Raw genomic sequence first — 63,118 nt, 5'->3', positions numbered from 1 at the left:
CGCAGAGAGACCACACACACAACCACCCACGCTTGGGCGTGCACGCATGTGTGCGCGCACACGCACACGCACACACACACACACACACACACACACACACACACACACACACACTTGTCTCTCTCTCTCCCTAAATGGTTTTTACATTAAAATGTAAATATATGCATTCATAACCATAATTTTAATGAGGAAAAATTGAAAGAGGCTATCATTGTATTGTTTATAGCTTTGAGATATTGTAACAAAGTAAGTAATTCCAAATGCTTTTTATAGTGTCTGAAATCTGATGTCTGTATCCGTCTTTCCTAAAGTGAACAATTACAGATACCACTGATAATCAGATTAAGGCAATCCCGTTACAAGTAATTCATTACTCCCCCCCCCCACATACACACACACCCGCATAGTCACACACTCGCATAGTCACACACACACACACACACACACACACACACACACACACACACACACACACAGTGAAAAAGTAGCAGGGAAGCTCATTTTACTGCATCAGAGCCTTCTTGAGGAATGTATCTGTGACTTATGGCAGGCCTCCCCGTTAAAGTTAGAGAAGAGAGTGAAGAGGGCCAAGTGTATAAGGCTTCATTTATATATATATACACACACCGTCGTACGACAAAGTATAGCCTAAATCAGGCTTAAGGATTCTGTCTGCAGAGTTATAAGGTGCGGTTCATAAAGATATAGGCTATGGAAATCAATCCCACTCCCTCCCTGGGCTCATGTCCTCTCGGCAGCACAGAGGATGCAATTATCCCCCAGCAAGAAAGTGGCCTCCAACAGGTAAAATTCGCCACCCTGTGAAATAAGGTTCGTGGGCTGTATCACCCTCAGGCGTCTGCCTGTCTCTTGCCGGAAAGCCAATCTCTCAATGACTCATTTCTGCTGTGGAGATAATGTAGCCCACATCTCTCTCTCTCTATATATATATATATATATATATATATATATATAATTTACACCCACCTTTCCTTCATTGTTGTTGTACTAATAATAATACTAATAATGAATTGCATTTCTATATCGCTTTTCCAAGTGCTCAAAGCGCTTTACAATGGTTCATTCATTCATACATTGGTATAGGTAAAGAGGCGAACAGTCAACGCCATGGGTCCTCACTTCCCACATTCACACACCAATGGTGGTAATCTCACACCGACCGACTCATTGGAGGCAATGTATAGGGTTCAGTGTCTTGCCCAAGGACACTTTGACATGTGGACAGGAGGAGCCGGGATTCGAACCGGCGACCCAGGGATCATTGGACGACCTGCTCTTACCTCCTGAGCCACAGCCGCTATAGCCAACTAATACCAATACCAAGACCAGTGATGGAAACCTGAGATCAGATTGTAAAAATGTCTTCTACATCCTGACAAGCGTGTCTTGAGCGTACAGGGTTTGATGAGGTCAGATCAACAACATGTCAGCTCCATATATGGAGATCTAAGGATGGCAGAGGGGGCAGTGTCTTGAGTGTACAGTGTACAGGCCCTACTTGGGCCACCCAAGTAGGGCCACTGGGCCAGGCCTTAAGTTTCGGGCCTGTTGAGAACTCTAGTTTTCGCCGGCTGCCGGCACAGCTGCCAGGCATGCACGGCTGTACAACTAACTTTGGGGCAGGCCCGTCTAGAGTTTAACTGGACAGGTATCAGTCAAAAGGGAGACATCGAAGAGGAAGGATGGATGAGGAAGGATCAACTTATGGAATGTCAGAACTGGTCAGCTCCATGTATGGAGATCTAAGGGTTTGAGGACAGATTTGCTGGCCATTATTGATGACGGGGATATGTAGTCTGGGGGGTGACCTGGGGGTGACTGACTGACTGACAGGAAATGCACGATTTCATAGTAAATGCGACCAGCAGTCGCAACACACATACAGTAACCTATTATCTGGAACATTCTGTTTCCAAACAGGACAAACCTGGCTGGCGGGGGATTAAACAGGCCTATTCCTATACCTCCGGGAAACCCCAGACAACAGGAGCTGTTTGACCAAAGACATCGACTCTGTACTTGCCGTGTTATCTGAACATGTCATGTACAATGTAATTTAGCTGCTATATTAGTAGAAAAATACTATTATCAACCAGCAATGCAATTATCTGAATTGACATCTTGCACAGTGATTTGGCCTATATTGACCTGCCAGGTATGCGTATGTTCCTTAAGCTTTGTAGGCCTGTATACCTTTTGATGTCGTTTGATAAATTATTTTAGCCTACTGTTCACCGATATTATTTAATTATCGCTGTAGCCTACTGCACTCCTTCAATGGGAACACTGGAACATGTAGAAAATATGCTTCGGCAGCCATTAAGTGAAATAGTTGCTCTGGACAAATCCAGATAATTGTGTAGATTACCGTCCCATAACTGTATAGCCTGCCCTAATAGTTTAAAATGATATAGAAATATACTTATTGAAAGTTGTAGCCTTAGCCTACATAGTTTAAACAACTAAGAAAACACCAGTAAAGAATTATATCAGCCTAAGTATAGGCTACATTCGCTACAACACAGTTAAGTAAATTTGAGAAACTAGATCACACTATACTCACTTACTGGTATCAACTGTCACCAATATCCCTTTCATGTGCATCATGTTGAGATGGTCCTTCACCGTAGGGCAGTTGTTGTGAGCCCTGGACGACTTTTTGGGAGGTCGCCAACCAAAAAGGTTGAGGACCACTGGTGTAGAAGAGTATCTCTGTTGTCGGTGCTCGCCACTGCAGCAAAGAAATCACGTTCACTGAAAAACATGCTAAAAAATTACAAGACTACGGGTCCATAAATACTATTTCGTTGTATGGTTAATTTGCATGTTAAGTCTTAATGTTATGTCTTGAAAATTGTATGAACAGGTCAATAATCAAAATTCAGTGGTAGTTTCCAGTGGAAACCAAAGGGACTACCATCTTTACAGCTGGCAACACAGTTACAGCTATAATTGTTTAGTATTCACTAAGCAAATTCACCTCCTTACATATTATATTTCCACTTCCCACCACATGTCTATGCACGCTGCTTTTCAAAGAATAATTTATCAATTGGTCATGCTCACTGCATAATACAGGCTACAGTTGTCAAAACAGGTAATGGTGTGGAAGCTGTTAAATGTCATGGCCCTCACATTAACATATGAATTGAATATATAGGACATATACTCGTGCTGTATGTATTTCTGTCTAATAAAATATTCAATCAATCAACATGAATTGGCTGCGGACCATCCGAAAACACCACCCCATACAAGATTTGTGTTGTTAAAATATTTCAAAAATATTCCAAGATGATTTTTTCAATTCCACATTCAATATATATAAAATAAAATAAATCTGTTATTAAATAACATAGGAGGGGGGGGGGGTACTTGTAAAAAAAACTTTTAATTATACAAAAAGTACAATTACTTCAGTTAAAAAGTGTATACAATACATGCTATTCACAAGGTGAGGGCCCAGTCGATGTATCATACACTTAACATAAATGACAGGATTTTATACATAGAAACCGTTCCTTTCAGAACTCCACACAATACACAGAACTCTTAATTTTTGTTTTACCTTTCTGTTCGACATTAAAAAAAAGAAAACAAATGTTTTTTTTTATCAAGACAGCAGTGGGGTTTTTTTTGTTGTTTTTTTTAAATGGGTCCATAATGTTCTGTTTGCCAACAGCAGGTGATGTCAATGTTCATGTTTAACACCTTATTCTCTATTCTGTCCAGCGGTGTCCACAGTGAGGGGCAGTGCACACATAGTAGAGTCTCATTGCATCCTGCAAGGTACACAAACAGATGCCAATTGACATGGTGAGCATTCCAATACAAATAAAGCAGTTGAATTTGAAACACAAAGTATAATTTTGAAACCGTAGAAAGGCGTAGAGAACACAGTACAGTACAGAAATTAAGTAATTGCCATAGAAACATGTATTTGAGACTCATTATTATGACACATGATCATTACCTCAGCCTTCATACTGTGAGACTGGAAGAACACTGCCTCCTTGTGGCCACATCTGAAAAGAGAAAAAATATTTGAGCTAAATCTCATAAATGCCAAAAAAACAGTTTCTAACTAGTCTGTCAGCATCACCTCTCCAAGAGAAAGACCGCTTGACAAGAAGAAGATTCAGATTTTCTTTTCTTTTTTTAACACAGGGCATGCAGTCCACATACATACAATGTCTGTTTTCCTCCCAGGTTTCTTGTAAAGAAAACAGAGAGCAGCACAGGAGCACTGAGACTGGGCACAGGTGTTTCCTATTCTTTCATAAAATTACACAAAACAGTAATTTGTAGAAGAGGTTCATGCAGATGATAGGCAAAGAAAGTAAAACTCACTTGGGACAGGGATGGTCCTCTGTCCTTGGTAGTGTTGGATCTTGAGATACATCTGCAATGATTTGGGTCAGCTCACTGTAAAAGAGATGAGAAATATTATTATTGGAGATGCCAGGGCTCGTGGACTGAAACCTCCAGACATGTAAACTGAGTACGTCTTGTTTTAAGATATCCCACTATCCCAGTGGGTTTTAACCATTTTCATATCACGGGCCCCATTATTCATTCGCCATTTGACCCACATCCCACCGTTTGATGATATTTTGCCTCGCAGACACAAAACCAACAATATTTTTATATTGTAACATTTTGTCCACAATTCCATGCTGTATTCTTGTGGTACCAATAGGAGGCAAACGTTTATCAAAATATCAATTCTTCTACATTTTCTAATTGTGTAGACTTAGAGTAGACTTCTTGTAAATTAAGTAATGCAAATTAGTTTCATAATTTAACTCTTGGACCAAATGGACCCATAAGGCTCCATTTGGTTTCATTCTATGCTCTCAAGAGTTAAAGATCTATAAGGGTCCATTTGGTTATCAACTCTCCATCAGTTAGCACCTGGACCCCCCTCAAGGACCACTGATGGCCCCACTGTTGTCGGTGTCTTTTATTAGATGACGCATTTATGATCTCAGCAGGAAACCTACTTTTTGTCTATACTCAATAATTTATTATGTATGGTGGGCGTCCCATGTTTGTGACAATGTGTCTAATATACGTGTTTAATGGGTATTGAAAGTCTAGATTCAAACAATCATTAAAAAAACTAGTGTTGCAATTGCAAATAAATATACAACAATGCAATATACAACAATGCAAACTCTGTACATGAGTGGTCAAACAATAATTGGTCTTGCGCCGAATTGTGAGCTTGTAGATCTGCTATTTTTCTGTGTAAGAGAAGATGTGCAACCAATTTCAATTTTGTCAGAGCTTGGTATTTTTTGCAAGGGCACTTAGAAGTAATAGGAGAGAATTTGCAACCAACACTATATTGGTGATAAAAAAGCCAATTATAACTAAAAGTTATAAAAACATAGTAAGCACTAAGCAACCCCTAGTTTACCATGCGTTGGTATAGGGGATGAGCAGAATACTACAAAATAAATAAAAATAAAAGTTCTAGCTGAGCAGAGCCGGCTAAGTGCTATAGAGTTAAGGTTTGTTTCTCTGTGTCCAGTCTGAGAAAAGTTAAGTTGTCTCTCTGTCAGACAGACCCAGGACAGAGCGATAACACTCGCAATATTACACTTGCGGGAGGGTGATGGCTTTATCATATTACTGACACCGCGCTAAGCGTTTCCTTATTTACGACTGTTGTCACAGAGTCATAGCAAGAAAACATGGCATGGGCACGTCTCTGCCCTTCGCTCGTTCCCTATAGAGTTCTTCAGGTCTTTCTTGAATTAGAGAGGACATATAATATGGAAAATCAACACCATAATTGATAGCACTGTGATTTACAGTAATGTACTTACTCAACCTCGTGGGTGATCTTATTGACATAGATACAGCTGTTGTCTGCCTCTTGTTGGTAGTCACAATTCCTGCACTGTGAAGACATTCAATTAGTCGAGTATTTATACTTGATGTACAGGTGATTGCAATGATCCTCGGAAATTCACTGGAGTAAAAGCGGCCTGATATCCTGAAAATGCTAAATGTAAAACCCAATCTTTTTACTCCAATCCCAACTCGATGAGTTGCATTGGTGTGGTTTTCCTTAAAATCCGTTTTGTTCCCGACCCGACGGTGTGGTTTGGGCTTAACACAGCGCTAAACTCTGTTCCTGGAGAAACAGACTTTAGTTGCCTTGACTATTCTAATGTCAAATGTATTAATATGGTGTGCAGAGTCCATTAGTGTAAGGGGATTTCTTTGTTTGAGTTCTGTGTAATAATGATAATGTTTTATCATCACACCGAGTCTGTGAGGGATAGATAGACGAACCTTTGCTTCCAATGTGGAGACTGAAATGGAGAGAATGTTCTCTTGAATGTTTCTAGAATGTTCCTAGGCTGTCTCATTTCCACCACGTCTGAGACTCTAGGGTAGCAAGTAGCCATTTGCAATTTGCAACTCTAGAATTGCAAATTGCGGCTAGGTTAGCGAGTATCCTTCAGGATTAAACAAACAAAGAAAAATCCCCCTATGATAATTAGCTACTTGGTTAGAACTAGACAAGCAATAGAAAGAAGCAGGCCCAGAGCTGAAAGCCAGCAATTTGTAGTAGTAGAGCAAATTTCAATGAGCTCACTTACTGCATAGAGCAGGATACGATTCTCCTTGTCTTCTTTGGGATACAACATGTTGTTGCTGGAAAAGAACAATAGTTACACATTGATGAATTGATAGTTTACAGACTCAAACCCAACTGAAGACGTATCGGTACATCTCCCCCCCCCCCCTTTTTTCTCTCTTTCTTTAACTGTATATGATGATTTCCTGAGTTTCGTATATGTATAATTTTATCTATTTAAATGTGTTGATAAATTGAAAATGGAGGTCCTGATGTAAACAAGTCTCAGTACTTTTCCTGGTTTCATCCTCGTAGCGGTTTTTGTATTGACTTGTGCTTTCGTTTGCAATGTACCCATTCTACATACTGTGAATACAAATTTCAATCAATCTACATACACACATGGACTGGGGTGAGAATTATGTTATTATGAGTAACTAAATACGGCTAATCTGAAACTCGCTGATCTTACTCGACGTTATGTTACAATACAATACAATTATATTTACCATTCTTGACAAAACCGGATCCCGACGAATCCTTGTTCATGATACGTCCCCCCTTCCAAATCCATCTTAATTTTTAAATGGAATAAGAGACTAAAGTACAATCCAAAGTTCCAAACGAGTGAAAGAAGAAATGTGTATAGTCTTCTCTTCGTTTCCTACCGCTTAATGAAAACAATACAGTCTGCGCATGCCCCCTATGGGCTATGGCGCATGCGCATTGCCGACCCAGTAATGTAATTCACTATTTGGAGATAGCGCCCCCTGCACGCTGGAGAACCGAACATATTTCTTCAAGAAAGCAAGGGCCCATTTGGTCCGAAGTGATTTTATTGCATGCACTCACATTATTGGCTTTCCAATTCCATAATAATAATAATAATATATACGATTTATATAGCGCTTTTCTGGGTACCCAAAGTCGCTTTACAGAAAGAGTACAGACATATTTATTAGAAAACTATTTAAAAAGGTTTAAAAGGTTAAAAACTAGAAATCAAAATCAAAAGAGGGACAAACCAGACAAACCAGTTCCAGTCCCGTCCCGTCCCCGTCCCCGTCCTGTCCGATGTTTGGACGGTCCAGACAGAGTCCTCCTCCTCCTCCTCCTCCTCCAACACCCGGCCGACCTACTGTGTTGTAAACTTATCTTCCATACTTGCACCGTAGCCACTATTAGCCAGCAGCTTCCACTACGTAACGCCACCACTACTACTGTGCTGTGCTCTAACGGATTTATTGATACTTTTATTAGACAATACAATGCAAACAGTACAGGGTACAGTAAAGCACATGTGGTCCAAAAGGACAGCAGCGAAGAAAGGTCCCATTCATTCATTCATTAAAAACAACGATGCAATGATATATCTCAATGATATATCTCAATCATAATTAAATCTGGGTACATGTTGGAATATAAATATATTTGGGGGAAAGGGGGGGGGGGGTGGATAAAGAGGTGGGGCAATCACATTCTCTCCCTTTGACCTGATGACAGTGACACTGGAAAGTGTATTTGGAATGGATGTATGGTGCAAGGATAAGTCACCACGCTAAATATCATAACTGACGTTGTGGACATTGAAGTGATGCACATCAGCGTCGGAGAGGAACAGGCACTGTCAGATCAGAAGTTACGCAACTTTTGGGAAATCGAATCCCTTGAAATCCACATGAAAGAAATGCTTCCCAAGCCCCAGAGGCGGAAGGTTCCTATAACGGCAGTGGGTGCAGCCACGCAGCCACGCCCCCCCCCCCCCCCCCCCCCCCAGCGTAGAAAAAAAAACGAGTTTTGTTTTTTCGGTTGGTAGTTTGCTAATGAACCCCGTAGGCCTACCCGTAAAGGTATGTGACTACGTGCATGACAACATGACCACTGGGGAAGGGAAATTTCAGTGGACAGTGGGTCATATTGATATTGGCTTATTATTTTGCCACGGAGTTGACGCCACTGCTTTCCACAGTTCACACATAGCAATACATTTCAGTTAAAAAGTTAAAAAAAATTGAATACTTAAATTCGATTCAGCTTTATTATTAATATAGACTTAGACTAAGGACTGCATAGACAGGGACACCACAGGCATGATGAGATCACCCCAAATAAAACCCAACAAAGACAGAGTCGTTGTCTTTTGATGCAAAGATGTCATGTCGATCAGGCCCCCATACATTAACCCAGACCTCATCTCCCTGGGAGAGCCGCACCACACTACTGATGCTGGCCACTTGGCTGCATTTCTCCGGAAGACTGGTGTCATAGATCGAGACGACGACCTCGCCATTCTTGTAGATGCTGCACTGAGCCCTCCCGTACACGGACACGTGCACGGCAAAGTGGTAGAACCCTTCACGGGGGCAGGTGAAGATGCCCGTGCCGGGACTGTAGCCGGCTCCTTCGTTGACGAGCACATTGAGGAATTTAAGCACGCCAGTGTCTGGATAGCTGTCTGAGATGTTCAGCTTGGCTGTGAACGCGACGACAACTCTGCCTGCAGCTGTGGAAGGAAAAACAAGAGATCATTAGGCCTACGTGAAAAAGGATAGATTCATATATTATTGTAATAATATATTAATATTATCATATTCATTCAGCATTCAACATTACTGTTGAAGTGTTTTTTTTAATAGAGGCAAGAGTTAGACGTGAGAGAAGATCTTTTGGCTAGCCTAAAGATGGGAATAAAATAAAAGTCTTACTCTTAATATACATATTTACATACTAAATGTTTGAGTTTATAATAAAGCATTATATGACATTCCAGAAGTAAGCAATCTATTTAACTATTGGTTAAAGATCAACAATACATGGGCCTATAGTTATTACTAATATTTATTTATCTATTTACCAGGTGTCACATCAGTTGTATCTCCACGACAAGAATCCATTGTTGTGATGTCTGATGAACGATACACAACTAAGGGTGGAAATATACATGTCAAGCTTTCAGTGAATAGTTTCAGTAATTCGGCCAGAAGTGGCCTACAGTAGTCTGAAACGTAGAGACGCAACATGGGCTTCCAGATGACCACGTGGTGCCACCATGCGATATCGGCAGAGGGTGTCTTGTGATAAGAGGCCGAAACACCCAATGAGGTCGGGGCACACAACTGAAGATGTGTCGTACTGGTGGCACCACGCGATCATTGACAATTCCACCCCACCCAAGAAGTCATCTCCAATCCAGTCAATTGTTGTGCTGAATATTTAGGGATATCTAACATCTATAGTCCTATTAAGAATCCTACATCTTTTGTATAACATAAACATTAATCCAAATCTGTCAAGTGTTTTAGTAATCACATTATTATCAGAATAGTATTTGCATGCTTCGAAACTAATGCAATGTGGTCTTCTTCAAATGCAAACATACAATGCAACGATACCATAGGCCTATATCTATCACCAGCTGAATTTTCCTGATTGAGCAGACGCCTCCCTTTGGTGTAAAACACTAGCATTTATTTTATTTTAGTATTGTACACATAGACTAATTACAATTACTCCTAATGATATATAACTATAATTGAATGCTTACATGATTCTATTTAACAGCCTATCGGTTACAGAGGTCCTTACCGGTTGCAGCCTTGCAGAAGAGTGAATTTTAAGCCTTGTTTTACCTCTTTATATACACACAGGTAGGGAGTGGACACTGGACACACACGTAGAGACGCAACATGGGCTTCCAGATGACCACGTGGTGCCACCATGCGATATCGGCAGAGGGTGTCTTGTGATAAGAGGCCGAAACACCCAATGAGGTCGGGGCACACAACTGAAGATGTGTCGTACTGGTGGCACCACGCGATCATTGACAATTCCACCCCACCCAAGAAGTCATCTCCAATCCAGTCAATTGTTGTGCTGAATATTTAGGGATATCTAACATCTATAGTCCTATTAAGAATCCTACATCTTTTGTATAACATAAACATTAATCCAAATCTGTCAAGTGTTTTAGTAATCACATTATTATCAGAATAGTATTTGCATGCTTCGAAACTAATGCAATGTGGTCTTCTTCAAATGCAAACATACAATGCAACGATACCATAGGCCTATATCTATCACCAGCTGAATTTTCCTGATTGAGCAGACGCCTCCCTTTGGTGTAAAACACTAGCATTTATTTTATTTTAGTATTGTACACATAGACTAATTACAATTACTCCTAATGATATATAACTATAATTGAATGCTTACATGATTCTATTTAACAGCCTATCGGTTACAGAGGTCCTTACCGGTTGCAGCCTTGCAGAAGAGTGAATTTTAAGCCTTGTTTTACCTCTTTATATACACACAGGTAGGGAGTGGACACTGGACACACACAATGCATGAGTAGTTCATGAGTAATCTGGTTTGTTGCATAACCTCAATTATGAAACTTCAGACAAGATTCAGCAAGTCACTGAAAACATGACAAGGATGTAAGTTTTGTGAGAAAGACCAAATAGTTGGGTTTCTATTCATCTTTCTAAATTATTATGGGGCCAAAGCAAATCTATTAAGAAGCTCTGCTGTGCTGGTGACAAGTTAGTAAAACGATTCATATTTTTTCTGACGGTATAGCAACACAAAACAAATGGTTACATTCAAGAATGACATTCTTGAGAATGGTCTCAAGAACCCAACAAGGAATGTCCAAACGTTTCAGTGATGCATAACTGAATGTACAGAATCGGCGTTGGCCGAAAATCTGGTGATTGGTGAAACTATCAAACTTGTGAAGCAGCATTCTGATCTGTCATTATTCAGATTCCCTCAGTCCCTCAGTTCCCTGAGCTACTGCTGTTATATGGTTATTTATATGTGTGTGTGTGTGTGTGTGTGTGTGTGTGTGTGTGTGTGTGTCAGATTAACATTCAAGAAGTCAGATGAGATGGATATAATATCAACATGGAATAATTATGTACTTTCTCACTAATTTTGTGGCAGACAGATTGGCATTACAGTATAAAGTCTGCTTTTACAGTCCATCGCTTAGTGTAAAGGGGAGTGTATCTTTGTAACCAAAGCCAATCTTAACACAACAAATCATTCACAAATACACTTCTGAATGTGTCTGTAATATGAACCCTGAAAAATAAGCTTTATGTCAGAATGTCCGTATGGAGAAAAAAAATTAAGTAATTTGAAACTTTACGTTTGAATGCATTTGTATGAACCCTGAAAAGAAACACTGTGATGACAGAAAAGTATTTATCTCTCCATCCGCCTGTTTGTCTAATGCTGTCACTATAGCCTAATTAGCCTACTTATTTATCTTTCGGTGTCATGCATTGTTGTGATGAAACAATACTAAAATTCTGTCTCATGCTATAATGAAACTTTATTTGGAAAAGAGATCTTATCTAAATTCATCGCAGCTTTGACTGTTGCTCAGTTGAGCAACAGTCAAAGCTGCGATGAATTTAGATAAGATCTCTGTGTGAGGCAAAAGTAAACTTGTGAACTTCTCATTAGGCTATGATCTTATCAAGATGTTCCTCTACGGGTTGCTCAGGGCTGAATGGGACTGAATTAGAGCAGCGCGTGCATTTGTCATATAGGTTATAAATATATGTGCATCATCTCTCTGCAAATATGTTTATTTACTACTTATTACTGTACTACATATTTTCATACAGATTTGCATTGGCTATACTTTTGCCAAGTTTGGCACACTCACAGAACAATATAATGTGCTCAAGAAAGACTACCGTACTTATAATGGCAGCATGTCCTACAATGGGCAATCTATGGCTTGGAGACATGAGTTATGGTTAATTTACATAACTCAAAGCTCTGTCCTAATCCCTTGTGAACATTATACAGCAAGGGGGGGGAGATGCAATGCAAATGAAAGACATACTGTGTATCCCTATTCCCTGACATAACTTTATAGCTAAACGGACAGAATTCTATTTTATTTGAATGATGAAACCCAGCTGCCATTAATAGTTGGAAATGGAAATGGAAATTGCGGAAATGGAAATTGCGGAAAATGCGGAAATGGAAATTGCGGAAATTGCAGAAATGGTAATTGCGGAAATTGCTCTTCACTTATAGCTATCTATTTTCAGGTAGATTGTTTTATTTTACTCAGTCAGCCATATCACTACTCATTTTTTTTCATGAAAAAGGTCATAGCTGGGTAATCTATTTTCAGGCAAATTGTGTTTATTGTATTTTATTTTACTCAGCCATAACAATTTATTTTCTGTTAACCAACTTGCTGGCTGGCAGGCAGGCAGACAGCTACTCATAGACAGGCAGACAGACAGACAGCTACTCATGGAGAATTGGACAGGCAGGCAGTCAGACAGCTACTCATAGACAGGCAGACAGACAGCTACTCATGGAGAATTGGACAGGCAGGCAGACAGCTACTCATGGACAATTGGACAGGCAGGAAGGCAGACAGCTACTCATAGACAGACAGACAGCTACTCATGGACAATTGGACAGGCAGGAAGGCAGACAGCTACTCATAGACAGACAGACAGCTACTCATAGACAATTGGGCAGGCAGACAGCTACTCATGGACAATTGGACAGGCAGGAAGGCAGACAGCTACTCATGGACAATTGGACAGGCAGGCAGGCAGACAGACAGCTACTCATAGACAGGCAGGCAGACAGCTACTCATAGACAGGCAGACAGTAAGACAGCTACTCATTGACAGACAGACAAATAACTACTCATGGACAGACAGACAGACAAGCAGGCAGGCAGGCAGGCAGGCAAAGAGCTACTCATGTTATGTTATTATAACAGCTACTCATGTTATGTGCAATAATTTGTGCAGTTATGGAAACAGCTCTTTGTGTTTATGCAAGAAAATGTAACACATTTATTTATTTACATATTGTGTGCATGCACATTGTACTTTGATACATTTTGCGAAAATAAAGCAATTGAAAGAGAGAAGTTATCAAGTATCATTAATGTCGTAATTTTATCTACTGGCCCCTGGCCCCTTGCCATTTTTGTAATGTGGCCCACAGGTAAATCTATTTGAGTATCCCTGCAGTAGGCTATGTGTATATGTTTTTTTCAATAATTTTCTAGGGGAAAAAGTACATAGAAATAAAACCGGAGAGAACATTTCCCATTGTAAGTCTCCAAGAAGTGCTGCATGTTTTTTCTTTACACTAACAGGAGCTTGACTGTAATGTGTTGAAATGTATTGTTAATTGAATAATGTGCAATATGTGTTGAAATGTTTTGACATTTGTTTACATTTCCTATTTGAATTAGTTTATATACTGTCATTTTATAAGAAACAACTGATTCAAGTGGGCAATCTATGGCTTGGAGACATGAGTTATGGTTAATTTACATAACTCAAAGCTCTGTCCTAATCCCTTGTGAACATTATACAGCAAGTCAAAGATCCCACATACAGTACAACATTTTAAATGATCGAACACTGTCAAAGTTATTGACATAGATGGATTTATTCTTAAATATGTACAAAAACATTAAATATTTACATTTGGGTGAAAATGACAGTTTGAGTTGTCTGTCTAGGAGGCTTTCCTGGTTCAAGAGCTGGGTCCAAAGTTGCCAGCTTTCTCTGCAATCTCCAGTGCACCCTTCAAGTTCTGATCAAATAGTTCACACCTGAAATCAGAAGACAAGACATGATCAGACAGTGATGTACACGGCATGTCATGTGTTACACAGTAAAATACACTTAGCTCCAATAAGCATTACTTCCACAATGTTTCAGGCAGCCCTTGGTAGGGGGCATTACAATGGTCTTTGAATGTCTTAATTATTTTAGGAGAAATACAACAAAGATGTTCCTCTATTCAGCAATGTTGCGTTCACACGAGGCATATGCAAATATCACCGCATATTTGTCGCTTTGTATATCTGTTGCTCACACGGTCATTGTCGTCATCAAGCGTCCGTCCGTAGTGATGTGTATCGGAGGCGCGAGGGACATTGACAAACAATCCAGCATGGAGTCTCAACTGCGAGCCCTTTTAGATAGATACTTTATTTGTCCTTTCGGAAATTTGTTTTGTGCACAGCAGTCATCAGGATATACATAAAACATGCAAACAAACAGATCACAGACAGTACATAGACAATAAAGAAACAGTGCCAACAGAAGGCCACCAGTCATAGTTCCAAGAGGCATCACCTCACACTCTATGCACGGAACTGAGATGGGGCCTGCTTGTTCATAAGTCCTATACTTATGGGAACAAACGATCTTGAGGCCCTAGCCTGCAGGGAAGGTACCATATACCGTCGCCCTGATGGTAAAAGATGGTATTGGCTGTGTAACGGGTGCGTGTTGTCCCTAGTAATGGCTTTCCCCTTCCTGAGTACCCGGGTCTCATACATTGAGGTCATACTCTCAAATCGTACCCCAGCTATTTTGCTGGACACGCTGATGATTTTATGGAGTTTGTTCTTATTAACCAATGATAATGAGCCATACCATGAAACAAAACAAAATCTTTGAATCTAGGTATTATTTATATGCATTGGAAACAACTAGGGGTTACGTATGTAACCAAAGTTATATAACAGCGAGCAAGGCTGCTCACTTATGGGAGTTTGCGCCCCCTAGCGTAAACACAGAAGCATTATATAAACTCACAGACAATTTTGGCTGGGACTTTGAGACGTGATGACGTTGAGAACCGCCCACCGGTGCGCTAGTATAAAGCGCGTCAACGTCCCTTAGTCTCCATTCGATAACAATTGTTCTCTTCTCAAGCAACAAGAAGGGAATCCTAGTGAGCAGCCTTGCTCGCTGTTATATAACTTTGGTTACATACGTAACCCCTAGTTATATTAATCAGCTTAGCAAGGCTGCTCACTTATGGGAGACTTTATTAACTCCCTTATTGTCATCGCGAAGTCTGGACCCTTAGGGCCCGTACCATCTGTGAGCAAGGACCACAGTACGTCCCCAAAAGGACTACTGCCCCTCCTTGGGAAAGCCAACCTGGCCCAGGTCTGTCATAAGCGCCTAAGAGGAGCCGACAGAACAACCAGCTCAGCACCCTGGAGAAGACCAATGTCCCCCCAGGGAGCCAAGTCACTCCACTAACTGGAGGCCACGCTCAGGACCGCATGCGCCATCGGCGCTGCCGTCACATCCAGCCTATAGAAGGTGGCAAAAGTGGAAGACGATGCCCAACTTGCAGCGGAACAAACATCCTGAACAGAGACCCCCCTACAGAGGGCCCAGGATGACGCCATACCCCTCGTGGAATGCGCCTTCAACCCTATGGGAGGCACCATATTCCTACCAGAGTAAGCCCGCTCTATAGCCTCCACGATCCACTGGGAAAGCCTAATCTTCGAGATAGGCAGTCCCACAGTCTTGGGATCCCAGGAGACAAACAGCTGTGTAGTCTTCCTTGTCGCCTTAGTTTTGTCCAATACAACCTCAATGCCCTCACCGGACAGAGGTTATGCCTCCTCTTCTCCTCCTCAGAGGCAAAGGGGGGCGGACAGAACGCCACCAGGTCCATCGGTACCGGGGTAGCCAGGCGGTTCTTAGGTAAAAACGCCGGATTGGTCTTCATGACCACCCTAGCATCCCCATTAAACCTCATGCATTCCGCACTTGTGGACAACGCATGGATATCACCGACCCTCTTAGCGGTCACCAAAGCTATTAACAACGCTGTCTTCAGCGACAATAGCTTCATACTCAACCCCTCCAAGGGCTCAAACGGTGGTCGGGACAGAGAGTCCAGAACCAAAGCAAGGTCCCATGAAGGGACCAGAGACTAAGGCCCAATCCCAATTCCTCCCTTCGTCCTGGCCCTTAGCCCTTGCCCTTGCTTATGCGCGTTCACGTGAGGGGGAAGTGTTATCTCAATTGTCTTTGGATGGAGGGGTAGGGCCAAGGGCGAGGGGTAGAATCCCCTTCGTTTGAAGGGATGTCTCGACGGGACTTAAAACGGAGCAACATCACTGAGGGCTGAAAGGCGGACGAGGTAAGAAGCCTTTTATGTCCTTTATTATGGAAAAATATTATAATAACCAATATTATTTGAATGTATTAACAATCTGCATCGCCAAAAATATCGCAATCTCTAGCAAAGGTTAACGTTACCTCACGTGAACTAACGATATGATACGGCGTTGCATTCATACAACGTTACCCATTCATTTGGCACCGCCGGTGCGCCGGTGATACAACTCGGATGCAAGCTAGCTTATTAGCAGGCATCAGTCCGACCCCCCAGACCACGATATGTCAACATTTGGAGCTCTTAAAAGCCGTGAAATAGCCTACTGTACCTACATAACGCTGACGCTGCATAACGTTGGCTACTCGCTGCAGTGATAGCTATGGTTTTATCATGACCAATGTTAAGCTAATCCCCACAAGTTGCAAAACTTACATAACTAATTAGCAATGCTTGTTGTTTTTTCCCCCAGGCAAACCAGCTATGGAAACAGATTGCAAGCTGCTGTGCAGACTGTACATTGGATGGAGATGAATCACGATGGCATTTTCATTGATAGAAAGTTACTCTGTTCTTAATGATATTAAAAACAATGACCAGTGACCACAGCCCCTTCTTTCTATACTGTAAATAGTTTTTCCTTTTTCTAACCCTATATCTGTACCCATGCTATACAAACTGTTAATACAATAATCAATGAATCAGGTACAACTGTTGAGCAGGTGTCAGAATGAGCTATATCTAGCTGAATTACATTCTGCATGGTGGGCTACCAACATGAGACAAAATTACAATATATTTATTTCATCATAACCTCAGCAATGTTATATTTACGTTCCATCTCTACAGCTTAAATCAAATGGAAAGCAGTTTCCAAAGTGGGTTATAGGCTAAATGATAGTTTGTACACTCAGAGTTAATTGACATTGATATTACAAATAAATTGGGGGTCCTAGAGACAGAAATGCCATCAAAGTTTGGGGACCACTGGTAGTGAACTTGCAGATCAGCTATATAACAGGTTGTATATCAATATCTACAAGGGAGTGAAGGGACCTTCAATATTTAGGGACGTTCCAATTCCTAGGGGGATGATTTATCTCCCTACCCCTTGACACTCATTATGTAGGGACAAGGGGAAGGGGCAAGGGCTGAGGGGTAGGGTTAAAAAACGAATTGGGATTGGGCCTTAGTCACCGGAAGGAGACGACTAGCTCCCTTCACGAACTGGCGTACCAGCGGGAGCTGGCCCACCGTCCTGTCCTCAAAACCGATGTGGCAGGCAGAGACAGCAGCCAGATACACCTTGACAGTACTAAAGGCTCTGCCTTTATCCAAGAGGTCCTGGAGGAACGACAGAACGACCCTCACTGGCGCTTGAAAAGGCACCACTTGAGCTGGTGAACACCAGTCCTCAAACAACCGCCACCTCAAATCATAGGCATCCCTGGTCGACTGCGTCCTCGCACACTGAATAGTGTTGATGACGCTCTGGGGAAGACCCTCCGCGCCAAGATTCAGCCTTTCACGGGCCAGGCCCAGAGGTCTAGATCTTCCGGCCGCGGGTGGAATATCTCGCCCCCCGCCTGAGTCAATAGGTCCCTGCGTACTGGAAGCTGCCAGGGCCGATCGTACAGGAGAGGGACAATGTCCGACCTCCCAGAGCCCCATCCTGGGGCCACTAAGATCACCGACAGGCACTGCGTCCTCACCCTCTCCAGTGTGGGAAGGATGAGAGACAGCGGGGGGAAAGCGTAAAGAAGGCCCCGGGGCCAACGGTGCGCCAAGGCATCCAAACCTAGCGGAACCGTCCCTGCTATGAAGAAGAACAGAGGACACTTGCTGTTCTCTTCCGACGCAAACAGATCCACTCGTGGCTCGCCGAACCTCCCCCACATCTGCCTGGCCACTGTCTTGTGCAGTGACCAAGCCGCGTAGAGGTATCGGCCCCTGGATAACGGATCCGCCCCCGTGTTCTGGAGTCCCGGAAAGTGGGAGGCTCTGACCGAAAGAAGGTGCTCGTCGCACCATAGCGTCAGCCTGTGTGCTAACGCATGCAGTTTGGTGGACCGTAGGACCCCTTGCTTGTTGATATAGCACATCGTCTGTGTACACTTCACAAAAGTCCTTGGACTTAGTGACAGTCCGAACGGAAGGACCAGATATTTGTATATCTGTCCCTTGAAGCCGAACCGCAGGAATTTTCCGTGTGGTGGGTAGATGGGAATGTGGAAATACGCGTCTCTGAGATCGAGAGTTGTATACCAGTCCCCTCGACGCATCATGAGCAGCAGAGCCTTGCTCGTGAGCATTTTGAAGCGAAACACTTTCAAATAGCCGTTCAGAGCACGTAGGTCTAGAATGGGCCGCATGCCCCCCCCTTTCTTCTTCACGAGAAAGTAGCGGGAGTAAACCCCGGCGTTGCTCTGTTCCATAGACACCACACGTATAGCCTTCTTCTCCAGCAGAGACGTTATCTCGTCCTGGAGAACCTCGGCTGACTGACCACTCGCTTGCGAAAACAGAACGCTCCCACAAGTGGGAGGTCTCCTGGCAAACTGTAGTTTGTTACCCTTCGAGGTGGTGTTCAACCCCCAAGGATGAACACCACAACGATTCCAGTCCTGTAGACACAGCGCCAGAGGGGTTGAAGCCAGCTCCGAACCTTTTCGTGGTAGAGCGGCGTCCCTTCCGGTCAGGCGCGTGGAAGCTGAGAGTAGGGCCATCTATAGCCATCATCACAGACCGTCACACAGCTCGGAAACCAAACTGTTTCCTGAGGTCGCCCATTTGTGGGGGACCGAGTTGGCATTGTCTAGGTGGAAGCCGGGGCAAAGCCGTCAGGCTGGGGGTAGCCACTTTTCCCTGTAGACCAGGAAACACGTGACTGGAACCGTAGACCAAGCTCGCCGGTGTCATAGGCATGTGGAAGCTGAGAATAGGGCCATCTATGGCCGTTATCACAGACCGTCACACAGCATGGAAACAGGCTGTTTCCTAAGGTCGCCCACTTGTGGGAAACCGAGGCGGCATTGTCTAAGTGGAAGCCAGGGCAAAGCCGTCAAGCCGGAGGTCGCCACTCATTCCTGTAGCCAGGAAACACGTGACGGAAGCCGTAGACAAGCACCCGCTGGTCCACAAAACCCCGGTTACGCTAGTAACCTCATGTCCTCGCAGGCCGTTTCACGAAGCTGCACGTAGCACGCCCGTGAAGAGCCGAGTTTGGCAGGTAGTCACGTTAGAGAGAGGTCTCGTCACAGGAGAACGTCACTCAGGTGGGACTTAAGCCGGGCTATTGCCAGCAACCTATCATCTTGCAAGGTCAAGAAAAGCGTGGACAAGCGAGCTGCAGGCAGGGCTTGCCGACTATAGAGCTCGGTTACGCACGTAACTTCCAACTCTAATAGCAATTTACCGGGCCAAGCGCCAACAATGGCAGCCGGCAGGCAGTCACGTTAGAGTGAGGGTCCGGGCAGGAAGTGGCATGCTGCTGCGAAACCGCCACCTCACCTTGTAAAGTCAAGAGAAGCGTGGGCAGACAGGTTGCAGGCAGGGCTCGCTGATTATGGAGCCCTAGTTACGTCAGTAACCTCCAATCCAATGGCCGCCCTTACAAGGCTAAGTGCCAACAATAGCCGAGTCGCAGGCCGCCACGTTAGAGTGAGGGTACGGGCAGAGCTAGTACGTGCCGCAGGAAGTGGCATGCCGCTGCGAGCAGCCGCCTCATCCTGTAAGGTCAAGAGAGGCGTGGGCGGACAGGTCGCAGGCAGGGCTCGCCGATTAAGGAGCCCCAGTTACGTCAGTAACCTCCGCTTCAATGGCCGCTCTTACAAGCTAAGTGCAGCGATAGCTGAGTCGCAGACCGCCACATCAGTGGGGTGCGAAGCAGCAGCCCGAGCCATCAGCCACATAGGCGGAGGCTCCGTGGGCGAACACGCTACCTGCATGGTTCGCTGATTCATGCAACCCGGGTTACTAACAGTACCCTCGAGTTTTATCAATCAGTTTCACAGGGCTGTAAGTTTCAGACCAACACGCTGCCGTGGGCTCGAAGGGCCGCGGGACGTCGTGTGTGGAAGCTGGGGAAAGAGCTATCACTAGCTGTTCACCCAGACCGTCAACACAGCGTGAGAGCTAAACAGGCATATCACTATATGCTGTTTGAATCATCGGGGCGTCGGAGAGCGGCGCCTCCATGTCAGGGGACCAGTGCCTGGCTCCTTGTTTCAGAGCGGCAGTGTAGGCCTTCCGTGCAATAGAGGTTGCCATAGCCCAGGCAGTAGAGACACTCGTCATGCAAGTCGTCATGGGCGAGCAGGCCCTTGCAGGTCTTGCACGCCCCTTGTATGCACTGGCTGTGAGCGTCCGCCCGGGCGCGGCGGCGTTGGCGACGGGTTGTGGTCGGGGACTCTGCCATCACACGAGGCTTAGAAGCACGTGGAAACGAAGAGCAGAGTTACAAGCAGCCACGTAGGTGGAGGCTTCGTGGGCGAACATGTTACAGGCAAGGCTCGCTGGTTCATATAACCCTGGTTACAACAGTAACTGCGAGTTTAATCAATCAGTTTCACAAGGCTGCGCGTTTCAGATCACCACGCTGCCGCGGGCTCGAAAGGCCGCGGGACGTTGTATGTGGAGGCCGAGAAAAGAGCTATTACTAGCTGTTAACGCAGGCCGTCAACACAAACGTGAGAGCTAAACAGAAATATTACTATATGCTGTTTAGAATACACGGCGCCACGGGCTAGAAGGCCGCGGGGCGTTGTATGTGGAGGCCGAGAAAAGAGCTATTATTAGCTGTTAATGCAGGCCGTCAACACAAACGTGAGAGCTAAACAGAAATATTACTATATGCTGTTCAGAATACCACGGCGCCACGGGCTAGAAAGGCCGCGGGGCGTTGTATGTGGAGGCCGAGAAAAGAGCTATTATTAGCTGTCAATGCAGGCCGTCAACACAAACGTGAGAGCTAAACAGAAATATTACTATATGCTGTTCAGAATACCACGCCGCCACGGGCTTGAAGGGCCGTGGGGCGTTGCGTGTGGAGGCAGAGAAAAGAGCCATTACTAGCTGTTAACGCAGGCCGTCAACACAGACGTGAGAGCTAAGCAGAAATATCACTATATTTTGTGCAGCTCACCACGCCGTCACGGGCTTCGGGGCCGCGGGACGTGCGTGTGCTGTGTCGGCTACACTAGCTGTTAACGCAGGCCGTCAACACAGACGTGAGAGCTAAGCAAAAATATTACTATATTTTGTGCAGCTCACCACGCCGTCACAGGCTTCGGGGCCGCGGGACGTGCGTGTGCTGTGTCGGCTACACTAGCTGTTAACGCAGGCCGTCAACACAGACGTGAGAGCTAAGCAAAAATATTACTATATTTTGTGCAGCTCACCACGCCGTCACGGGCTTCGGGGCCGCGGGACGTGCGTGTGCTGTGTCGGCTACACTAGCTGTTAACGCAGGCCGTCAACACAGACGTGAGAGCTAAGCAAAAATATTACTATATTTTGTGCAGCTCACCACGCCGTCACGGGCTTCGGGGCCGCGGGACGTGCGTGTGCTGTGTCGGCTACACTAGCTGTTAACGCAGGCCGTCAACACAGACGTGAGAGCTAAGCAGAAATATTACTATATTTTGTGCAGCTCACCACGCCGTCACGGGCTTCGGGGCCGCGGGACGTGCGTGTGCTGTGTCGGCTATAGCAGGCTAATGGTAGCAGCCACCGATGCCGGCACACGTGTGGAAACTAGCAAAGGGTCGAGACCGTTTCTAGCCCGTCACACGTTCGGGACCTTAAGTCACCGAAGTTTGTGTGGAAGCAAAAACACGCTATTGCTAGCCGTGTCAAAGACCGTCACACGGGTAAAGAAACTTAGCAGGGCCGAGCCACCACACAAGTTACATTACCCACCAAGTTATTATTAACCTTGGTTAAGGGAAAAACGGACTTACCGTTTTTCTTTACTTCTCGAAGCCTCTAGGAAAGCAGTTTCCGCGGTACCGAGAAGTTTCTCGTCCTTATGGAAATAACTCAGATGCTAAACCTTAGGGAGACTTCGCTTGCGCTGTGTTACACACATGAGAAGAAACAAATGAATGGAGACTAAGGGACGTTGACGCGCTTTATACTAGCGCACCGGTGGGCGGTTCTCAACGTCATCACGTCTCAAAGTCCCAGCCAAAATTGTCTGTGAGTTTATATAATGCTACTGTGTTTACGCTAGGGGGCGCAAACTCCCATAAGTGAGCAGCCTTGCTAAGCTGATTAATATAACTGAAACGGACTAGAAGAAGATGCAGCGATTTTTTTGTGATTTTGTCATCCAGAACATGGTGAGAAAAAGCAAAAAAATGCAGCTATAGTTATAGCTTTCAAGCTTTGTAGCCTTGGATCTGGAAGTTGAATCCAGCTCGGCTTCAATTTGTAGCATTGCATCTTTTGCAGCAGCTACAAACATTGGATTTGCTTCGTAGCTTCACGACGCTGGCTTCCATTGGCGATGAATGGTAGACTGTCTTTGCATCTGCCCGTGTGTGAACGTACCATTAAGCTTTACCCTGGCCATGACATGTCTATGCATATGCACTTCTATGCTCTATACCTTCCTCTTGTATCAGTTACCTGATAGGCATCTCCAGAGAGTAGAAGGGGTTCTTGAGAGCAAAGTCAGAATAGATAGAGATAGAATAGATAGAAAGACATAAATCTTCCTCAGCAGTGCATCAATGCCAGATTGACGGGGGTCTGCCAGCACTATGAACTTAATCCCTGCAAGAAAATAGGGATTTATGAATACAGCAAAAACTGTGCTGATAATCCTATAAATATGGCAAGTGAAAAGTGATGATTCTACGAATGTATTGAATACTTTGTTGTTATTTCTCTATCACATCATATCTCCTCGCATCACATATGTATTCTTTTTCAGTAAATTGCCCTACAGTAGTCAATCAAATTGTGGCCCATGGAACACACACACACTTATTTACACCACTGACCTGTGAGAGTCTGGAAGCAGTGTAGTTTGAATACATCCGTCTCCAGCATCTCAATCCCTGAGCTGCCAACTTCAGGGGACAACTGTGAACCGATGGCAAACAACCCGAGGGAAGAAACAAACTCAGTTTAAACATCCTTCTCTATCCATTTTGAAACAAGAGACGTTTAACTTAATAGTACAAATACGAGTGGAGCCTTACGAGTGGAACATCGAGGCCAGCATCAGCTTTTCGTTGGAACTCAGGCGAGACCGTCCAAATCGAATGGACACTGGGTAGTTTGAAGGGTCTTTCAAATACTCTATGATGTCCTTGCCATCAGCCGTGTTCCTTCCAGCTACGTCCGCCCCGTTGATGGATAGCAATGCGTGGCCCACTATACAAACACCATGACAGCAAGAGAAGTCCTTTGTAAAACAATATAACATTTTAATCTATGCCACCGTTTCTCAACGTCTGGTCATGGCATGGGCTAAATGGACCCTTGTAACTCAGAGTGTACAAATAGACATATATGTTTTGTAATCTCTGGTACTCTCCAATCTATCCTGTACAATCCTCAGTGTTAATGTAGCCTTATACAACAATGACTGATGACGATCTTGATCCAAGCTGTTATAGTGTTAAATGATATTACTAAAACAAAATGTACAAATGGGGCCAAATGTTTACACATCAGTTCAGTAAGTTGCAGACATGTGGACCTTAGAGAAACAGTGATCTATATGGCATTATTATTATATTAATGTGTAGTTCGACGATGGTGAGCTTGGAATAAACCAGTGGTCCGGGAACCACCAGCTAAATGGAGAGTTGGTAACCAAATGGACCTTTACAGATCTTTCATTCTTGAGTGTAAAATTTTACCAAATGGTTTCATTTTAATGAATGAATGAATGAATGAATGAATGAATGAATTAGCCTTGTAAGAGAATGTAGAATAATTATTTTGATCAACGTTTGCCTGTTATCTATCTCTCTCTCCTATGGTACAGCATAGCCCCTCTCGGAACCCTACATAAAGCTTTTATGAAATTTGATTTTCGCTTTAGGTAGGGTCCCTGGTCATGCTAAGATTTTCCAATGCGATTGTTGGAACGCGGATATACACAAAATCAACCTTTCTTCGATCGGCGCGCTATTACCGCGCTTTTTATTGTGTTTGTTTACGGATGTGCGAACTATAAGTACCTTACATACCTCTGATAAAATCTCCTGTGTCGCGGAAGCCGTTAAGTATTTTTAATCCATGTTTGATTAAAAATGTCGCTTTGATTTCTTCTTGTTTATTTACCGTTTATTGTACCGCCTCCCGATGTGCGGTTGGCTTTGCGGGCTACGTCCCTGCCTCTGATCTGCTCCGTCATAGCTGTAGCACCACTAGCTAGCCAGATAGGCGGTACAATGAGGTGTCAATAAACAAGGTAGGAAGAAGCGACATTTTTAATCAATCATGGATTAAAAATACTTAACGGCTTCCGCGACACAGGAGATGTGTCGGTATGGTATGTAAGGTACTTATAGTTTGCACATTCGTAAGTCAATACATGAATAAACATGGTAAAAGCGCGCAGAAGTCCGTCTCATGGCGTGTTTACATTGTATTTGTGTGTGCGTAACTGGCGGCAGCCCAGCGTGAAACAGGACCCAATGGGTAAAGTCATAAAAGTGTCAGAAACTTTACTACATTCGGGTTCTGCTTGCGGGGCTAGGTACAGCATGGAATTGTGAAAATCTTATCCAACGACAACACAGTATAGTTGGGTCCGGTCTGAGAAGCTAATCAAATGGTGATCCGTGGCTCAAATCAAATGCAGAATCATGAACCTTGATATGAAAAGTGTTGGAAACCCATGGAATAAACCATTAGATTCTGTATGCTGCTTGCAGAACCTGTGTCGTTTATGACTACTGTCTGGACTCCGGAGGAAGGGGAGTGACAATAACAGCAGCTATAGTTTACCTCGGATTCCATCACGCTGTCCATACGAAACGACCACCTTTTCGTCGTGGATCTTGAGCACCAGATCTAAAGGGTAGCTGAAGGTTTTCTCTGCCTCTGCTCTGGGCACATAGTTGTCAAACTGATAGATCAATCCACCGGCCTTATTCACAACATACACACTGAAGATCGCCATCTTTACAGCAGTAGTGCATGGACTTCCTCCTCCCAGTCAGCTGACACACACAGGTGTCATGTGACCATAAATATTTCAGACAGATAAATACATAATAGTGTAGAGGGTTGGAAATAGATTAACGAAAAACAGGTACCCCTATTTCTTTAAGTTTCATTGAGTTTAGTCATTCCTTTAATTTCACAGAAGGTAACAGATATTTACATTGCCTTTGCATTGGTGATATAGTTTCAGTGTGGTTGCTGTTTCACACCCAGGCCGCTAGAGGGCGCCTGCGGTTTTGGGATCATTATAATTATGCTACGTGCCTGCGGATATTTCTCAGAATAAATCCAGCAGTGAAAAGAGCGACATATAAACAGAGGGCTCCGTTTATGAGCTAATTTAGAACTTCCTGTCTGAGAGCTAGCTAATTTAAGACATCCGGTTGCCTTCAGAATAAGATAAGGTTATTTAATTCGTTAATTAAATAATTATTACATTACATTATTAGTATTATTATTACATTACAGTTATTGTAAAGACACACATTATGTTTATCCATTTAGATAACTTTATTATTATTATTAATATTATTTAATTACTTGTTTTTACACAGAAAAATAATGTGTGTCTTATAGCATCAGTTAAATGCTTAATTTGTAGTTTTAATGTGCAAATTAAACTTTTTTTCAATACTCTAGAGGGTGTAAATGACCCAAGTGTGTCATACTTTTATTTTGAAAGGGTTTTTTGGTTTGAGTTCAGTGTGTGGCCTAGAGCCTGGTAATTTTCCACTGCATTGCATTGATTAGGTATTGCACTCAGCTGGCTGCTCAGGTTCAGATCAAGAAAATGTTTGAGGAAGCAGCAGCAACAGTTTCACATGATCTTAGCACCCAGCTAGAACGGGAACAAGGTATTTTGTGTTTTATTTTCTGTGCAATTACTTTGGAGATGTTTATATTAAGAGATAAGGTGTCATGTAAACATTGTGATTATTTATAATGTATGTTTGTATGTTGTAAGAGCTAATTTTTTCTTGTTTATTTTTCTATAGTTCTTACGGTGTCTGTCCAAAATGGGTGTTTCAGCAATGAAAAATAAAACCTATTGGAAACATCAGTACACTTCACCATTCTCTGGCTTGGGTCAGCTACAGAGGGTACTCTTATTTTGAAGAGATCGTCCACTGGAAGTCTTAAATTAGCTCACTAGATTAGCTCACTAGACAGTGCCGCAGCCCTTAGACTCTAAGGGCTCTAAGTGGACGTGTCTGCACCTTAGAATACTCTAAGGCTTAGAGTATTCTAAGGTGCAGACACGTCCACCCCCCCCCCCCCAGCGTGGAAAAAAACCGAGTTTTGTTTTTTCGGTTGGTAGTTTGCTAATGAACCCCGTAGGCCTACCCCTAAAGGTATGTGACTACGTGCATGACAACATGACCACTGGGGAAGGGAAATTTCAGTGGACAGTGGGTGCATATTGATATTGGCTTATTATTTTGCCACGGAGTTGACGTCACTGCTTTCCACAGTTCACACATAGCAATACATTTCAGTTAAAAAGTAAAACAAATTTGAATACTTAAATTCGATTCAGCTTTATTATTAATATAGACTTAGACTAAGGACTGCATAGACAGGGACACCACAGGCATGATGAGATCACCCCAAATAAAACCCAACAAAGACAGAGTCGTTGTCTTTTGATGCAAAGATGTCATGTCGATCAGGCCCCCATACATTAACCCAGACCTCATCTCCCTGGGAGAGCCGCACCACACTACTGATGCTGGCCACTTGGCTGCATTTCACCGGAAGACTGGTGTCATAGATCGAGACGACGACCTCGCCATTCTTGTAGATGCTGCACTGAGCCCTCCCGTACACGGACACGTGCACGGCAAAGTGGTAGAACCCTTCACGGGGGCAGGTGAAGATGCCCGTGCCGGGACTGTAGCCGGCTCCTTCGTTGACGAGCACATTGAGGAATTTAAGCACGCCAGTGTCTGGATAGCTGTCTGAGATGTTCAGCTTGGCTGTGAACGCGACGACAACTCTGCCTGCAGCTGTGGAAGGAAAAACAAGAGATCATTAGGCCTACGTGAAAAAGGATAGATTCATATATTATTGTAATAATATATTAATATTATCATATTCATTCAGCATTCAACATTACTGTTGAAGTGTTTTTTTTAATAGAGGCAAGAGTTAGAGTGAGAGAAGATCTTTTGGCTAGCCTAAAGATGGGAATAAAATAAAAGTCTTACTCTTAATATACATATTTACATACTAAATGTTTGAGTTTATAATAAAGCATTATATGACATTCCAGAAGTAAGAAATCTATTTAACTATTGGTTAAAGATCAACAATACATGGGCCTATAGTTATTACTAATATTTATTTATCTATTTACCAGGTGTCACATCAGTTGTATCTCCACGACAAGAATCCATTGTTGTGATGTCTGATGAACGATACACAACTAAGGGTGGAAATATACATGTCAAGCTTTCAGTGAATAGTTTCAGTAATTCGGCCAGAAGTGGCCTACAGTAGTCTGAAACGTAGAGACGCAACATGGGCTTCCAGATGACCACGTGGTGCCACCATGCGACATACACCCAGGTCTGATCAACCTGTGGTGGGCCAACCTCGGCAGAGGGTGTCTTGTGATAAGAGGCCGAAACACCCAATGAGGTCGGGGCACACAACTGAAGATGTGTCGTACTGGTGGCACCACGCGATCATTGACAATTACACCCCACCCAAGAAGTCATCTCCAATCCAGTCAATTGTTGTGCTGAATATTTAGGGATATCTAACATCTAGTCCTATTAAGAATCCTACATCTTTTGTATAACATAAACATTAATCCAAATCTGTCAAGTGTTTTAGTAATCACATTATTATCAGAATAGTATTTGCATGCTTCGAAACTAATGCAATGTGGTCTTCTTCAAATGCAAACATACAATGCAACGATACCATAGGCCTATATCTATCACCAGCTGAATTTTCCTGATTGAGCAGACGCCTCCCTTTGGTGTAAAACACTAGCATTTATTTTATTTTAGTATTGTACACATAGACTAATTACAATGACTCCTAATGATATATAACTATAATTGAATGCTTACATGATTCTATTTAACAGCCTATCGGTTACAGAGGTCCTTACCGGTTGCAGCCTTGCAGAAGAGTGAATTTTCAGCCTTGTTTTACCTCTTTATATACACACAGGTAGGGAGTGGACACTGGACACACACAATGCATGAGTAGTTCATGAGTAATCTGGTTTGTTGCATAACCTCAATTATGAAACTTCAGACAAGATTCAGCAAGTCACTGAAAACATGACAAGGATGTAAGTTTTGTGAGAAAGACCAAATAGTTGGGTTTCTGTTCATCTTTCTAAATTATTATGGGGCCAAAGCAAATCTATTAAGAAGCTCTGCTGTGCTGGTGACAAGTTAGTAAAACGATTCATATTTTTTCTGACGGTATAGCAACACAAAACAAATGGTTACATTCAAGAATGACATTCTTGAGAATGGTCTCAAGAACCCAACAAGGAATGTCCAAACGTTTCAGTGATGCATAACTGAATGTACAGAATCGGCGTTGGCCGAAAATCTGGTGATTGGTGAAACTATCAAACTTGTGAAGCAGCATTCTGATCTGTCATTATTCAGATTCCCTCAGTCCCTCAGTTCCCTGAGCTACTGCTGTTATATGGTTATTTATATGTGTGTGTGTGTGTGTCAGATTAACATTCAAGAAGTCAGATGAGATGGATATAATATCAACATGGAATAATATGTACTTTCTCACTAATTTTGTGGCAGACAGATTGGCATTACAGTATAAAGTCTGCTTTTACAGTCCATCGCTTACTGTAAAGGGGAGTGTATCTTTGTAACCAAAGCCAATCTTAACACAACAAATCATTCACAAATACACTTCTGAATGTGTCTGTAATATGAACCCTGAAAAATAAGCTTTATGTCAGAATGTCCGTATGGAGAAAAAAAATTAAGTAATTTGAAACTTTACGTTTGAATGCATTTGTATGAACCCTGAAAAGAAACACTGTGATGACAGAAAAGTATTTATCTCTCCATCCGCCTGTTTGTCTAATGCTGTCACTATAGCCTAATTAGCCTACTTATTTATCTTTCGGTGTCATGCATTGTTGTGATGAAACAATACTAAAATTCTGTCTCATGCTATAATGAAACTTTATTTGGAAAAGAGATCTTATCTAAATTCATCGCAGCTTTGACTGTTGCTCAGTTGAGCAACAGTCAAAGCTGCGATGAATTTAGATAAGATCTCTGTGTGAGGCAAAAGTAAACTTGTGAACTTCTCATTAGGCTATGATCTTATCAAGATGTTCCTCTACGGGTTGCTCAGGGCTGAATGGGACTGAATTAGAGCAGCGCGTGCATTTGTCATATAGGTTATAAATATATGTGCATCATCTCTCTGCAAATATGTTTATTTACTACTTATTACCAGAGTTGGGGTCCGTTACTCATAAAAGTAAGGCACTACATATTACATATTACTTTTGAAAAAAGTAATGCCTTACATTACTTTATTACTCCCTGGAGAAAGTAACTAGTTACATTACTCGTTACATTACTTTTGCGTTACTCCATAAAATCGCCTGAGATGCATTGTCAAATAATTTGCACTGAACTGCCACACAACAATATAATATTTAGTTTGGGGTCTGTGAGGCCAAATCTCATCAAATGGTGGTCCATGGCTAAAATGCAGAATACATACTGGACCTTGATATGAAAATGGTTGAAAACCACTGTACCACGTGGTTCTAGGCAAATATTAATTTAACTTTCCCAACAATATATATTCAAATAAAATAATGAGACTGAGATAAATCAGTAGACTATAATTATGTTCACAGTGCTTTAGGATCCCTTTCTTTATGATGTGGAGTCCCCTGCTCCATTGCTCATTAAATGTAGTTTTTCATTTCGGCATATTTGGTTTATTTATCTCTACATTAACTAACTAGTGATTGTGAGAGCACACGTTCTACAACAAACAAACCGACCCTCCCATTGGCAGTGTTGCCAGGTTTTAGAAGAGAAACAAGCAGCCATGTCTATGAAAACAGCCCAAAAGAAGCCTGACTGGGCTATCATAAAACAAGCCCAAAGTCGCTTGTAATAAGCGGACATGGCAACACCCCAACGCCTGCTCTGTCTCTGTGACAGTGGGGAGACTGGGAGCTTTCTGTGCAGCGGAAAAGTGCTACGGAGATTTTAATACAGAGACGACTTAAATGACAGTTATGACACAAGCACTGTAGGCTATATCACAAAAAAACGGACAATGATGTGTCCGGCCAGAGGTTGAGTTAGGAGGAGGAAAGGTGGGTCTAAAACCGGACGTCTGGCCACCCTACGAGTCCACGACAGTAACGAAAAATGCTGTGCTGCTGATGATCTGACACCGGTTTGACATGTTCTAGTCCGTACTGCGTACTGCGTTGCCAGCGCACCATTAGTGTTCATGTTCAACTCATCTCCGTTGTGTGCATTATTCTCTAAAGCAACACTGCTGAAAGCAGCCACATGATGCAAGTAGCGAGTAACGGCAGCGCTAAAGCGACCAGTAACTGTAGTGTGATTATCAATTTTGGAGGAGTAGTGTCGTTATATTACTCGCTACCGACCAAAGTAGTGTCGTTACAGTAACGATATTTTCCGTTACTCGTTACACCCAACTCTGCTTATTACTGTACTACATATTTTCATACAGATTTGCATTGGCTATACTTTTGCCAAGTTTGGCACACTCACAGAACAATATAATGTGCTCAAGAAAGACTACCGTACTTATAATGGCAGCATGTCCTACAATGGGCAATCTATGGCTTGGAGACATGAGTTATGGTTAATTTACATAACTCAAAGCTCTGTCCTAATCCCTTGTGAACATTATACAGCAAGGGGGGGAGATGCAATGCAAATGAAAGACATACTGTGTATCCCTATTCCCTGACATAACTTTATAGCTAAACGGACAGAATTCTATTTTATTTGAATGATGAAACCCAGCTGCCATTAATAGTTGGAAATGGAAATGGAAATTGCAGAAAATGCGGAAATGGAAATTGCGGAAATTGCAGAAATGGTAATTGCGGAAATGGAAATTGCGGAAATGGTAATTGCGGAAATTGCTCTTCACTTATAGCCAGTGGCGGAAACTCCGTGGGTTCAGAGGCGCGATTGAACCCCCTGGCATTTTGGCAAAGGCGCGACTGAACCCACTGCATTTTGGCAAAATATATCTATATGCACTGCAGTAAATTATGCACCCACTGACTGTCCACTGAAATCTCCCCTCCCCAGTGGTCATGTTGTCATGCACGTAGTCACACATACCTTTACGAGGGGTTACAAGATAGGTGTTGGGCCGCCGCGCATGCCGCATTCAAATGCTAATAAGGTGGCTTTTGTTCGAAAAAACAAAACTCGTTTTTTTTCCACCACTGGGGGGGGGGGGGGGTGGCTGCTTGAACCCCCTGCCGTTATAAGAACTTTCCGCCTCTGCTTATAGCTATCTATTTTCAGGTAGATTGTTTTATTTTACTCAGTCAGCCATATCACTACTCATTTTTTTTCATGAAAAAGGTCATAGCTGGGTAATCTATTTTCAGGCAAATTGTGTTTATTGTATTTTATTTTACTCAGCCATAACAATTTATTTTCTGTTAACCAACTTGCTGGCTGGCAGGCAGGCAGACAGCTACTCATAGACAGGCAGACAGACAGACAGCTACTCATGGAGAATTGGACAGGCAGGCAGTCAGACAGCAACTCATAGACAGGCAGACAGACAGCTACTCATGGAGAATTGGACAGGCAGGCAGACAGCTACTCATGGACAATTGGACAGGCAGGAAGGCAGACAGCTACTCATAGACAGACAGACAGCTACTCATGGACAATTGGACAGGCAGGAAGGCAGACAGCTACTCATAGACAGACAGACAGCTACTCATAGACAATTGGGCAGGCAGACAGCTACTCATAGACAGACAGACAGCTACTCATGGACAATTGGACAGGCAGGAAGGCAGACAGCTACTCATGGACAATTGGACAGGCAGGCAGGTAGACACAGCTACTCATAGACAGGCAGGCAGACAGCTACTCATAGACAGGCAGACAGTAAGACAGCTACTCATTGACAGACAGACAAATAACTACTCATGGACAGACAGACAGACAAGCAGGCAGGCAGGCAGGCAGGCAGGCAAAGAGCTACTCATGTTATGTTATTATAACAGCTACTCATGTTATGTGCAATAATTTGTGCAGTTATGGAAACAGCTCTTTGTGTTTATGCAAGAAAATGTAACACATTTATTTATTTACATATTGTGTGCATGCACATTGTACTTTGATACATTTTGCGAAAATAAAGCAATTGAAAGAGAGAAGTTATCAAGTATCATTAATGTCGTAATTTTATCTACTGGCCCCTGGCCCCTTGCCATTTTTGTAATGTGGCCCACAGGTAAATCTATTTGAGTATCCCTGCAGTAGGCTATGTGTATATGTTTTTTTCAATAATTTTCTAGGGGAAAAAGTACATAGAAATAAAACCGGAGAGAACATTTCCCATTGTAAGTCTCCAAGAAGTGCTGCATGTTTTTTCTTTACACTAACAGGAGCTTGACTGTAATGTGTTGAAATGTATTGTTAATTGAATAATGTGCAATATGTGTTGAAATGTTTTGACATTTGTTTACATTTCCTATTTGAATTAGTTTATATACTGTCATTTTATAAGAAACAACTGATTCAAGTGGGCAATCTATGGCTTGGAGACATGAGTTATGGTTAATTTACATAACTCAAAGCTCTGTCCTAATCCCTTGTGAACATTATACAGCAAGTCAAAGATCCCACATACAGTACAACATTTTAAATGATCGAACACTGTCAAAGTTATTGACATAGATGGATTTATTCTTAAATATGTACAAAAACATTAAATATTTACATTTGGGTGAAAATGACAGTTTGAGTTGTCTGTCTAGGAGGCTTTCCTGGTTCAAGAGCTGGGTCCAAAGTTGCCAGCTTTCTCTGCAATCTCCAGTGCACCCTTCAAGTTCTGATCAAATAGTTCACACCTGAAATCAGAAGACAAGACATGATCAGACAGTGATGTACACGGCATGTCATGTGTTACACAGTAAAATACACTTAGCTCCAATAAGCATTACTTCCACAATGTTTCAGGCAGCCCTTGGTAGGGGGCATTACAATGGTCTTTGAATGTCTTAATTATTTTAGGAGAAATACAACAAAGATGTTCCTCTATTCAGCAATGTTGCGTTCACACGAGGCATATGCAAATATCACCGCATATTTGTCGCTTTGTATATCTGTTGCTCACACGGTCAATGACGTCATCAAGCGTCCGTCCGTAGTGATGTGTATCGGAGGCGCGAGGGACATTGACAAACAATCCAGCATGGAGTCTCAACTGCGAGCCCTTTTAGATAGATACTTTATTTGTCCTTTCGGAAATTTGTTTTGTGCACAGCAGTCATCAGGATATACATAAAACATGCAAACAAACAGATCACAGACAGTACATAGACAATAAAGAAACAGTGCCAACAGAAGGCCACCAGTCATAGTTCCAAGAGGCATCACCTCACACTCTATGCACGGAACTGAGATGGGGCCTGCTTGTTCATAAGTCCTATACTTATGGGAACAAACGATCTTGAGGCCCTAGCCTGCAGGGAAGGTACCATATACCGTCGCCCTGATGGTAAAAGATGGTATTGGCTGTGTAACGGGTGCGTGTTGTCCCTAGTAATGGCTTTCCCCTTCCTGAGTACCCGGGTCTCATACATTGAGGTCATACTCTCAAATCGTACCCCAGCTATTTTGCTGGACACGCTGATGATTTTATGGAGTTTGTTCTTATTAACCAATGATAATGAGCCATACCATGAAACAAAACAAAATCTTTGAATCTAGGTATTATTTATATGCATTGGAAACAACTAGGGGTTACGTATGTAACCAAAGTTATATAACAGCGAGCAAGGCTGCTCACTTATGGGAGTTTGCGCCCCCTAGCGTAAACACAGAAGCATTATATAAACTCACAGACAATTTTGGCTGGGACTTTGAGACGTGATGACGTTGAGAACCGCCCACCGGTGCGCTAGTATAAAGCGCGTCAACGTCCCTTAGTCTCCATTCGATAACAATTGTTCTATTCTCAAGCAACAAGAAGGGAATCCTAGTGAGCAGCCTTGCTCGCTGTTATATAACTTTGGTTACATACGTAACCCCTAGTTATATTAATCAGCTTAGCAAGGCTGCTCACTTATGGGAGACTTTATTAACTCCCTTATTGTCATCGCGAAGTCTGGACCCTTAGGGCCCGTACCATCTGTGAGCAAGGACCACAGTACGTCCCCAAAAGGACTACTGCCCCTCCTTGGGAAAGCCAACCTGGCCCAGGTCTGTCATAAGCGCCTAAGAGGAGCCGACAGAACAACCAGCTCAGCACCCTGGAGAAGACCAATGTCCCCCCAGGGAGCCAAGTCACTCCACTAACTGGAGGCCACGCTCAGGACCGCATGCGCCATCGGCGCTGCCGTCACATCCAGCCTATAGAAGGTGGCAAAAGTGGAAGACGATGCCCAACTTGCAGCGGAACAAACATCCTGAACAGAGACCCCCCTACAGAGGGCCCAGGATGACGCCATACCCCTCGTGGAATGCGCCTTCAACCCTATGGGAGGCACCATATTCCTACCAGAGTAAGCCCGCTCTATAGCCTCCACGATCCACTGGGAAAGCCTAATCTTCGAGATAGGCAGTCCCACAGTCTTGGGATCCCAGGAGACAAACAGCTGTGTAGTCTTCCTTGTCGCCTTAGTTTTGTCCAATACAACCTCAATGCCCTCACCGGACAGAGGTTATGCCTCCTCTTCTCCTCCTCAGAGGCAAAGGGGGGCGGACAGAACGCCACCAGGTCCATCGGTACCGGGGTAGCCAGGCGGTTCTTAGGTAAAAACGCCGGATTGGTCTTCATGACCACCCTAGCATCCCCATTAAACCTCATGCATTCCGCACTTGTGGACAACGCATGGATATCACCGACCCTCTTAGCGGTCACCAAAGCTATTAACAACGCTGTCTTCAGCGACAATAGCTTCATACTCAACCCCTCCAAGGGCTCAAACGGTGGTCGGGACAGAGAGTCCAGAACCAAAGCAAGGTCCCATGAAGGGACCAGAGACTTAGTCACCGGAAGGAGACGACTAGCTCCCTTCACGAACTGGCGTACCAGCGGGAGCTGGCCCACCGTCCTGTCCTCAAAACCGATGTGGCAGGCAGAGACAGCAGCCAGATACACCTTGACAGTACTAAAGGCTCTGCCTTTATCCAAGAGGTCCTGGAGGAACGACAGAACGACCCTCACTGGCGCTTGAAAAGGCACCACTTGAGCTGGTGAACACCAGTCCTCAAACAACCGCCACCTCAAATCATAGGCATCCCTGGTCGACTGCGTCCTCGCACACTGAATAGTGTTGATGACGCTCTGGGGAAGACCCTCCGCGCCAAGATTCAGCCTTTCACGGGCCAGGCCCAGAGGTCTAGATCTTCCGGCCGCGGGTGGAATATCTCGCCCCCCGCCTGAGTCAATAGGTCCCTGCGTACTGGAAGCTGCCAGGGCCGATCGTACAGGAGAGGGACAATGTCCGACCTCCAAGAGCCCCATCCTGGGGCCACTAAGATCACCGACAGGCACTGCGTCCTCACCCTCTCCAGTGTGCTGTGTCGGCTAACGAGACCGTTTCTAGCCCGTCACACGTTCGGGACCTTAAGTCACCGAAGTTTGTGTGGAAGCAAAAACACGCTATTGCTAGCCGTGTCAAAGACCGTCACACGGGTAAAGAAACTTAGCAGGGCCGAGCCACCACACAAGTTACATTACCCACCAAGTTATTATTAACCTTGGTTAAGGGAAAAACGGACTTACCGTTTTTCTTTACTTCTCGAAGCCTCTAGGAAAGCAGTTTCCGCGGTACCGAGAAGTTTCTCGTCCTTATGGAAATAACTCAGATGCTAAACCTTAGGGAGACTTCGCTTGCGCTGTGTTACACACATGAGAAGAAACAAATGAATGGAGACTAAGGGACGTTGACGCGCTTTATACTAGCGCACCGGTGGGCGGTTCTCAACGTCATCACGTCTCAAAGTCCCAGCCAAAATTGTCTGTGAGTTTATATAATGCTTCTGTGTTTACGCTAGGGGGCGCAAACTCCCATAAGTGAGCAGCCTTGCTAAGCTGATTAATATAACTGAAACGGACTAGAAGAAGATGCAGCGATTTTTTTGTGATTTTGTCATCCAGAACATGGTGAGAAAAAGCAAAAAAATGCAGCTATAGTTATAGCTTTCAAGCTTTGTAGCCTTGGATCTGGAAGTTGAATCCAGCTCGGCTTCAATTTGTAGCATTGCATCTTTTGCAGCAGCTACAAACATTGGATTTGCTTCGTAGCTTCACGACGCTGGCTTCCATTGGCGATGAATGGTAGACTGTCTTTGCATCTGCCCGTGTGTGAACGTACCATTAAGCTTTACCCTGGCCATGACATGTCTATGCATATGCACTTCTATGCTCTATACCTTCCTCTTGTATCAGTTACCTGATAGGCATCTCCAGAGAGTAGAAGGGGTTCTTGAGAGCAAAGTCAGAATAGATAGAGATAGAATAGATAGAAAGACATAAATCTTCCTCAGCAGTGCATCAATGCCAGATTGACGGGGGTCTGCCAGCACTATGAACTTAATCCCTGCAAGAAAATAGGGATTTATGAATACAGCAAAAACTGTGCTGATAATCCTATAAATATGGCAAGTGAAAAGTGATGATTCTACGAATGTATTGAATACTTTGTTGGTATTTCTCTATCACATCATATCTCCTCGCATCACATCTGTATTATTTTTCAGTAAATTGCCCTACAGTAGTCAATCAAATTGTGGCCCATGGAACACACACTTATTTACACCACTGACCTGTGAGAGTCTGGAAGCAGTGTAGTTTGAATACATCCGTCTCCAGCATCTCAATCCCTGAGCTGCCAACTTCAGGGGACAACTGTGAACCGATGGCAAACAACCTGAGGGAAGAAACAAACTCAGTTTAAACATCCTTCTCTATCCATTTTGAAACAAGAGACGTTTAACTTCAAGGGACACTTCACCCTTTTTGCAAAAATATATATGTTAATGACGTTTAGAAGCTTTAGATCACTTTTCTGGGGGTATTTATGTGTGTAATATGTGGTTTTAGATATTTTAGATTGTAGCAGTGAGCCTGTTGTCTCTGATGTCATGGACACTGGGCTCACTTCCTTCCTGGACTACATGTTCTCTCAGTAAGACAGCTCTCCCCCCTATCCACAAGGAGGAGCAGTGCACCAAATAATTATGGGAATTGTAGTCCAGGAAGGTAGTGAGACCAGTGTCCATGACATCAGAGACAACAGGCTCACTGCTACAATCTAAAATATCTAAAGTGATCTAAAGCTTCTAAACGTCATTAACATATATTTTTTTGCAAAAAGGGTGAAGTGTCCCTTTAATAGTACAAATACGAGTGGAGCCTTACGAGTGGAACATCGAGGCCAGCATCAGCTTTTCGTTGGAACTCAGGCGAGACCGTCCAAATCGAATGGACACTGGGTAGTTTGAAGGGTCTTTCAAATACTCTATGATGTCCTTGCCATCAGCCGTGTTCCTTCCAGCTACGTCCGCCCCGTTGATGGATAGCAATGCGTGGCCCACTATACAAACACCATGACAGCAAGAGAAGTCCTTTGTAAAACAATATAACATTTTAATCTATGCCACCGTTTCTCAACGTCTGGTCATGGCATGGGCTAAATGGACCCTTGTAACTCAGAGTGTACAAATAGACATATATGTTTTGTAATCTCTGGTACTCTCCAATCTATCCTGTACAATCCTCAGTGTTAATGTAGCCTTATACAACAATGACTGATGACGATCTTGATCCAAGCTGATATAGTGTTAAATGATATTACTAAAAACAATGTACAAATGGGGCCAAATGTTTACACATCAGTTCAGTAAGTTGCAGACATGTGGACCTTAGAGAAACAGTGATCTATATGGCATTATGATCTGTTATATTTATATTATTATTATATTAATGTGTAGTTCGACGATGGTGAGCTTGGAATAAACCAGTGGTCCGGGAACCACCAGCTAAATGGAGAGTTGGTAACCAAATGGACCTTTACAGATCTTTCATTCTTGAGTGTAAAATTTAACCAAATGGTTTCATTTTAATTAATGAATGAATGAATGAATTAGCCTTGTAAGAGAATGTAGAATAATTATTTTGATCAACGTTTGCCTGTTATCTATCTCTCTCTCCTATGGTACAGCATGGAATTGTGAAAATCTTATCCAACGACAACACAGTAGTTGGGTCCGGTCTGAGTAGGCATACCATATTCTGAGTGACCAAAAAGAGGACACATGTGCGCGTGCATGTGTGCGTGCATGTGCGGTTCTGTTTGAATTAAATCAATTTGTCAAAAAGGTTTGGCTCCTAAATTTGATCAAATATGCTCTATATTAGTTATGTATAATATTTAAAGCAGTGGCTCTCAAAGGTGTGATCCAGGGACCCTCATGGTTCCTTGAGGGGGTTCCAAATGGACCCATTATAGGTCTGTAACTCTGAGAGTGTAACACATGGACCCAAATGGACCCTTACAGGTCTGTAACTCTGAGAGTGTACTAGTACAAATGGAACCAAATGGACCCTTTTATAACTTTTAACTCTGATACTGTACAAATGGAATCAAATGGGACTCTTATGGGTCCATCTGGTTTTACTCTCAGAGTTATGGGGGTCCTTGAAATTAAAAAGTTTAAGAACCTGTATGCAATGGCTTATCTCTTGTAAAAAGCCTATTCTCCAAACCATTATGTTATGCTTTGCTACTGTAGGTTGTACAAAATAATATTGTAAAACATGTTAGTGCAAACATTATCCAAACACAACATCAGCAAATGTACAACATGCAATGTGCAAAAAGTTCAAAATCCAAAACAAAATCACGCAGGTATAAAAAGTCTAAAAATAAAAACATCATGCAAAAGTAGCACATTGTGCCAAAACATCACTGCAAACAAAGTGGAAACAAACAGCATTATACACACACGCACGCACGCACACACACACACACACACACACACACACACACACACACACACACACACCCTCTTCCCTGGAAATACACACACAAACAAGTCACACACAAACAAGTCCGCACACTCACAGTATTTCCTAATAAACATGACTCAATCAGGTAAGCTGGTAGACTGCACCCTTCTTGAGAACTACATTTTCTGTGGAATGTCTTAACCTCAGACTTCCCAGTAACTGATAACATTGATGCACTTCCACGTCCGCCAAAAGTAATGCATTGTTCTGTGGAAGAAAATTAGATTTATGGTCAGGGACCACATGCAATACCTTCACGGCTGACCAGTGGTCCACGGACCACCTGTTGAAATGATGTTTTTATTTTTAGAATTTTTATACCTGCGTGATTTTGTTTTGGATTTTGAACTTTTTGCACATTGCATGTTGTACATTTGCTGATGTTGTGTTTGGATAATGTTTGCACTAACATGTTTTACCTGTACATTGCATGTTGTATGTGCATAGGCCTACTCCATGTTTTCTTATTTTATGAACATTGCACACACACACACACACACACACGAAGGGGGCTTGGCACAGGGGGCGTGGGTATGTCCAGATAGTTGCCTCCCGGAGGCCTCTTTTGTCCAGTGTCCATTCTGGGTCTGGAAACGGTACTGTTTTGAGCGTTGACCCCAGTAGAAGGTCTGCTGCTGTGATTTTTACACCTCTCCCGCTTAGCGGAGAGTGGGGTGTGGTAGAGGACATCTCCCTGAATGCGTGGGTATGTCCAGATAGTTGCCTCGCGGAGCCATTCTCTGCTCTGCGGTCGGGACCATTGCTGTCAGCGCGCAGTGCATGCAGAGTTATGAATAATACACATTCCGGGGTTCGGGCTGAAAGTCCACCTCCCACAGTGTTTTTCCACTACGAACCATTGAACGTGCATTGTAATACACATTGGTCTGAATGGTCTGTGAGCATAGCGATATGGGCGCGTTCGGAAATACCGCACCGGAGCGCACTCGCCTATTAGTTTGCATTGCACAGTGTGCTCAGTGCGCAATTTCCGAACGCGCCCTATGTATATACAGGCGATACGTGTAAAACCCAAGGGGCCAGCTAGGCACTCCAATGTTGAAGCGCTGGTCCCTAGTGGTAAGAGGAAGGACTGCAGGCGGACCCGTGGATTCTTGACGAGGAAACCCCGTGCAACCGAGCGCCCAATGTAAAGCCCAGGTGCACTCTGGGTGCACTTCCGCATTTGGACACCAAAATTTGGTGTCCAAATGCGGAAGTGAAATGCTGAATCAGCGAAAAGACGGTACTTCCGGCAGCTTTCCGGGTGCTTCAAAACGCCACTGAGCAACTTCCACTGACATGAATAGCGGAGGGGGCGGAGCTTCACGCTAGTTTAGTCTCTATCCTTTTAATACTCTATGGTAAAACCCCGGACATTTGAAGGAATTTATAAAACCCCCCGGACTGCCCGGACAGCCCCCCAAAAGAGGACTTGTCCGGGCAAAAGAGGACGTATGGTAAGCCTAGGTCTGAGAAGCTAATCAAATGGTGATCCGTGGCTCAAATCAAATGCAGAATCATGAACCTTGATATGAAAAGTGTTGGAAACGCATGGAATAAACCATTAGATTCTGTATGCTGCTTGCAGAACCTGTGTCGTTTATGACTACTGTCTGGACTCCGGAGGAAGGGGAGTGACAATAACAGCAGCTATAGTTTACCTCGGATTCCATCACGCTGTCCATACGAAACGACCACCTTTTCGTCGTGGATCTTGAGCACCAGATCTAAAGGGTAGCTGAAGGTTTTCTCTGCCTCTGCTCTGGGCACATAGTTGTCAAACTGATAGATCAATCCACCGGCCTTATTCACAACATACACACTGAAGATCGCCATCTTTACAGCAGTAGTGCATGGACTTCCTCCTCCCAGTCAGCTGACACACAAAGGTGTCATGTGACCATAAATATTTCAGACAGATAAATACATAATAGTGTAGAGGGTTGGAAATAGATTAACGAAAAACAGGTACCCCTATTTCTTTAAGTTTCATTGAGTTTAGTCATTCCTTTAATTTCACAGAAGGTAACAGATATTTACATTGCCTTTGCATTGGTGATATATTTTCAGTGTGGTTGCTGTTTCACACCCAGTCCGCTAGAGGGCGCCTGCGGTTTTGGGATCATTATAATTATGCTACGTGCCTGCGGAGATTTCTCAGAATAAATCCAGCAGTGAAAAGAGCGACATATAAACAGACTACTATTAGCCAGCAGCTTCCACTACGTAACGCCACCACTACTACTGGGCTGTGCTCTAACGGATTTATTTATACTTTTATTAGACAATAAAATGCAAACAGTACAGGGTAGTGGGTACAGTAAAGCACATGTGGTCCAAAAGGACAGCAGCGAAGAAAGGTCCCATTCATTCATTCATTCATTAAAAACAACGATGCAATGATATGATATATCTCAATGATATATCTCAATGATATATCTCAATCATAATTAAATCTGTTGGGATGTTGGAATATAAATATATTGGGGGAAAGGGGGGGGGGGGGGGGGGTGGATAAAGAGGTGGGGCAATCACATTCTCTCCCTTTGACCTGATGACAGTGACACTGGAAACTGTGGAAAGTGTATTTGGAATGGATGTATGGTGCAAGGATAAGTCACCACGCTAAATCATAACTGACGTTGTGGACATTGAAGTGATGCACATCAGCGTCGGAGAGGAACAGGCACTGTCAGATCAGTTACGCAACTTTTGGGAAATCGAATCCCTTGAAATCCACATGAAAGAAATGATTCCCAAGCCCCAGAGGCGGAAGGTTCCTATAACGGCAGTGGGTGCAGCCACGCAGCCACGCCCCCCCCCCCCCCCCCCCCCCCCCCAGCGTGGAAAAAAAACGAGTTTTGTTTTTTCGGTTGGTAGTTTGCTAATGAACCCCTGTAGGCCTACCCATCTCTTTATACAATGCTAAAGTTGATCACGTGCCAAAAGCAGTGGACAGAAACTGGTCGACAAAAACTGGACGACATGTGCAGTTGCCCCAACAGCAACGCCACAAGGCCTTTTAACCACGCTACTTACACACACTACAACTCGCTTACAATTCGCAAACCTGGCAACACTGCTCTGTGTTCTCATAGGCCCACCAGGCCCGCCCCCACACTACTTTTCAGTCTCACAATCAGCCATCTTGCTTTTTAGGGCTCTCGCAGGATAACAGACAGAAGGAAGGGGAGAAATTATTGGCTCACTATTTTGCTTATCCCTTCTAAATCCCTGTATTTACAAAATAAAACACTCAGCGAATCCCTTAGTTAAATCAACATTGTTCAGGGACCAGGGTTGCCACATATCGTGGATGTGAGAGTGAAACAAGCAACCAGGTCTATAAAAATGTTAATAGGCCAGTTCAAAGTAGGTAAATCAGAAATGGTCCGGAAATTAGTCTTAAAATAATCAATTATAGTGTTGACTGTCAAACTTTGTTGTCTAATGTTGTTTCAGAGCAGTGGAACTCAAACATTTCCATGTCAAGGACTACCAATAGATAAACAAGTCCAAAGTAGCTTATAATGATCAGACTTGGCAACACTGTCTCTAGGTTGAACGTTCTACTTTACAAGCTCACACATATGAAATATGTTTTTTTGAATCTTCAAACTGAGACATATTTTATGATAATACTGTTAGCACAGTCATCATACTCCAAGAGCATACAAATGGAACCAAATGGACCCTGATTTTCCCAGAGAGCAAATGGTATCAAATGGGGGTCTGTGGCCTAATGCATTTCAAACTGGGGCTTCTTGGTATTATATTCTCTGCATATCTTATCAACTTGGGGTGAATATTTCACCACAATACTTTACTGAATATTTCACAAGAATATAACACAAGAGTCAAATGTACGGTCAAATGTAATCACAATATAGGCTACAGATGTACATTTTTATGACACAGTAAAATGTCGAACATTAGTGCTATCCCCCCCCCCACACACACACACACACACACACACACGACAGGCAAGGCTGTTGTTTGCATCGTTAGCAGGCAGCAGCTACCTTGGCACTGCTCTCTGTGACTGTAGTTGTTTCACCATGTTTGCGTATTTATGAGAAATAAAAAACACTTTCTGTTATTATAATAATTTATAACCCATCCGTTACTACATGTGCAGGGCACACTACTGAGTTTAAAAACACAGCTGAAACATGAAGTGGAGTCTGTCAACTCTGTCAACGCAATTTCCTTCTTCCCATATTGCGCTGCAATGTAACTTTCGGCCGGCGAAATTCTAGTAAAGATATATGTGTGCATGACAACATGGCCACTGGGGAAGGGACATTTCAGTGGACAGTGGGTGTATAGGCTACTGCATATTGATATTGGCTTATTATTTTGCCACGGAGTTGGTTGCTTTCCACAGTTCACACATAGAAATACATTTCAGTTAAAAAGTAAAACAAATTTGAATACTTAAATTCGATTCAGCTTTATTATTAATATTTACCCAAAGGTACTGTAGACTTATGTATTGTTGACAGGCCCTTAGAGAAGACTTAGACTAAGGACTGCGTATAGACAGGGACACCACAGGCATGATGAGATCACCCCAAATAAAACCCAACAAAGACAGAGTCGTTGTCTTTCGATGCAAAGATGTCATGTCGATCAGGCCCCCATAAATTCACCCAGACCTCATCTCCCTGGGAGAGCCGCACCACACTACTGATGCTGGCCACTTGGCTGCATTTCTCCGGAAGACTGGTGTCATACATTGAGACGACGACCTCGCCATTCTTGTAGATGCTGCACTGAGCCCTTCCGTACACGGACACGTGCACGGCAAAGTGGTAGAACCCTTCACGGGGGCAGGTGAAGACGCCCGTGTCGGGACTGTAGCCAGCTCCCTCGTTGACGAGAACATTGGGGAATTTAAGCACGCCAGTGTGACATGGATAGCTGTCTGAGATGTTCAGCTTGGCTGTGAACGCAACGACAACTCTGCCTGCAGCTGTGGAAGGAAAAACAAGAGATCATTAGGCCTATACATGAAAAAGGATAGATTCATATATTATTGTAATAATATATTAATATTATCATATTCATTCAGCATTCAACATTATACTGTTGAAGTGTTTTTTTTAATAGAGGCAAGAGTTAAGACGTGAGAGAAGATCTTTTGTCTAGCCTAAAGATGGGAATAAAATAAAAGTCTTACTCTTAATATACATATTTGTATACTAAATGTTTGAGTTTATAATAAAGCATTATATGACATTCCAGAAGTAAGCAATCTATATTTAACTATTGGTAAAAGATCAACAATACATGGGCCTATAGTTATTACTAATATTTATGTATCTATTTACCAGGTGTCACATCACCAGTATCTCCACGACGAGAATCCATTGTTGTGATGTCTGATGAACGATACACAACTAAGGGTGGAAATATACATGTCAAGCTTTCAGTGAATAGTTTCAGTAATTCGGCCAGAAGTGGCCTACAGTAGTCCTACATCTTTTGTATAAGATAAACATTTAAAAAAAGTGTTTTAGTAATCACATTATTATCAGAATAGTATTTGCATGCTTCGAAACTAATGCAATGTGGTCTTCTTCAAATGCAAACATACAATGCAACGATACCATAGGCCTATATCTATCACCAGCTGAATTTTCCTGATTGAGCAGACGCCTCCCTTTGGTGTAAAACACTAGCATTTATTTTATTTTAGTATTGTACACATAGACTAATTACAATTACTCCTAATGATATATAACTATAATTTAATGCTTACATGATTCTATTTAACAGCCTATATCGGTTACAGAGGTCCTTACCGGTTGCAGCCTTGCAGAAGAGTGAATTTTCAGCCTTGTTTTACCTCTTTATATACACAGGTAGGGAGTGGACACTGGACACAATGCATGAGTAGTTTATCTGGTTTGTTGAATAACCTCAATTATGAAACTTCAGACAAGATTCAGCAAGTCACTGAAAACATGACAAGAATGTAAGTTTTGTGAGAAAGACCAAATAGTTGGGTTTCTGTTCATCTTTCTAAATTATTATGGGGCCAAAGCAAATCTATTAAGAAGCTCTGCTGTGCTGGTGACAAGTTAGTAAAACGATTCATATTTTTTCTGACGGTATAGCAACACAATATAGGCATATTAGGAAACAAAAGGTTAAATTCAAGAATGACATTCTTGAGTATAGTCTATAGAACCCAACAAGGAATGTCCAAACGTTTCAGTGATGCATAACTGAATGTACAGAATCGGCGTTGGCCGAAAATGATAGAACATCTGGTGATTGGTGAAACTATCAAATTTGTGAAGCAGCATTCTGATCTGTCATTATTCAAATTCCCTCAGTCCCTCAGTTCCCTGAGCTACTGCTGTTATATGGTTATTTATATGTGTGTGTGTGTGTGTGTGTGTGTGTGTGTGTGTGTGTGTGTGTGTGTGTGTGTGTGTGTGTGTGTGTCAGATTAACATTCAAGAAGTCAGATGAGATGGATATAATATCAACATGCAGGAATATGTACTTTCTCACCTTCATATTTAATTTTGTGGCAGACAGATTGGCATTACAGTATAAAGTCTGCTTTTACAGTCCATCGCTTAGTGTAAAGGGGAGGGTATCTTTGTAACCAAAGCCAATCTTAACACAACAAATCATTCACAAATACACTTCTGAATGTGTCTGTAATATGAACCCTGAAAAATAAGCTTCATGTCAGAATGTCCGTATGGAGAAAAAAAATTAAGTAATTTGAAACTTTACGTTTGAATGCATTTGTATGAACCCTGAAAAGAAACACTGTGATGACAGAAAAGTATTTATCTCTCCATCCGCCTGTTTGTCTAATTCTGTCACTATAGCCTAATTAGCCTATACATATTTATCTTTCGGTGTCATGCATTGTTGTGATGAAACAATACTAAAATTCTGTCTCATATGCTATAATGAAACTTTATTTGGAAAAGAGATCTCATCTAAATTCATCGCAGCTTTGACTGTTGCTCAACTGTGTCAGGCAAAAGTAAACTTGTGAACTTCTCATTAGGCTATGATCTTATCAAGATGTTCCTCTACGAGTCTACGGGTTGCTCAGGGCTGAATGGGACTGAATTAGAGCAGCGAGTGCATTTGTCATAGGTTATAAATATATGTGCATCATCTCTCTGCAAATATGTTTATTTACTACTTATCACTGTACTACTTATTTTTATACAGATTTGCATTGGCTATACTTTTGCCAAGTTTGGCACACTCACAGAACAATATAATGTGCTCAAGAAAGACTACCGTACTTATAATGGCAGCATGTCCTACAAATAAGGAAAAAACTATCAGATCACTTGCATTATAAATGTCTGCTGCATGCAAGATCATCACCAGCACCTGTGTTAAAAGCATGCAGGGCAGAAAGATGACATTCTGGGGGACAGAACAGAAGTGATGCATGCTTACAATTCCAGTTTGAGCTGTTCCAGTGCAACGTGTGCAGTCTCTAATCCAGTCTTTTCATGCCTGAGGGTGAACATACTAAAACATAAAAAGACTTTGAAAACAGGACTGACGTTTGAATAAGTACTTGATGGGATGACTATGATACTCACAGCATGTGAGATTTTATTTTAGACCCATGTATTCATTTCCCCATTTCTTTTACTTTCCTTACTTCTTCTCGTAAATGTGTGAGGTTCATACAGAGTAAGAAGCCGTTCACAAGGGATTACATTTGTTTCTCAACTGGTTTTGGGAAATACATCTTTTATTAAATCCATGTGGTCATGTAGCCTACCAACAAAACAAAAAAAATCTTTATACATTTAAACAAACTCCAAGAATAGAAGAAGACATTTTGAGGCTAAATATAGGTCTATATTTAGCCTAGTTTTCAGCCTTCTTCTTCTTCTTCTTCTTCTTCTATTGTTGGAGTTTGTTTGATATCAACTATTGGACAAATGTGTTTTGTCTAATAGACAATTGTATTCCCCTTTTGACCGCTTCACTTGATAGTCACCACCAGGGGGCTCACACGCGCACACACACACACACACACACACACGCACACACACACACACACACACACACACACACACACACACACACACACACACACACACACACACACACACACACACACACACACACACACACACACACTCAGTGCAAGGCAGGATTAGCAACATGCTGATTTTGTAAACTGAAGCTAATTGGAGTGCTAATTAAAACTGTTACTTGGCACCGGATTCATCATTAAAAAAAACATATTTCATTAGATCTGTTTATTTCATGTCGTGCCCCTAAACCCATCCGTGAATGGTAATTATCTCGGTTAGGTCAAAGGCCGGGACAGAGATTATATTTTATCTCTTTTTATTTGGCGCGCACACACACACACACACACACACACACACACACACACACACACACACACACAGGGAAATGAAACCAGAACTGTGGAACCAGATAGAACGATAATAGATGATGACATTCACAGTACATTGCATGATCTGTGGAAACCTAGAGATCACAAACATCAACAAACATGATGAGGACTCAGGCACAAGTCAGTCCGATATCTGCCGCTTGCAGGTCAAGTGGATTTGCACCAAACAAATTTCTGTTTGAAATTATGTACAAAATATATAAAATAAATACTGGTTATAATTATCTGATCTGTTACAGCCTATAATAACTAAATATTTGAAATGATAAGTTATTCTTAACAGTTTTTTAAGGTTAACACTTTTTTATATTCCAACCTTTTATATTCCAACCTGTAGCCTAGAAGCTAGACCTGTGCCTATATAATAAACCATATAGAAAAGCCGTGGCAGCAAGCGATGGCCACTGCCTGTTATATATATACTGTATATATATCCCCAGACCATCCCTGAGCCCTTGATCCCCCGGCTAATTCCCTGAATCGCCCAAATCCAAATCCACCAATGACGGTAACAACATGCTGGGGAGGCAAAGACAGAAGATAATGAAAGATATAATATAATGAGCAGGAAAGACAGAGAAAAGGAGATAGGTGCACTAGTAGGAAATATGGAAGGAGTTTACCCATCCTCAGCCAATTTAGCCTCCCAGTCCCACCTACTGTATGAGGATGGCCTGCAATCTTATCAGGTGACAGACAAACAGAACCTTTTCATAGCAGCCATATTCATTCAGGTAAACACAGCTGAAGCGTTTAATTTGCGTTTGTGTTTAGAGATTACTGTGCGCCAGCAGCATGGACAGCTCCATGTACACTAGTTTAACTTCATGCAGGCACAGATAATCTCTACACAGCCTACCGTACACTCAATTAATGTTATGATGGGGTGGGTTGACCCTCCTGCCCACCCCATCTTCTCCACTACAGGCCAGCAGCAAGGCTATAGGGTTCACAACTAACTAGAGATTTTAGGCTTCACAATCATGAAAGTTTCATTCAAACATGCTGTTGCAATCAGGGGCATTACAAATATGATAAAATCACATTTCACCCGGATCCGCAACCACCAAACCTTTCAGTGATACAGCATGTGTTTAACACTCCAAATGGCCAACTCAGTGACCTTTGCGTGACCATTACAATATTCAACAAAATAATCTGGATTATCATTTTAGTCATAATCGTGCAGCCCTTTGCGTGCCCTGGTTGTTCATAGTCCTTCACAGATGTATCAAGCCTCCACAGATTGCCGGTGGCTCGGCAGAGGGGTAGGGCAGCCACGGCCCGGCTGCTGACGGCAGCAAGTGAGTCGACGTAATCGAAAGAGACGCTAATCCCACTTCTCTGAGTCCAAAGCCTGTGGGGCTGGCTGTAGGAGGATAGAGGCAGGGAGCTCGGGAGAGAAGGGAGGAAAAGACAAAGATTGGGAGGGGAAGAGAGAGAGAGGAGGAGAGGAGTCAGGAAGTTGGGTATCGAGGGGAAGAGCGTGAAGCATGTGGTCTGGTTGGAAGTCCTGTATCCTTCATGTCTGCGGAGTGGCTGGACCAGTATATTGATCTATAAGCCCAAAGAGAGAGAGGTGGCATCTTGGCTAAACATTGACACACGGAGTAGACCACCTCCTGAGCCTCTGCTGAGTCCTCCAGGACTCCCAGAAGAACAACCGTGGTCCAGGCTTCTTCGCCCTGGAGGCCACCAGTCTCTCTGATGAGGGTCCTGCAGAGGGTGAGGGCTGTGGGAGCTGCATGCCAACTCCTGCAACCGCCCCTCTTCTGCCCTCCTCGGATGTAGGGCCTATTGTGGAGGTACCCTGTTTCCACACCGTGATGCTGCACCAGGAGGATGGGGAAGACATCTGCTTGACCACCACTGAGGGGTAAGGGTGGGGTGCTTCCTTCTCTGCGTGTGTGTGTGTGTGTGTGTGTGTGTGTGTGTGTGTGTGTGCGCAGTGCTTCCTTCTCTGCATGTGTGTGTGTGTGTGTGTGTGTGTGTGTGTGTGTGTGCGTGTGTGTGTGTGTGTGTGCGTGTGAGTAAGAGATTCATTTTAACAAGGACTTGTTTTCCAGCCACACCACTTTGCATATACCACTATAATGGACAACTCAACACACGGGAAAAAAATGTTTAGCTGGCTTTCATATTGGGTCTGCTATTAGTGCATGCGAGTACTAGCCACGAGTACTACAAATTGGCATATTGGTCTCCTTAAAGTAGGAGGGGGTCATTGCAGGTCAACATCAGCTCTGACCACAATGTGAATTTTGAGACACTACTAACAAGTGTGCAAGCTTATTACTGAATACTGTTTTCTCTTCTCTTCTTTTAATCCTGACAATTCCAACTTTAGGCCTCAGATTTTGTTTCTAACAATCTTTTTGAAAATATGTAACAAATTATATGATTTTCTTTTAAACAATCGCAAGAAGAAATTCAGGCACTTTATTTTTTTTAGGTGGAAATGTGATTGTCGTAGGAAATGCTGGGGAATTATGTTTTTAGATTGATAGTTGCATTGGTATTTCAGTTGTAGGCCTACACATAATCAAATATCATATAGATAGGTCAGGATGACAAACATCATAATATCCATATGGAGGGGGATTAACGCAAGAAACGTCACTTATTTCCACCCGGGGTCAGGGGTCATACAGGAAAGAAAAATGTGTATTTGCAATTTTGCATAAAGGAAATGTTTGTCAGATAGCTTGTTATCTGTGATCCAAAGTATTAGCTGTGGTTGCCAACACCTTTGGCGGCTAACCCAATTTCCTGTCCCTAATCCCACGGCGTTAGTGGCCCAGCGACAACTCAAGTCTAGTTTTGCAACCAGGTGGCTGTCTGAAATTGGATTTATTCATCAATGCGTTTTCATTTTATTTCCGAGGGAATAGATGGAATGTAAGCTTGTTTGCAGATTGTGATGGAGAGACAGGGTGATTTAAACTTCATTTTTGGAAGAAACCACATTTCAGTCGCTGTGAAAATGAATGTGCTGGCCTGCTAAAGACCCCAACGGGATTATGATTTATTTAATGTACTCTTTCAGCCGCCTCATCACTGAAATTATGATCCCTTATATCCAAACCCTGTCATTTGATCTTTTATGAATTACGGTAGTTTTGTAAGAAATCAATTAATATAGGTTTCATTCAATGAGCTCGATAGAATGGGAGCGTTTAGGTTTTATTGTAATTTATCTACCTTTGCTCGCTTTAACACTTATTATACCTAATTTAATGACTGATGTCAGTTTTGCAAATGTGCAACAATCAAAATGATTGATTATGGTAGATTGTAGCCTGGGGGATGGGTGCAGGTGGCTATAGCATGCTGGGGGATTACAATCTGACTAAAGCCATTACATTATAACAGCAGCGGGTGGCTGAATGTTTCCATCACAGGTGGCACACAGCTAGTACACACAGCTTAGTTTGACAGTCTCACATACACAGCACAACAAGTTAGTCCAAAATGATTGCCTCTCTCCCAAATCCGATCCCAATGTGATTAAATGTGAACAGCGCATGCTTGTTCAGTCGACTAGTGTACACACTGGCTTAGTAATTGTTCACGTGTCGTACAATGAAAACTCAAAAGAAGATCGACATTCTGTGCCACTCTGGTAAAGGTATAGAGTCCAGTTTGGTTCATTTCAAGTTCACTAATCTCCACGCTGACCGTTCGAATTAAGGTCATATAATAGTGCTTCAGACAACAGGCAGAAGACAGACAACAGAGTGAGAGACAGAAACAAACAAGCACAGATACACAGGTATGCCCATGACACATTGTGAGTTCGGGAAATCTTGCCTAGGGCACCGAATTGCTCAGGGCCATCACTGGCATTTATTTTCTAGGATTCCAGTGTCTTTCTCATGGTTCATACAGACACCTTCACATGACAAAATGTCAAAACTCACATGAATCACAGGCTCAGGTGTCAAAGTGAACTTTGGTGTACTGTAGTGTCAGTCATGCCAGGGTGGCAGCGTCATCTATTCTAGAGCAGCACTGATAGCAACAGTTTCACATTTAATTTACCCCAGTTTAGGCCAATGAGCCCCAATTCGATATGTCTTTATCTCTGGGACCTCCTATACACTGTAAAAGTCCATTTGATTTCACACTATGAATCCCCTGCATGTCCCTTTGACAGCCTATAGAAGACAATGCATTCTGTGAAAGGCAACAGGTTTTATTCATGGTCAACAGCTACTGTTCTCTCTGGTCCATAGCTCTAATGCATTGCATTTAGAGCTATGTTACCGATGACCTCCAGGGCTCGAAAGAATGCAGACCAGCCTCTCGTCTCACCAGCTCAGTGGCATTGTGGTTAGAGTGTCCGCCCTGAGACTAGGAGGTTGGGGTTCAATCCCTGGCCGGGTCATACCAAAGACTCTAAAAATGGGACCCAATGCCTCCCTGCTTGACACTCAGCATCAAGGGTTGGATTGGGTGGTAAGTCCCTGCGACATACTAGCGTCATGTCCAGGGGGTGTACTTGTACATCAAGCTGCCTCACACTACAGAAACAGGAGATAGCTAGGCTCCTGCCCTATATGGGCCTCATGGCTCGGCAAGGCTACTTACTCTCATCTTTAGCGTAAATAAAAAGAACGTTTTTGCTACTCACCAAAACTCAGTCATTAAAAGGGGATTTCCACTGGGAAAAAATACTTTTAGTTACTCCACTGCGCCCTCTACCGATATTGCCCAGAGAAAACCCTTATAGAGAATACTTTTCCTCCGGTGAAAAAAAATCCCTTTCTGGCCAAAAAGTACCGTTTATACATATGGCTCAGAGTGCTTCCACTAAGGAAAGTAGGCTTTCTAACGACACAACCCGCCTTTGTTTTGGTGAGTAGCAAAAACGTTATTTTTATTTACGCTAAAGACGAGAGGCTGGTCTGCATTCATGAGAGCCCCGGAAGTCATCGGTAACATAGCTCTAAATGCAACGCATTAGAGCTATGGAGCAGAGCTAGGTCAACAGCCAGCCTACCACAGTCTACCATGCCACACCAACACCAAAAAACAAATGTGTAATGCTTTGTTTTCTCTTGCACATAATCCTTTGAGTTTACTGTGAGTGTGAGGAGTTTCCATAAAATGTTTAAAGTGTAAAAATGTTAACAGCCTGTGCGCTTCACACTAAATGTGTCAGATGGCACTTTGTGAAAGTGATTTGTTCTGTTGAGATTGGCTGGTAGACAGCTGAGGTGGGATTTTCAAATGCTTTGGTTACAAAGATACACTCCCCTTTACACTAAGCGATGGACTGTAAAAGCAGACTTTTATACTGTAATGCCAATCTGTCTGCCACAAAATTAAATATGAAGGTGAGAAAGTACATATTCCATGTTGATATTATATCCATCTCATCTGACTTCTTGAATGTTAATCTGACACACACACACACACACACACACACACACACACACACACACACACACACACACACACACACACACACACACACACACACACACACACACACACACAGTAGCACAAGTTTGATAGTTTCACCAATCACCAGATGTTCTATCATTTTCGGCCAACGCCGATTCTGTACATTCAGTTATGCATCACTGAAACGTTTGGACATTACTCGCTGGGTTCTATAGACTACTCAAGAATGTCATTCTTGAATTTAACCTTTAACCCAACGATTTGGTCTTTCTCACAAAAACTTACATTCTTGTCATGTTTTCATTGACTTGCTGAACCTTGTCTGAAGTTTCATAATTGATGTTCATGCAACAAACCAGATAAACTACTCATGCATTGTGTCCAGTGTCCACTCCCTGCATGTGTACGTATATCAAGAGGTAAAACAAGGCTGAAAATTCACTCTTCTGGCTGCAAGGCTGCAACCGGTAAGGACCTCTGTAACTGATAGGCTGTTAAATAGAATCATGTAAGCATTAAATGATAGTTATATATCATTAGGAGTAATTGTAATTAGTCTATGTGTACAATACTAAAACAAATGCTAGTGTTTTACACCAAAGGGAGGCGTCTGCTCAATCAGGAAAATTCAGCTGGTGATAGATATGGTATCTATAGCATTTTAATAGACCCTCAATGTAGTCCTTAATTTGTTTGCATTTGAAGCAGACCACATTTAAGCATTAGTTCATGCAAATACAATTTTGATAAAATGTGATTGCAACACCACAAAAACAATGAACAGATTTGGACAAACTTTTTTTTTTTTATGTTTATGTTATACAAAGGTTGTAGGACTACCATTTACACTAAGAGATGGAAGCTAAAAGCAGACTTTATTCTGCCTATCTGTCTGCCACAGAATTAAATTAGGGTGAGTGAGGACTTAATCCTTGTTGATATGATCAAATTCGATTTAAATTCTAATCTGGGGCACATGCAACTCTGTGTGTTTGTGTGTACGCACACACGCACACACACACACACACACACACACACACACACACACACACACACAGACAAACACAAGTGTGTAACAGAAAAGAATAATCCAACTACAGATGAAGGATGCAAATAGTTCAGGGTGATACTTAAATAAGGGTGAATGATACCGACATCTGTTACCAAATATTTGGTTGAGACAGGGGAGAGAGAGAGATTTATGCTTACATTTGGAGGAACTAAAAACAACTCATGGCTCATGACAACAACGTATGGTCAAGAAGTGTGGGTCATGACCGAAAGAATAGCGTCGCGAATATAACCGTCCAAAATGATTTTTCTCAGAAGGGTGGCTGGCATATCCCTTAGAGATAGGGTGAGAAGTTCAGTCACAAGAGAGAGACGCGGGGTATAGAGTCTCTGCTTCTTCACTTGGAAAGGAGCCAGCTTAGGGCATCAGGTTAGGATGCCTCTCGAACGTCTATATGGGCAGTCCCCCCCACGGGAAGGAGACGCCCGGGCAGACCAAGGCGCAGTTGGAGGGATTACATCTCCACACTGGCCTTGGAGCACCTCGGGATCCCCCAGGAGGAAGTTACTAATGTTGCTCTGGAGAGGGAAGTCTGGAGTCGTTGCCCCCGCGACCCGACTATGGATAAGCGGTTGAAGATGGATCGATGGATAAAAAAACAACTCTTATATTGAATCTAAGTATTTATATAACTCCACTGTGCACTTGTCTCATCTACAGAGGGATGGAGATAACTGGGCAAGAATACATGGAAGACATGGACAGGAAAGACAATATCTTGTCCTTTCAAGTAAGTTCCATCACTATAGGTATTGGTATAAGTTTTATCTACATTGAAAAAATATTGTTATTCTCATGTCCTATGCCCAAATTAACAATGTTTCTGTGTGAATCGGTATTCTATCAATACCAAAATCAATACCAAAATGATGCCCAATGTAAATGTAGGCAAAAAAAACAACCTCTCATCATCATCCAGATCTTCCCTGACCCTGTCGAGGTCATCGAGTGCTCCGACAACTGCCTCACGCACGTGCACGCCAACGCCAAGGAGCGTCTACCGTCCATCGTGGTGGACCCCACGGACGGGGACGACGAGGTGGAGAGCGGAGAGCTGCGCTGGCCTCCGGAGAACGTGGCGGACCTCGAGGACGAGGACCTGTTCCTGGAGCAGTGCATCCCCCCGGCCAACATCGCCGACTGGGGAGAGGAGGAGGAGGACGAAGTGGCAGCAGAGGCCGAGGAACGCAACACCTCGGTCATCCTAAACCACCAGCCAAGTCTGACACTCATCGGTGAGTTCACGCAGTATATAAAGAAAGCTTAAAGACGAAGTGCCGTGTATAGTATGCCGCGGGATCGACTCCCAGTCCCGACGGCCGTGATCCCCTCCCCCAAAAAACATGCTGATCAGGCATCAGGTATCACTATAGGAGGATCTTTAAAAAAAGTGCACAGAATTAATTGTTAAAATGTTTTTAGGTGGTCGCACCGCACCCACCAGTTCAGTATATACATGGTTTTCACCTTAGCACCTGCGCTTAAGCCTCGCCCACAGCTGTTGTTGTATGATAAGGGGGGAGTGCTTAGGGGAGGGGGATGATGCTATGATGTCACTAAAGTGGTGCATTTCGATTGAGCCTTTTGACTCAAAGGCTTTCAAGAAACCAAAAATACACAGGGAAGACATATTTGAATATATATATATTTTTTTTTTCAGATATTTTTTTGCGGCTTACGCCTTTTATTGGTTTTTGAAGGGACAGACAGTAGGCTGACAGGAAACGGGAGAGAGATGGGGGGGATGACATGCAGTAAAGGCCGTGTCGGGCTCGGGAGTCGAACCCGCGGCACACTGCGACTGGATCACCAGTCGGGTGCCCAGACGGTTACGCCACCACCTGGGCATATTTGAATATTATAACCACACCTGCTGATGATATTCACACGGCTGCCATCTTGCTATGAAGCTACGAAGTACGAAGCCAATTCGAGTCGTGACAAATCAAGACAACAAAGTGAACAAACACAATATTTTGGACCAAACAAATAATTACAAAGAAGAAAAACAGTTTTGGCCCAAAACATTGTGTTTATTGCCATGATTTGTCACGACAAGAGTTGGCTTTGTCCAGCGGCGTATAAACGTCTTTAAATAAATACTGAACGGGGATTTCTTTTCCGGGTCTCTCGAGGGGGCGGGACTGCGACGCTCTATAGAGACCCAGGATTACTGCATGTTTTTTTTGTGAGGGTCCCTCACATGGAGAACATATAGACACCACACAGAAAGGCCCCTTCACCAACCCTAGGGTATGGGCGCTGATGACACGTAAGAGAGCACACGACCCCAGAGCCCACAGTGACCCCCGGGAATCGAACCCGGGACCTTCTAGCTGTGAGGCAACAGCGCTCTCTCATGTCGTGGCTCTCTTTAGTCACCGGTTGTTACTCAACTCGTGTCTATATTTAAATTCTATATGAACTACTCTTTCTTTCTCTTCCCTCTTCTATTTTTAAAGAGTTTCATCTAGTGTAAACAGCTACAGCGTCAGATGATTCTGTTCTTGCATCGATGGATGACTGCTATTACTGATTATAAGTGTAAAATATGAAAATGTTATTGCAAAGTGAAATATAGATTTATGGTTAAATAGGGTGTTTTTATCTGTTTCTCCCCCTCTGTAGACCTGCAGTCTGATGCATTTAGAGATGACACCCCAACCCTTCCTCCTGCTCCGGCCCTAAAGTGATCGACTTCATCCCAACACCTCTGCTGAGGCACCAATAAGGCCTCTCCTTACACTAGTGTTTTGGGCTCGATGGTCGCTCATGAAGTAGATCCCATATCCTCAGTGGTGTGCACAGATAGACACTAGAGGGTGCCCTTTTGGCAATGTGCTCTTAAAAAAAAAGTTCTTTTTTTTTCTTCTTCATTTGTAGTGTGTGGACCATGGTTACATTGATCAATTCTTGATAAAAAAACACTTCTACTATATTATTTAGGCCCCCACAATCTAAAGCTATGTTTCTATGTCAGTGGTTCTTCGATAAAATTAAAAAAAAGCAGACCTACAAGCTCGTAGATGTAGAGCTTGTAGATCTGCTTTTTTTCCACTTGAGCACCTGCCCCTCTAAATGTCTGTGCACGCCACTGCATATCCTAATGACCAGATATAGCAGCATTCTTTAGATAAGTGGTTCTCAAAACTTTTCAGGTCAAGGAAATGTCATTTGGCCGTGGTGGACCCCCCCCCCCCCCCCATCTAAAAATGTTTTGTGCCAGGGACCGTGAATACAAGATTTGTGTTTTTAAACTGTGTGTTGTTAAAGATCAACAAACCCGAGCTTGCAGATCAGATCTTTTCAATTAGCTGATGCACTGCACAGTACTGTATATAGGGTTAATTAAAGTGGTTTAACTGATCTTATAGTTGATGCTATCAACACCCTGGAACCCCCTCGAGGGTCCCCCGAGCACACTTTGATGACTATTGGTCTAGATGTTATCTGTATTATGTTAAATCCATACTGTGTGTGTGGGTGGGGGAACATATTAGCTGTGCAGATGCATATCAAAAGTCACAAGAAAATGTACAGGAAACACACAAACCTTATGAACATGCATGCACACATTTATCAGACACACACATACGTACGTACGTACGCGCGTACAGTCGCACACACACGCACACACACACACACGCACACACACACACACACACACACACACACACACACACACACACACACACACACACACACACACACACACACACACACAGAGGAGTTTGCTGTGTATACTATGAAAGTCATTGCCATTGCACTTTCCAAATATGTTTTCATTCTCATTTCCTCACACACCATGACACAATGACAGCATCACTGACACATTCATCGTGTCAGTGCCTTAAGGGTTTTGTCACGTTATACTGTATATCTCTACCACAACATGGGATATGGACACATAATTCTGCATTAGTGTGTGCTAAATGCAATATCTGTATTCATAACCATCCTATTTTCCCCGTCATAAAACATGTAGTTCCACATGGTTAGTAATTGTGTCCTAAAATTTTAGTTTTTGCTTTTGTTTGTTGGCGAGGGTACAAACTACATGAAGGCCGGTATTATTTAAATATTGTTGAAGCAAATGATACAATTCAGACTTTCAACCGGTATTACAGTACGACACCCGAGTATGCTATAAGGCAGATTCTGTGTATTTATACTCTTTTTATCACAATGTTGTAATATGGAGTTCTGAACAAAGTATCATTATGAAATAAAGCACTTTGACCAAGTCATCTCATTTTGTTGTATAATTCAGCATAACAACTGCCTCCATCCAACAGCACAATAAACGCCTCCTTCACGTGTGCTCACAGAGAGCGCGCGCAAAACGTTTGAATTAACAGTTTATTTATACTTAAAAAAGGCTGCCTGACTGATGCTGGACAACCTGGACATGCAGTAATTGGCCGTCGGGATCGGGAGTCGAACCCGCGGCACACTGCCAGACTGGATTACCAGCCAAGGTGCCTGGACCGCTGTAACCCGCACTCCCTTGAGTCCTTGCCGGTGCATGCAAAGAGTTTGAAGTCGGTTGGTCCTATTCTTGTATAATTATGCACACGACCATAATAGGTGCATAGCAGCGGTCAGATCTGTGGCTCTGGGCAAACCATATCTCCATACATGGAGCATATCAGGTTTGTTTATGGTTGTCTGCGTCATAGTGACTTGCCTATATATGGGCAAAACTGGTTTGTTTAAGGTTATGAATCAGAGGTCAACTAAGTGTGGTACGAGGCGTCAAAAAAACAGCTCCCGTAGGATTTTTGTGCTAAAATTGATTTTTTTTTTTACAGATCTTGGTTCTATAGAGTCCAAACTATGAGAAAATGATGGGGTTCAAATTTTCCCGACCCCCACCCCGTTTCTGGGGGGGTCATCTATTTGGGACCTCCCAGAACAGTATGCCAGCCAGTTAATGTCCGATTTTCATAATATTAGAATTATTTTGTATGTTTTAAAACATTCTGAGTTGATTTCTTAAACTTTTAAAGTGATCAGAATAATCTTTTTTTACTTTTGGTAGGGGTGTTTCCTCACCTGGGACCTCCCGGACTGACCCCTGGGCCTATTCCAGTTCTCATTACATTCCTCGCTCTGCTCCTGCTCCAGAATATTGTCAAATTAGATCATAAATGAAGCATAAAAGTATTTGTAGCTGGGCTCTGAAATAAAAAAAATGGTAGTAGCCAATACCAGGGGTCTTCCACAGGGGGCCCATGACCCCTAGGGGGTCCTCAGAGTTACTATACAGGGGCCCACCAAATCATTGTGGGATAGGAACTTTTTTTTATCAAGTATTTCTTTGCTCGTGATCTCCTTAAATATGCTCGACTATCTTACCCAAATGAACGCTCTTGAACAGGATGACCGCAGTTTAGGTGTGCTTCCCCGTGGGAGGTTAGGGTGTGGGTTTGAGATGGTTAACATCGGTAGACTGTAGACAACTTGACTGCGTGTACTGTACGTGCGTTTGATTTGTGAGTTCTCTTGGCACAGTACCATGGGTGTGTACGCATAACAAAACCATGATGCTTATGCAACGATTGGTATGAAAAACATCATTGAAGCTGAGAAATGTCGGCTATGTGGTTGACACGCACTGTGAGAAGATGAGTTCAGATATGTACCAGTGCCACTGTCTGCTATTTTGTTTAAAGCTGCATTACACCTCAAGCAGACTGAATTTATTTTATTTTTGCCACGGACATGCAAAACAAGTGATCAATGATATTACCAGAACACAAATGTATAGCCTATAGTACTAATTGACTCTTGACGTGTCATAGTGTCTACTCTATTCCACTGCGCTACACATTTTAAAATAAATCATTTATCAAAACTTATTTTTGGGGAAAAGCCAATCTACAAGCTCACAACACATTACGGCATGTTGTGACCTTGTAGATCAGCAATTGTCCTTTCTTCTTAGCCTATAATGACAGGCCCAAAATTGGGATTTCAGGGTAAAAATAGCTATATAGTCACCCAACTTACCCAGAAAGACTGGGAAGTTATCCACTGTATACTGGCAGGTGGCCGTCCAGACAGGCATTATATGTGGCATAATGCATGGTCCAAGTATATTCCATGTTTGGGATTTCAATAAATGGGTCTTCCGTCTTATACAGTAAGTAGGCTACAGTTGCAGTCCGAGAAAGGGACACTTAGCTGCAAAGGTGAATGGGTGCGCAGTATACTTAATATTAGGTTATTGCAGATGGCCTTTCAGAGGACAGTGTTACTTGGGGACATGAGGAGACAGGATGTTCTACAAGCTAAACTAGTTTTGTGTTTGTCAACGTAGCTTAAATAGTTGGTGTCAGTTCATTTTTGATTGATGATGAGACAACTATGCAAGGGAAAGATACCTGAGATTCAAAACAGATAATTAAGTACTGTTTAAGGAATGTTTCTGTCACATTCTGTCTCTCCCTCAGTCTGTGACTCCACACTGGCCACTCCCATATCCCATTCCAGCACACCCAGTTCACCCAGTTCCATTTACACACCTGTCTTCAACTACCTCATCAGCCCAGCAGTGAACACTTCTCCAATCAACCTGCTCACTATAAAACTGGACTCAGTACAAACACTCATTGTCAGTTCATAACCTGTTGTCATTGATGTCCTGCCTGTTCCTGCGTTGACTTGTATGTCATTCTTGATTGCCTGATTCCTACCTGCATCTACCGTGTAAGATCTGCTTATTCTTTATTATTAAATACTTTATATCTATCTACTCTAGTTTGTTGTGACTTTGCTCCTGGGTTCAACTCTGTCTGCATCCTTGACAGTTTCACTGTTCACTGTTTCACTGTGTTGTTGTGGAGCATTTGCTATAACAAAGTAGATAGACTAGACCCCATGCAGTAGTGTCATTGCTGTAACTTGGTATCTGTAATGTGTTCTGTTGCTGCAGGGTGAACTACTGTATGGGTAGCATTATAGTATAATCGATACCTTACAGCCCCCCAATGTTAGTGTGAGTGCAGTGTGTGAAATAAATGGACACATTCTGCGTGCCCAAAGTGAGAAGTTGCAATACCTTTATTACCTGCAGTAACATCTGTCAACAATAATGGTAGAATACTAATAAACTATCAAAGTACTTTACATAAACGCAAGATATTCTAATACTATTCGAAATACTTGCAAATCTGTATATATGGGTGCAAGAATAGGGGAAAACTAGTCCCGGCCCCCTGTGGAAGACCCCTGTATTAACTACTACTCATTTTTGTAATCAGTGCCCAGCTACAAAAGCTTTTAATGCTTTAAGTATTATCTAATCTTATCTAATTTGAACCCCATCATTTTCTGACAGTTTGGTCCCTATGAAAGCCAAAAAAGCAAAAAAATCACTTTTAGCAAAAAAATCCTACGGAAATACACCTCGTACCACACTAGCAGGCCGCCTCCACTAAGCCAATGTTAATATTAGCATATGTGGGGAAATTACCTCTCAAAGAAGTACCTTCTCAGCGGTTTCTTTATCTGTAAACACATCTCAGTGACAGTGACTATACTGAGCAATACCAAAGGGGTGTGTGTTTGTGTGTGTGTGTGTGTGTGTGTGTGTGTGTGTGTGTGTGTGTGCGTGTGTACGTGCGTGCGTGCGTGCGTGCATGCGTGTGTGTGTTTAAATGTTTCTGAGAGGAAAGACAGTTCCCTAATTTCTGTAGTGCTGTGTGGAACCAACATCAAGACGACTTTGAACTTGAAGCGCAGTAAGTTAAAACATTAGGAATGTGTTGTCTTTTAGCTCTATTACATTATTGTTTATAAAGCCCAAATGTGTAGTGACTTTATGTGGGAGAGAGATTATTGAGACATAATGGGAAAATCGAAACTCACGATATTAAACCAAAAAGACTGTCAGTTTGATTGTATGGCAATAACTGCAGTATTATGGCCACTACATGCACAAATGTAGTATTTATCATGCAAAGATGTATAGTGTTTAGTTCATGTAATATTACCTATTGAGAAAGGTAACCAATACATTGACAGTTTGACGATATATTGGTGGTCAGTCCAATATATGGTCAGTCAGTCCTTACTGTAGGATTGTGTCATTTCTCTCTACTTTGCATCTGTGGCTTAGCTTGATGGCTTGAAAATGTACCTGCTTCTGCTACAGAATTGATTTATC

At 42.8% G+C, this 63,118-nt stretch overlaps 3 protein-coding genes and 2 pseudogenes across 6 annotated transcripts; all 5 read right to left on the bottom strand.

Moving 5' to 3' along the window:
* Positions 1-3,393: 3,393 nt before the first annotated feature.
* polr2i (RNA polymerase II subunit I) lies at positions 3,394-7,275 on the bottom strand. The gene is made up of 6 exons (XM_080772253.1): positions 7,126-7,275; positions 6,639-6,693; positions 5,856-5,929; positions 4,372-4,446; positions 3,995-4,046; positions 3,394-3,803 (listed from the first exon to the last, which is right to left on the bottom strand). Exons 1-6 carry the CDS (start codon positions 7,188-7,190, stop codon positions 3,741-3,743), a joined length of 384 nt encoding a protein of 127 aa, XP_080628379.1. The 5' UTR covers positions 7,191-7,275; the 3' UTR covers positions 3,394-3,740.
* Positions 7,276-8,648: 1,373 nt separating this feature from the next.
* LOC308321518 (complement C1q and tumor necrosis factor-related protein 9B-like) lies at positions 8,649-10,245 on the bottom strand. 2 transcript variants are annotated; one of them, XM_080772448.1, is made up of 3 exons: positions 10,202-10,245; positions 9,471-9,539; positions 8,649-9,119 (listed from the first exon to the last, which is right to left on the bottom strand). In XM_080772448.1, the coding sequence occupies exons 2-3, from the start codon at positions 9,508-9,510 to the stop codon at positions 8,716-8,718; spliced, it is 444 nt and encodes a 147-aa protein (XP_080628574.1). In that variant the 5' UTR covers positions 9,511-9,539; positions 10,202-10,245; the 3' UTR covers positions 8,649-8,715. The 2 variants fall into 2 exon arrangements, with proteins under 2 accessions (XP_080628574.1, XP_080628573.1); XM_080772447.1 differs by having other exon boundaries at positions 10,161-10,210.
* A 3,826-nt stretch (positions 10,246-14,071) lies between these two features.
* LOC308321382 (trafficking protein particle complex subunit 4-like) lies at positions 14,072-25,708 on the bottom strand (annotated as a pseudogene). Its single transcript has 5 exons — positions 25,529-25,708; positions 23,767-23,941; positions 23,566-23,686; positions 23,189-23,335; positions 14,072-14,234 (listed from the first exon to the last, which is right to left on the bottom strand). The product of its transcript is annotated as a trafficking protein particle complex subunit 4-like (transcript).
* Positions 25,709-27,308: 1,600 nt separating this feature from the next.
* Positions 27,309-28,879, bottom strand: LOC308320804 (complement C1q and tumor necrosis factor-related protein 9B-like). The gene is made up of 3 exons (XM_080771481.1): positions 28,869-28,879; positions 28,104-28,172; positions 27,309-27,753 (listed from the first exon to the last, which is right to left on the bottom strand). Exons 2-3 carry the CDS (start codon positions 28,141-28,143, stop codon positions 27,350-27,352), a joined length of 444 nt encoding a protein of 147 aa, XP_080627607.1. The 5' UTR covers positions 28,144-28,172; positions 28,869-28,879; the 3' UTR covers positions 27,309-27,349.
* Positions 28,880-33,695: 4,816 nt separating this feature from the next.
* LOC308320836 (trafficking protein particle complex subunit 4-like) lies at positions 33,696-41,877 on the bottom strand (annotated as a pseudogene). The gene is made up of 5 exons (XR_013966218.1): positions 41,698-41,877; positions 38,384-38,558; positions 37,789-37,892; positions 37,416-37,562; positions 33,696-33,863 (listed from the first exon to the last, which is right to left on the bottom strand). The product of XR_013966218.1 is annotated as a trafficking protein particle complex subunit 4-like (transcript).
* Positions 41,878-63,118: the final 21,241 nt, after the last annotated feature.

Source organism: Protomyctophum bolini, assembly GCF_963924005.1.
Source record: "Protomyctophum bolini genome assembly, chromosome: 9".
NCBI lineage: Eukaryota > Metazoa > Chordata > Actinopteri > Myctophiformes > Myctophidae > Protomyctophum > Protomyctophum bolini.
This window is presented reverse-complemented; position numbering and strand designations above follow the sequence as displayed.

Excerpts from the sequence above, each read along its gene's own strand:
- polr2i (XM_080772253.1), bottom strand. The coding sequence starts at position 7,190 with ATGGATTTGGAAGGGGGGACGTATCATGAACAAGGATTCGTCGGGATC. Across the intron at positions 6,694-7,125 it reads ATCCGGTTTTGTCAAGAATG|CAACAACATGTTGTATCCCA; the intron begins GTAAATATAATT and ends GTTCTTTTCCAG. Across the intron at positions 4,447-5,855 it reads AAGATCACCCACGAGGTTGA|TGAGCTGACCCAAATCATTG; the intron begins GTAAGTACATTA and ends TCTCTTTTACAG.
- LOC308321518 (XM_080772448.1), bottom strand. The coding sequence starts at position 9,510 with ATGGATTCTTGTCGTGGAGATACAACTGATGTGACACCTG. Across the intron at positions 9,120-9,470 it reads TACAACTGATGTGACACCTG|CTGCAGGCAGAGTTGTCGTC; the intron begins GTAAATAGATAA and ends TTCCTTCCACAG.
- LOC308320804 (XM_080771481.1), bottom strand. The coding sequence starts at position 28,143 with ATGGATTCTTGTCGTGGAGATACAACTGATGTGACACCTG. Across the intron at positions 27,754-28,103 it reads TACAACTGATGTGACACCTG|CTGCAGGCAGAGTTGTCGTC; the intron begins GTAAATAGATAA and ends TTCCTTCCACAG.